Source organism: Cajanus cajan, chromosome 4 (genome assembly GCF_000230855.2).
Source record: "Cajanus cajan strain Asha chromosome 4, NIPB_CcT2T_4, whole genome shotgun sequence".
Taxonomy (NCBI): Eukaryota; Viridiplantae; Streptophyta; class Magnoliopsida; order Fabales; family Fabaceae; genus Cajanus; species Cajanus cajan.
This window is the reverse complement of record NC_138520.1, coordinates 76,985,480-77,057,200: the sequence shown is the minus strand read 5'-3', so window position 1 is coordinate 77,057,200 and position 71,721 is coordinate 76,985,480. Positions and strand designations below refer to the sequence as shown.

The 71,721-nt window shown below is 33.4% G+C and overlaps 8 protein-coding genes and 1 non-coding gene across 12 annotated transcripts in view; 3 read left to right on the top strand and 6 right to left on the bottom strand.

Moving 5' to 3' along the window:
• The window catches only part of LOC109801823 (protein MEI2-like 4), a 6,932-nt gene extending 4,348 nt beyond the window's left edge, over positions 1-2,584 (top strand). The window contains exons 9-13 of the mRNA XM_020362951.3: positions 1-172; positions 944-1,028; positions 1,322-1,390; positions 1,505-1,684; positions 1,851-2,584. The exon at positions 1-172 is cut by the window's left edge and continues 423 nt beyond it. Of these exons, the coding sequence (XP_020218540.2) occupies positions 1-172; positions 944-1,028; positions 1,322-1,390; positions 1,505-1,684; positions 1,851-2,000 (656 nt within the window). The 3' untranslated portion in view covers positions 2,001-2,584. The remainder of the gene's footprint in view (positions 173-943; positions 1,029-1,321; positions 1,391-1,504; positions 1,685-1,850) is intronic.
• A 15,363-nt stretch (positions 2,585-17,947) lies between these two features.
• LOC145957541 (uncharacterized) lies at positions 17,948-21,864 on the bottom strand. The gene is made up of 2 exons (XM_083073816.1): positions 20,519-21,864; positions 17,948-20,321 (listed from the first exon to the last, which is right to left on the bottom strand). The coding sequence occupies exons 1-2, from the start codon at positions 21,862-21,864 to the stop codon at positions 17,948-17,950; spliced, it is 3,720 nt and encodes a 1,239-aa protein (XP_082929942.1).
• A 10,859-nt stretch (positions 21,865-32,723) lies between these two features.
• Positions 32,724-36,500, top strand: LOC109802328 (ethylene-responsive transcription factor ERF113). 2 transcript variants are annotated; one of them, XM_020363648.3, is made up of 2 exons: positions 32,724-33,027; positions 35,649-36,500. In XM_020363648.3, the coding sequence occupies exons 1-2, from the start codon at positions 32,877-32,879 to the stop codon at positions 36,191-36,193; spliced, it is 696 nt and encodes a 231-aa protein (XP_020219237.1). In that variant the 5' UTR covers positions 32,724-32,876; the 3' UTR covers positions 36,194-36,500. The 2 variants fall into 2 exon arrangements, with proteins under 2 accessions (XP_020219237.1, XP_082929265.1); XM_083073139.1 differs by having other exon boundaries at positions 35,646-36,500.
• Positions 36,501-38,055: 1,555 nt separating this feature from the next.
• On the bottom strand, positions 38,056-39,541 carry LOC109802481 (uncharacterized). The gene has a single exon (XM_020363869.3). It carries the CDS (start codon positions 39,322-39,324, stop codon positions 38,224-38,226), a length of 1,101 nt encoding a protein of 366 aa, XP_020219458.1. The 5' UTR covers positions 39,325-39,541; the 3' UTR covers positions 38,056-38,223.
• Positions 39,542-40,136: 595 nt separating this feature from the next.
• Positions 40,137-42,870, bottom strand: RPC14 (RNApolymerase 14 kDa subunit). 2 transcript variants are annotated; one of them, XM_020363828.3, is made up of 4 exons: positions 42,719-42,870; positions 42,515-42,629; positions 41,470-41,591; positions 40,137-40,540 (listed from the first exon to the last, which is right to left on the bottom strand). In XM_020363828.3, the coding sequence occupies exons 2-4, from the start codon at positions 42,613-42,615 to the stop codon at positions 40,395-40,397; spliced, it is 369 nt and encodes a 122-aa protein (XP_020219417.1). In that variant the 5' UTR covers positions 42,616-42,629; positions 42,719-42,870; the 3' UTR covers positions 40,137-40,394. The 2 variants fall into 2 exon arrangements, with proteins under 2 accessions (XP_020219417.1, XP_020219418.1); XM_020363829.3 differs by having other exon boundaries at positions 41,470-41,546.
• Positions 42,871-45,294: 2,424 nt separating this feature from the next.
• LOC109801754 (uncharacterized) lies at positions 45,295-58,104 on the bottom strand. 2 transcript variants are annotated; one of them, XM_020362874.3, is made up of 6 exons: positions 57,816-58,104; positions 49,252-49,825; positions 49,118-49,162; positions 48,724-49,005; positions 48,459-48,625; positions 45,295-45,883 (listed from the first exon to the last, which is right to left on the bottom strand). In XM_020362874.3, exons 2-6 carry the CDS (start codon positions 49,472-49,474, stop codon positions 45,665-45,667), a joined length of 936 nt encoding a protein of 311 aa, XP_020218463.1. In that variant the 5' UTR covers positions 49,475-49,825; positions 57,816-58,104; the 3' UTR covers positions 45,295-45,664. The 2 variants fall into 2 exon arrangements, with proteins under 2 accessions (XP_020218463.1, XP_082929264.1); XM_083073138.1 differs by lacking the exon at positions 57,816-58,104 and having other exon boundaries at positions 49,252-49,864.
• Positions 50,800-50,871, bottom strand: TRNAE-UUC (transfer RNA glutamic acid (anticodon UUC)). Its single transcript has one exon. It is a non-coding gene; the product is annotated as a tRNA-Glu (tRNA).
• Positions 58,105-63,675: 5,571 nt separating the features above from the next.
• Positions 63,676-65,550, bottom strand: LOC109802291 (allene oxide cyclase, chloroplastic). The gene is made up of 3 exons (XM_020363598.3): positions 65,023-65,550; positions 64,786-64,907; positions 63,676-64,314 (listed from the first exon to the last, which is right to left on the bottom strand). The coding sequence occupies exons 1-3, from the start codon at positions 65,261-65,263 to the stop codon at positions 63,913-63,915; spliced, it is 765 nt and encodes a 254-aa protein (XP_020219187.2). The 5' UTR covers positions 65,264-65,550; the 3' UTR covers positions 63,676-63,912.
• A 5,099-nt stretch (positions 65,551-70,649) lies between these two features.
• Positions 70,650-71,229, top strand: RTFL21 (ROTUNDIFOLIA like 21). Its single transcript, XM_020364451.3, has one exon. The coding sequence runs from the start codon at positions 70,819-70,821 to the stop codon at positions 70,939-70,941; it is 123 nt and encodes a 40-aa protein (XP_020220040.1). The 5' UTR covers positions 70,650-70,818; the 3' UTR covers positions 70,942-71,229.
• Positions 71,230-71,721: the final 492 nt, after the last annotated feature.

Genomic DNA, 71,721 nt, shown 5'->3' with positions numbered 1-71,721 from the left:
GAAGAAACCATATGATTAATTCATTTGAGACTCACAAACAACGTGCTAGAAGCCGCAGAAATGAAGGCGTGACAAACTTGGCTGACAAGAAACAGTATGAACTTGATATTGACCGCATCAAGAATGGTGAAGATAACCGAACAACACTTATGCTTAAGAACATTCCTAACAAGTAAGTAGCATTGTATAGGTTACATTAAATAGCTTTAGGTTTGTGTATTTAATTTTTAACTGTCTGTGATGCAAACATTTGTATGTTCACTTGGTACATTTTGGGCTGTGCTTTCACTTTACAAGAAATTTTGGAGTTTCTGTGAAAATTTCTTTTGGAGGAATGATCACTTTGAGCAAAATTCAAGTTTGGTATGTCATCAAAGAAGTTCTCTAGGTTTTGCCTTGTATAATTTTGATTGAAGCTGTTTTAACAACTTTGTTGGTTTTTATATATTTTATTGTTAGACAAGATTCTATTTCCTGCCCTTTCTTGACATAGTAAAGTAGATTCTTATGCCTTATGGAATGACTTCGATTGTGGAAAAATTGTCTTAACTTGAAAGTGCTCTTATGTTATATTCACATCATAGCCAAACAAACTTTATTAGAGATCGAGATTTGAAAAATTGTTTCCTGATTATTTTTTCCCTTTCTGCTCATGGTTACTGATCAGTTTAGCAGACTGTGTATATTTAAATTGTAGATTGTTATCATTAACTTGCCTCTTATTTGCTAATGTCGGAATTAGGATGTGTGATTGTTGAAAATAAGCACAAAATTAAGCTTGTAATTCTTTTCATTGATTTTAAGCATATATGAAACCTTGTCATTTGTCTTAAATAGTTTTTGCTGGAAACGAAGAATTCTATTTCAGTTCTACTACACCTCATTAAGCATCGTTTTATTTTAAAATTACCATTTTCACGGACTATGATTTGTTCTTTTGCAGGTATACATCCAAGATGCTGTTGGCTGCAATTGATGAACGCCATAGAGGAACTTATGATTTTGTTTATCTACCAATTGATTTCAGAGCAAGTGCTTTTCTCTTTTTAAAATACTTGGAATTTATGGCCATTTGTCGTATAGAGAATGTCTTTCAAGAAAATACTTGTTGTTCTTTCTCTGTTTTGTGCTACAGTCGCAGGAAAATACTTTTTCGTTTTTTTGCATCTTAATAAAGAGGGGAAAACGTTCAAGGATGAGAAAGCCATTTTCCTGAACAAAACAATGAGAAAGTTTAAGAAAATGCATCAATGTGATTTACTTTACTATTCCTTTCTCCTTTTTTGCTTGATTGTTCACACAGAATCAACATTAATTGCAGAATAAATGCAATGTGGGATATGCATTCATCAACATGACTAGTCCTGGCTTGATTATACCATTCTATCAGGTAAGCTACCGAAAATAGTGATAATAATGAAAATGATTGCTCTAAAATTATAATAATCTTCACACATACCCTTTTTTACAAATAGACTTAGCTTATGATGCAATTTTTGGGCAGGTGTTCAATGGAAAGAAATGGGAGAAATTCAACAGTGAGAAAGTGGCATCACTAGCATATGCTCGCATACAAGGGAAAGCAGCTCTCATTGCTCACTTTCAAAATTCAAGCTTGATGAATGAGGATAAGCGCTGCAGGCCTATCCTCTTCAACACCGACGGCCCTAATGCCGGTGACCAGGTATAAATTTCCTGCAAGACTCATTTATCAGTTACATTGCATGCTTCAAGCATAATACAGAATCTTGGCAATCCATTTGAAATTTGCATATGTTACTCTCTTGGTAAATGTTTACCAAGAGAGGAAGCTGCACACAGAATGGCTACTAACTTTGCTGGAAACACAGGTTCCTTTTCCAGTAGGCATTAACATTCGCAACAAAGCTGGAAGAGTGAGAAACAACACTCATGAGAATAACATGCAAGGGAGTCCTCCTAATTTGGGAAACAATAAGCTCTCTTCTGATGGAGCCAGTCATTCATTGGAGTCAGACTAAGGGAGCCATATTTGTTCCTTCTGCCATGCCATTAATTTTAGTGGCACTGACCTTCGGAAACCAAATTATCCAAGTCACATTAATTAGGCTGCTCATGTTTGGAGTACGTAAGTATCAACACTAACCTTAAGCCATGAAGTTTTCCAATTCTTTTGGCTTTTATTACTAAATTCCAAACATGGTTGAAGTATGAACATCAAGAGAAGCTGTCACAACTTTTCATGTGCAAGAGTACCATATCAAGGTATTACATGTACTAGAGTTTCACACCGGAGAGTGGAGAGGCTTGTAATGTGGTTCGATGGGAACCTAGTCTGTATCAATTTTACCCTTGTTTCTCCTCTTCCTCTCCCTGTTCTCTTTTTTCTTCAGGCATGTTTTTTTCCTTCTGTAAATTGTAGATTTTGGAGTTCATCTCATCCCAAACTTGTGAAAATTTTGATGAACTATTTATGTACTGTGCCGAAGCCTTCTTTGGCTGTTCATCATTGTTATTGTTTGGTGTGCATGCACACTCATCTATTCACCTTTTCTTTGTAAATGTTACACTTTGAATAATATAATTGACGTGTCATTTGAGTGTCTCTATTGTCACTTTGTAAAGATATAAGTGGATTTCTAAACCAGTTTTAGGTTATTGTAAGAATTGGCATACATTCGAATCGGAAACTTCCAAATAAGATTACTTGCTATTCTTATACTCCTTCCGATCAATTGAAAGCTAACAACTCATTCGTTAGTTAGTTGGTAACTGAACCAGTTCTGTTTGTTGGTTTAGTTTGCTAGCTGTTATTCCATTGTGACTTAAGCATGTAGTTTGATGCATATATTAACATTAGGGAGTTGTTATGGTACATAACTACATATCCCAGTTTATTACTGTTTTGATTTATCTGATCGACTGTATGTCATTAGATGTCTAAGTGCATTTATTTTGAACATAATAATATAGAGTAAAAATTGTAGGACCACATAAAATCTATACTACCTACAAATAAATGCTCAATTTAAAGTATATATTAATTAATTGAGAGAAAAATCATTTTTATATAATTATAAGATCATTTAAGATTTGTAATAAAATTATAAAACTATATACCACCTATTAATCAATTACTCTAAAATTGAATCACGTTTATCTATTTCATAAAGATTTGACATAATCTACATCCAAAAAAGAAGACGATCTACCAAAAAGTCATCACATGAAAATTGACCGTTGATTTCATCTAAATTGAGATCGGTTAAGTAAAACCTTTGTATTATTGTAACAAAGTAAGCACAACCTAGACTGGTTTCTAAAATCAAATTCATGTTATGACCTATTAATAAAATTTAAAAAAAAAAATCAACTAAATAAACTAACCTGCCGTTAGTGGGTCGGGTTAAAAAAATAAGATTTATATTTTTATCAGAAAGATTACCACATCAAATTTAAGTCTTCATCTTTCTATTTACCAAAAAACTTATGTTTCTCTTTAAGTAATTAACGCTCGTATCACGAATCTTAAAGCAGTAGCAACATTAACTACAGAGAGCCTTAGAAAGACAGAATACTACAAAGAGCACTTGAGATTCGAGAATGCTTAAAATCTAAATCTGACAAGTTTTTCAAAATTAAAAAGAAAATGGCCAAAGTGTCCATTGCCCTCTTTGGCCCAAAGGTTCAAATGAATCTCTTCCCAGTTACCAACTAGACCCAATGTTACGATCGATCTAACATTAACCAATAAGAAATAAGAGATAAGAGAGATAAAGCATTAAATCAAGAAGAAATATTCATCATATTTATGTATCTCCAACGTCACAATTCAAACAACTAAAATAGCAAAAGAAACTAACGATCAACAACTTAGTCATTCAAAAAATAGATCTAGACTTTTTAGGGAAAACAAAAGATATTAACATCTAGACCCAATAGCTAATAATAATTAGATAATCATATAAGGACCTTCTAATCACGTTTGGGTCTATAGAGGAATGAGTCTTCTCGTGTGCTAACAATGCCTGTATCTACAAGTGGAGCTTTGTCCTCAAGGCTCAATGTATCATTGTGAGGCACATGGATTGTGCTTGTGTGCGGTTCATATGCAATTTGAGAATATTGATGTGGATCGAACGGTGCTTGGTGTGTCAAATAAAACGTTTTGCAGTATCTATTGAAAAAAAATTCCAAGTCTCACCTATCTTAAATCATTAAAAAAGGGTCACTCATCATTTATCCACGTACCAAGTCCAATAGTACTAGACATGAAAAAATGTATTGGAAAAAATTCAAGTTCCACAATAATTAAAGTTAAGACAATTAAAGAGTATACAAGTGAGGGGTAACCCTTAACTTACAAGTCCATTTTGTAGGGTTGAGTTAGACTTAAACTCACACTCTAAGATGGTATCAAAGTTATCTACATCTACTCTAAATGGGTCACCCACCATCGATACACACACCAAGTCTGATAATGTTGGATATGAGAGTGTATTAGAAAAAATTCAATTCACACCTATCTTAGATCATTAAAAAGGGGCTACTCACCATTTATCCACGTACCAAGCCGAATAGTACTAGACGTGAGGGGGCGTATTAGAAAAATCGAAGTCTCACATCAACTAAAGATAAGACAATTAAATAGTATATAAGTGGGGGAGAACAACTTTCACCTTATAAGTCAATTTTGTAAGGTTTAGTTAGGTCTAAAGTCACATTCTAAGAGTGTTTTTGTCATCATTAATGGAGTTAGGTGGTAGCATGTGGGTAGCAAGCATGTTCAAACTCATCGCTTTGATCTCCTCGAGATTCTACAAAGGAGCATGTAAGTTACATTCATGGTTTTAAATTGCGGTTGCGGTCGCGGTTGCAGTTACTGCGATTGTGGGTATTGCGGGTATTGCGATGCGGATTGCGGCTGTTGCGGTGTGAGATTATTAATTATTTTCACTAAATATAAAAAATTTATAATTATCAATATATATTTTATTTTTAAGGATTTATACATTTTAATTCCTTTTTTTATTATAAATATTCTATTATTTTAATGAATAATTTAATTTATTTTAAAATTATAGTATCAATTTATCGTATTGCGGATGTATTGCGGTACATTGCAGATGTGTTGCGGACGCAACACCGTTACGTTGCGGAAAAATGTGTGATTTCCAGTATCATTGCAATTGCGGTCCGATGCCGTTGCGGACAAGGCCGCAACAGCAATATTGCGGCCGCAACACGTGTTGCGGTCCGCAACACGTGTTGCGGTCCGCAACACGTGTTGCGGTCCGCAATTTAAAACCATGGTTACATTATTAAGTGGAAGGGTTTTTCATTTGTCTCCTTGAGAACATTTTCATGCATGAGAGATGAGTCATTTTCCTCTAGTGGGGATGGATTGTGAGAGTAAAGAGACAACAAAAGGTTGATATGGGAGCGACGAAGCATCAACACGAGAAAAATGAGGTGAATCTTCATGGTGGCTGGAAAAAGCAATTTATAAGCTACCTTACCTATGCATCTCATGATTGGAAAAAGGGCCATAAAATCATAGGAATAACTTGTTGGAATGCCTTCCCATAGAGTTTTGGCGATAAGGTTGAAGGTGAAGCATAACCAATTCGCTCTTTGTGATGGTAATATTTGCTTGTGATTTATTAGATTGGTTTACCATTTGAAGATGAGTTTGTCTTTATGTGTTCTTGATGGATTCTAACAATTGTTCCTTATTTTAAAGTGAAACCACCACCTCTAAATTAGGGAACAACCATTTTGGTAACCTACCAAGTTGGGGGGTATAAAGATTGGAATAGATAAGTGTCTATGGCTAAATGATGCATGGAGTTGTGCCAATATTTATTAAGGTGAAGGAATAAAAACCATTTCTTGGGATTATTGCTCGTGAAATAGTGGAGGTACTCCTCCAAGGATCGATTTAATACCTCCGCTTGGGCATTTGTATAAGGGTGGCAGGTTGAGTTGTACTTCAACATAGTGTCTTTGACCTTAAAAAATGGAATCCAAAAAGAGTTGAGAAAGATAGGATCACAGTAGAGAAGGATGGAACTCGAAGTACCGTGTAGGCAAATAATATCAGTAGAGAAACGTTGTACGAGTTGTTCAGCTAAGTAATGTGTAAGAAAGGCAATAAAATATGCAAAATAGGTAAATCGGATAAAAATCACCCATATTGTTGTATGGTCGTAAGAGCTAGGCAAATAGGTGATGAAATCCATTGATAACTCATCCATATTTTCTTAGGAACTTGTAAGGGTTTTAGTGGTCCTAATTTTTTTTGGATTTGTATTTGTTGTATTGACAAGTTGCATAACATCAAATGAATGTTTTCACATCGGAGTGCATGTCCAGCCATGCAAATGTTGTTGAAAGCCTTGCCATTGTAGGTCTTGTGACAAAGTGTCACGTGGACGATGAGAAGTGGTATTTGATAAGTAGTTTGGTGTGCAAATTCACAGCTTGAGGAATGAAGATTTGATCTCTGAAGTATAAAAGACCTTGTTGGAAGCAAAAATCAAATGACATGGTAGGATCAATTTGGATTTCGGTGATTAGTGCTTGTCCTTTTAGATCTAATTTGTAATTTTTTTGTAATTGTTGCAAGAGTAAAGGATATAGTGAGGAAATGAAAGTCAACACGGTGGTAGCTAATTCAAGCTGGGAAAAAGTATCTACCACAATGTCCTATTTTCTCAGATGGTAAAAAATCTCAAAACTATATATCATTAGCTTGGTAATGTATTTTTGTTGCTCTAGGGTGTGAATATTTTAGGACAAAAGGGTTTTAAGACGTTGTTATCCATATGGGGATTCAAAAATATGTTGGTAAGTAGTGACTATGATGTTTAGTTGTGGGTTAGGATGTGGATGATTGCAAATGGAATAAGAAGGTAAAGTTTCAGTTGGTTGGTAGGATAAAAGATGGTATGAAGCAACAAAAATAGTATGTGTGTATGTATTGACATAGTTGAGTGAAAGATGAGAAGTGTGGCTGGGCAGCGGGTTCCCCTGTGGTGGTGATAAAGGTGTTATTGTGGACAAAAGTGAGTTGGGGAATGGTGAAGTTTGCTTGTATGACGTCAGTAAAATGGAGCCACTTAATGCCTAATACAACTTCGCACCTTGAATTACTAGCAAGTAACAAGGGATGGTGAAAGTATGTTGTTGAAATGAGATAGAAACCTCAAGACATATTTTTGAACAAGTGATGTGCTTCTCATTACTTATCATCACAAAAAAAAAAGGATTAGTAGCATGAGAAATTAAGTTCAAATATTGAGCAATATAAGGTTGTAAAATATTATGAGAATTGTGGTGTCAACTAAAATAAAAAAGACCATTTATAAGCCTTTGAAATTTGAGGGTCTGTGGGGATGGAAACCTTGTAAGAGCCAAACTAGATAATTGAAGGTGTACAACATCCGAATTTGGAATTGAGTTGGGTGATGTCTCGAGTCAACTTGTGCTCCTTGAGGACATGATTAAAAAGCATGATGAAAAACTAAGGAAGAGAACATTGATGACCCTATAAATATTTTTCCTCACAATAATAGCATAGCTTATTGCATGACACTCTTAAAGCTGATTAGGAAATAAGTGCCTAAGAGGCAAAGGAGTTATAGTTGGTGATTTGAGATTGGAGAGATGATGATGAGGAGGAATATCAAATTTTGGTGCGATCCATTTGGTAGAAGACGAAGAGGGATATAAACGATTGTATTTAGGTTTGGAGTCACGAAGCTTATCTTCAATGAGCTTGGCAAGATTGATAGCTTGAGTGATCAAGATAGGACATAAAATGGCCATTTTTTGCTTAATCTTTGGATTTAAACCTAAAACAAAAAATATTTAAAATATTTTCAAGAGTGAGACCAATAGTGTGATTACAAAGTTTTTCAAAAATTGTCTGATATTCATAAATTGATCCAATCCAGTGTGTCTTGAATAGTTTGCCTTGGAGGTTCTCATATGATGATGTGCTAAAGTAGATTTCCAAAGCTCTAGTAAAACTATGCTAGTTAGTAACTTGGTGATTGTAGTGCATCCACTAAAACCAACTAAGAGCATCACATTACATATAGAAGGATGTGAGGGTTAGGCGATGTTCCCATGAAACTTGGTGAAATGCAAAAAAAAATTTAGCCTAGAAAAGCCAATCTAATGATTTCGAGTCGTTAAAGTGATTTAATTGAAGTTTTGGAAGCTTAAGGAATGTTGCAGGAAGAGTAAATGTTGAATGTAAGGTGGAATGAATATGATTAAGATGAGGAGGTGTATGTACTTTGGTCAAATATAAGTCTAGTTATGTATAAGTAAAAAGGGGAATGGACATTGTGCGACAGGTGGTGAAAGGAGTGGGGAGTGGGAGATGTATGATGGGTAAAAGAAATAGGTGAGAAAGTGGTAATGGAGGTGGGAAAAATCAAAGGGTTTAATAATAATGGTGAAGATGTGGGGGTTGTGGTCATCAAAGGCATACCCAATGGCATGACATAAGGGGAACTAGGAAAGGAAGGTAAAAGATTATGTGGTTTGGTAAGAGTTAGTTGTTTCAACACTTCAACCAATATTTTGGTGACATTTTCATGACTTAAATCTTGAAGGGACCTATCATTTTCAATTTGTGTAGTGAGTAAGTTGAATTTTTCAGTGAGAACAACTAAGGTGTCCTTTAAATTCTTGGAGGAAGTTGCTTTGGAACGAACATAGGAAAACAATGAAATCACCACAATGTTAAGATCTAACATTAATCAAGAAGTAATAAGAGAGACAAAACAATAAATCAAAAGATATTCACCATATTTCTATATCTTCAACATTACAATTCAAACAAATAAAATAACTAGCAAAAGAATCTAATGGTCCACAAATCTAAGTCATTCAAGGAACAAATCCAGACTTTTTAAGAAAAAAAAATTATTTTTTATTTCAACACAATAACTAATAATATTTAAATAACTATAGAGGGGTCTTCTTATCACATTTTGATTTATTGAGGAATGAACCTTCTGGTTTATTAATACTCAAAGTGTTTAAACAACTTTTTATTTTTCTTGACATGAAGAAAAAATATGTAAAAAAAAAGATAAATAAAGTAGAAATAGAAATCATGTTTTAAGAAAAAAAAACATAATAGAATTTAATTTTTAAGAATTTTTAATTTTTAAAAAAAATTAAAGATTATTATTATTTTAATTTTTATATTATTCTACTTTTTTATTTTATTTTTGATATCTTACAATCATTATTATAATAATATTTTGGGAGGGACTAGACTAGGGTGATTAAATATTAATTAATTAAGGAGGAGAGGTGGATATTGATTAATTACATTACAATAAATAATGTTACATATACAATTATTTGTACAAGTTTAATTTGTGTTTATCTTTCTTTATTGTTTTATTTATTATCGAGAGATATATTTATTAATAATGAAGAGAAATAAAAAAAATAATGTTGTATAATTTTTATTATTTATTATTAAATAACACAAGTTTCGTACCTCAATATATTTATTTTAATTAAAAAGGATAAGGAAAGTTATATGAGTAACATATATAAAATGATCACAAAAGGAAGTGTTATTATATTGGACTATATAAAATTTTTCACACTTTTTCTCTTCTTATTCCCTACTAAACAAGAATGAATCATAATTTTTAAAAAAAAATTTCTTATGTACTTTCCTTCTTTTTCACTTTCACCCAACATATCATAAATTAATTATTAGTTTATTATTCCAAGTCTCCCAAAATAAAACTATTATTGAAAATAGTTGAAAACAAGAATTAAATTTTGTGAAATTGAAATAGTTTAATTTATTAGTTTTAAATTTATGCATATCTAATTTTTATTTAGTTTAAAAACACTATTGATTTTCCTTACATTTTTCTTTTGTTCAATCTCTTAAGGAGACATTTAGTAGGAGACATTTATGCATATTACATTCTGACTTATTGGAGCTGATTCAAATTCGTTCTTGGGAGTGGCTTAAGGCTTAGGACCTTTCTTTCCAGTACCCCTATTCATCTTGGGTTGGGTCCCCGCTGTCTGTCTAAATTTTTTGGACATATACTCTGTTTCTGAGCATCTAAGTACGTAGGGTGAGATTTTTTAGCTGATTGTGCCTAAGCTACTAGCAATATTATACTTGTGGGAGATCACATATTGTCATCATCAAGGGTATTTCAAACATTGTCCTTGTGTGAAATCTATGAAAAATTACTTAGTAATTGCTTATTAGGTGTCGTATCTTCTATTACTGTGGTTGTAAAATAGGCACCGTATTTTTAGTTGCTACAAGTATTCTTTGGCCTATTGTATTTGTATACGAGTTAGAGCATCCCTTGTACTCCTTTTTAATAAATCTCTTTTTCTTAGAAAAAAAATTTAGTAGGAGAGAAACTTTTATTTTAAAAAAAAATCTCAGTTTCTCAAAAATCATTTTTATCTTATTTTTTCACGAGAACATTTTCATGAGAGAATTGGGAATATAATCTCCCCAACTTATAATCAAATAGATTTTAGATATTTTCAGGAATAATGATTCCTAGAATTTGTAATTTCTACAAATTATGATTTCCGGGTGTATGAAAAAAAAAATTTCCTACCAAATGTCTCTAAGTTTAAAAAATTTATTAGTCTAGTAAAATATTTTTTTATATTTTAATATAAATTTAAGAAGTCAAACTAAAAATAATAATAATAAGATGATACACTAAAATTATATTTTTCTTTTTTTGGTTGAGAAAGAATAAAGTAGGGAAACTCCATTTAAAGAATACACGGTGTTTAATTAAAAACAGTGATATAACTTCATATTACAAACATCTATATTTCTCTCTCTATATATATATAAATATAAAAGGTGATATTTTTTTCCTTCATTAATTTCTTAGTCACCACTAAAATTGGGTGTCAATCAATGTGTCCAGGAATTGTTTGACAATAGAATCTGATTTTTTTTAAAAAAAAAAGAAAGAATTAAATAAAGAAAGAAGCAGCTTCTTTTGACACTAGCATACATACACATCTAAAATGAGAATAAAGAGAGTATCAGTGGTCGAAATACATTTGTCGGAACTCATGGCCCAAACTAAGTTTGAACTGACAGGCATTGGGGCATCACTACAAACAAAATAGCTTCGAAATGATTAAGGAAAATAATGTTATTAACATATTTTTTAATGTTTAAACTTAATTAACTGTATTTGTCATCTTTGTAATTTAATTTACGTGAAATTTTGGTCATTCTATATTAATTGTTTGCAGTTGATCCTTATAAAGTTTTAATTATTATAATTAAGTCTTTTACCTAAATTATATTTTATATTTAACCAGATCACATTAAAGTATAATAAGATATTGGTTTTTATAAATTAATAAAGAAAAAACATAAATTTTAAATAAAAAGAAAAATAAAATTCGATGTTCAACAACAGTGTTGATAAAGTCAATTTTTCTGGTTTTTGGTTTTTGTTATATATTTTCTATTATCAACATGTATACATTAATGTCACAATATTTGTTATGCTTTTATTACTTATTAGACAAAATTTAAGATAAAAAGTTGATTTTAGTTATTAAAACACCAATAAAATAAATATAAATATTAAAATTGTGAAAAAGATGTTATGGTAATTCATTTTGCAAAATTACTTAAAATCTATTCCTTATCACTAAAACTGAAAAAGAAAAACGTTGAAATCTATTCCTTATCACTAAAACAGAAAAAGAAAAACTTCAACGTGTGAAGTCAAATTGAAAAGATTATTCGGTGATTGTCAAATTTTTTAAAAAATACTGTCATTGATATTCGACACGAAATACTTCTTAATAATAATAATAATAATAAATATTATTTTAATTTAATTAATTATTTTAAGTCTTAAATATGCAATTGTTAAATACTTAAAAGAAAAATGTTATTATTTATAATAATATTATTTAGCTCAAGTAAACCATTAATTTCATGTAAAAAAAATACATTAATGATCTATATAGAATTAAAAATGGGCACAAAACTTCATTCAATACTAAAATATTAAAATTTTGTGTAATTTACAGTTTTTTTAGTGCAAATAGAGTATCAAATTGAGTTAGGTCCAATAAATTAGTCTAATCAATATGTAAAGAAGGTCATACCAGGTCTTAAAAAAATGGTCTATGTACCTGTCTGAGGGGCACACTAGTAATCTTCTCGTATTTTGGTGGGCCGAACGAGAGTTCCGATCGAATATTCCGGTGAGGGGGGAGGTACCTGCAAAAGGCACTCCGACGCTCAAGTCAGGACAAAGCACAAATATCGATAGCAATTAATGAACAGTGACGTTACCTTGTGACATGAGCTATTTATGCTGACCCTTATGGGCCCGGATTCCCATGGGCCCTGCACAAGATTACCATATTAGGTAATACGCCTCTAATCGGCTTATTAGTGTGATTAACTCTTAACCCTTGATTAAGGATGACTCTTGTCCTTTGATTAATGATAATTCACATTCACTAGGTATCCAATGGCCGATCAGCCGTCGGCAACCTGGTTCGGCCCTTTGGGTGCCGGTTGGATGTCGGCACCCTGGTTCGGCCCTTTAGGTGCCGATCGGGTATCGGTCAACTGGTGGCCGAAAGGCCTTGCCAGTACACTTGCCCCCCAGCCTTGGGGAAGGTGTACCTTCTTCAAGGGTATAGCGGTTATGATGTAGGAGAAGTTGAAAGGTTAGGGTCATCTCTGCCGTTGGATCGTGTGGATTCATTGGTTTTAGGGTTTTAAAGATTTGAATTTTCCCGCCATTTTCCATGGCTATATATAGCCTTGTGTGGTAGGGCCTCTCACGCGTATCGCTTTCAGCCGAATAGCATCATTTGGGCAAATCCGATACAACAGCACACGCTGCGTGACCGTTTCAATCTCAACTGCCTGGTAAGTTTTATTGGATGGCTACTGCTTCTGAGAGCTCTTCGGCGAGTGGGGTTCGATCGTCATCGTCCGAGGGGTCGTTGTCTAGGGAGACGTCGTCGCCGAACGGGGACAGGTCTAGCGAGGATGTGAGTACTTCCGAAGAGGCCTCAACCAGCGGTAGTGAAGAGGTGCCGATCCGCGTGAAACGTGTTTCCAATCGGCAAAAGTATGGGCCTTCCGAGGTACCTGGGTACGAGTGGGTCAATGGAGAAGTTACTTCCTACTATTCTCGTTATCGAGATACCACGATGATAACCAATTTGTTGGGGTACACCAAGTGTTTGAATTTCGATGCTGGCGAGAGTCCGTATCCGATTGGCGTGCGTGCTTGCCAAAACAACGCATTTCCCGATCCAGATACGGTATGCTTGGACAGGCAAGCCGATAGGATGGCCTCGTTTTATATTTATGATTGCCTTCTGCGAGATCTCAAGGTAAAACTACCATTCGATGAGTTCACGATGGGAGTGCTCAAGGTTTTGAACGTTGCGCCGACACAACTGCATCCGAACAGCTGGGCCCAACTTCAAGGTTTCAAGCATCTGTGCCTATGTGTTAACATTAGGCCGTCACCCCTACTTTTTCTTTCTTTCTATTCCTCCCGCCCTTCGGATTTGGCCAAATGGGTGTCTCTTAGCCGAGTGGGCTCTCGGCAGCTATTAGATAGCTTTACGTCCTCGTATAAGAATTTTAAAGCGGGTTTTTTTCGAGTGACCATTCGTCTGAACGGGAGGCGTTTCTTCTTTGGAGCCGACGACAAGAATTTTTTTCCGCTGTTCTGGACCCGTGCCCCTCGGCCGTATGATGTAGTGCCGAATGAGATGCTCACAGCCGAAGAGCAAAGGGATTTGCAATTTTTACTTCAACTTCCTAGGCGCTTGCCGACTAAGTCTTTAATAAACGTAGTTGAATCTTCCCGATGGGATAACGATTTGATAGGTATGTAACATTCTTGTTTCGGCCTTTAAGTTAATTCCTATTGATGTTTACTTGGTTATTGATGCAGGAATCATGGTGACGAGTGGTGCCGATGAGTTCAACATCCGCAATCTTTTGGCTGGTCGAATTCAACAAGCTAAGGCCTCGGGGGTTGTGGGCAGTTCGGCGCCTGCGCAAACGCCTCGTCCAGTACAAGATGATCGAAGTCCGCCTACGCCGGAACGAAAGCGCCGAAAGGTGAAGAAGGGGAAAGAGGTTCTTCGGGAGGGGTCGAAACGAAAAAGTAATGAGGAGAGGCCGGAAAAAAAACAAGAGATCTAAGCACTCGGCATCCTCCCCAGGTGGGACAATTATTTGCGTGCCCCCCATGCTGATGTCGAGGGCCTTTCTGAGTGAAGACGTCACTGCCGAATCAGTGGTTCGGTCTAACTCAGTCTCGGATCATGGCCGTGAGTTCTTAGGCCAGTTGGATACCGTGGCGAAATGGAAATATTTCTGCGAGGTGCAGTCTCGGTCATTGGCACTCGCGCACCATCTTGCTATGGAGCCAATCGGCGAGTTGGTTCAACTGAGGCAAAGGGTTGAGGACGCCGATAAGGCCATAGCCGAGGCTCTGGCGGCATCTGAAGAAGCATCAGCAAAGAGTCGTCAACTTGCGGCCGAACTTGATGTACAGCGACGCAACAATGATACTCTTCGGCTGGACATGCAAAAAGCCGCGAACGATGAAAAGCGCCGACTAGAGGAAGCTAAGGCGGAACTGGAACGAGTAAAAGAGCAAGCCAAGGAGCGTATCGTTGCTCAGCATGAAGCTGGGTTTCGCCATGCCCTTCGGCAAGCACAACACTTCGGTCGGTTTAGGGAGGGATTTGAGTTTGACATGTCGAAAGATTTCTATCAAGGGTCTTTCATGTCTTTCCAAGATATGCCCGAGGGGGCCGTCCCTGACAATGACGCGCCGAATGAAGACCGCGAGGATGAAGAGACCCTTGATGCTTCGGATGATGAGGCTGAAACCCAACAGGAAGAGCCGAACCAAGATCAAGAGGGAGAGCCTGAGGTGCAAGATGACGCGGGCAACAACGCCGAAGAGTGATTATGTTGTATGGCAGGCCGATAGAGCCTTTTTAATTTGACTTTAGTGTAGGTTGATTGTAGTATTGGCCGATAGAGCCTTTTAACGTTTGTTAATGATAAGTACTCGTTTTTTGAAGAAACTCATCATTGGATTGTGTATCTTGCCCTTTTATTTTGATTGTTTGAGTCAAAACCGAATGGGGTCATTCGGACTTGACGCTTTTTAAGTCGAGACCGAATGGGGTCATTCGGACTTGATGCCTTTTGAGTCAAAACCGAATGAGGTTATTCAGACTTGATGTCTTTTGAAGTCAAGACCGAATGGGGTCATTCGGACTTGATGCCTTTTGAGTCAAAACCGAATGAGGTTATTCGGACTTGATGTCTTTTGAGTCAAAACCGAATGAGGTTATTCGGGCTTGATGCCTTTTGGAGTCAAGACCGAATGGGGTCATTCGGACTTGATGCCTTTTGGAGTCAAGACCGAATGAGGTTATTCGGACTTGATGTCTTTTGAGTCAACCGAATGAGGCTATTCGGACTTGATGCATTTTGAGTCAAAACCGAATGAGGTCATTCGGAATTGATGCCTTTTGGAGTCAAGACCGAATGGGGTCATTCGGACTTGATGCCTTTTGAGTCAAGACTGAATGGGGTCATTCGGACTTGATGCCTTTTGAGTCAAGACCAAATGGGGTCATTCAGACTTGATGCCTTTTGAGTCAAGACCGAATGGGGTCATTCAGACTTGATGCCTTTTGAGTCAAGACCGAATGACCCCATTCGGACTTGATGCCTTTTGAGTCAAAACCGAATGCGGTTATTCGGATTTGATGCCTTTTGAGTCAAGACCGAATGGGGTCATTCGGACTTGATGCCTTTTGAGTCAAGACCGAATGGGGTCATTCGGACTTGATGCCTTTTGAGTCAAGACCGAATGGGGTCATTCGGACTTGATGCCTTTTGATTCAAAACCGAATGCGGTTATTCGGATTTCATGCTTTGAGATTTTTGAAGGTACGTCCTTAGTCGAGTTGGTTACTCGGGAGGGAAACCTTTTTGAGATTTGAAGGTACATCCTTAGCCGAGTTGGTTACTCGGGAGGGAAACCTTTGTTGAGAAGGTACATCCTTAGCCGAGTTGGTTACTCGGGAGGGAAACCTTTGTTGGGAAGGTACATCCTTAGCCGAGTTGGTTACTCGGGAGGGAAACCTTTTTGAGATTTGAAGGTACATCCTTAGCCGAGTTGGTTACTCGGGAGGGAAACCTTTTTTGGGAAGGTACATCCTTAGCCGAGTTGGTTACTCGGGAGGGAAACCTTTGTTGGGAAGGTACATCCTTAGCCGAGTTGGTTACTCGGGAGGGAAACCTTTTTAAGTTCTTGAACAAGTAGAAGAGTAAGAATAACCAGGACATGAATTGCCTTTCATTGATATGTGCCTCATTAAAAACCTTGTCGGCCAAAACCTCTTTTCACTTTTTTATAAGAGGAGAAAAGACCGATCAAGGAAAAGAGTGCACTCTGTATGTATACAGCAGATACTAACTTTACACAAAACATTGCTAACTAAAATAAGCCTTCAAGTGAGTCGAGTTCCACGTTCTTGGAATGACCTTTCCCGAAAGCTCCTCAAGCTTGTAGGCACCATTTTCTAGAGAGTGACGGATTCTGAACGGGCCGTCCCAGTTGGCTGCCAACTTTCCTTCGCGGGGGTTACGCCGGGCCGATCCCTGAACGCGCCATACTAGGTCTCCTTCTTTGAAACATCGCTTTGCCAGGGTGGAATTGAATCGCCTAGTCATCCTTTGCTTGCATGCTTCGGCTATGATACGTGCCTTGTCACGGACCTCATCTATGACATCAATTTCTGCTCTAAGGGACGAGTTGTTGCTTTCTTCGTCGAAATGCAATCGACGGAAAGAAGGTTCACCTACTTCCACAGGTATCATGGCATCAGTGCCGTATGTTAATCGGAATGGGGTTTCCCTTGTTGTGGATTGAGGCGTGCATCTATAAGCCCACAAGACTTCTAACAGTTCTTCGGCCCATGCGCCCTTAGAATCTCCCAAGCGCTTTTTCAACTCTATTAAGATAACCTTATTCGCCGCCTCGGCCTGTCCGTTCGACTGAGGATGTTCAACCGATGTGAATCGGTGCCGAATGCCTAAGTCTTGGATGAACTTGTTCAACTTTTGATCTGTGAATTGAAGACCATTGTCCGTTACAATGGCGTACGGGATGCCGAAACGCGTGACAATATTCTTCCACAAAAACTTCTGCACCATACCAGCTGTGATTGTTGCTAACGGTTCGGCCTCAATCCACTTTGTGAAGTAATCGATTGCGACCAACAGAAATTTGCATTGGCCTTTGGCAAGGGGGAACGGACCGAGGATGTCCATTCCCCATAGTGCAAACGGCCAAGGGGCGCTAATGCTGTGTAACTCTTCAGCCGAGGCATGAATAATATTCCCGTGGCGTTGGCATTGTATGCATCGCTTCACAAATTCGGCACAATCGGTTTTAAGAGTTGGCCAATAGTACCCAGCTCTTAACACTTTGGCAGCTAGAGTTCTTCCACCCGAGTGAGAACCACAAATCCCTTCATGGATTTCTCTCAGCACGTAATTTGCTTGTGTTGAATCAATGCATTTTAATAATGGGGTGGAGAAGCCTCTGCGGTATAAGTCACCGTTTACGATTGAGTATCGGGCCGCCTGTGTGCGGAGCTTCTTGGCGACAGACTGTTCGGTTGGCTGTTTTCCCAACTCAATATAATCCATTATCTCGGTCATCCAGGTCTGTTGAGGTTCATTAACCGGCATACATTCAAGTGGTTTCACGCTAGGGGTTGCGAGGTCAAGATGCAGAGTAGTTCGGAGTTGCCCCGGTTTTCGGCTACTACTAGCTAGCCGAGCTAGCTGATCGGCGCGTTCATTGTGTTCTCTAGGGGTATGCTTGACCTAGACCTCATCGAAAGCGCTTTGTGCATTCCGAAACATATGGTAATATTTCAACAAGTTAGGGTCTTTCACCTGAAAGTGATCATTGACTTGCTCTGAGACGATTTTTGAATCTGTCCAACACACTACTCGCCGAGCACCAACTTCTTGGGCGAGTCTTAACCCTGCCAGTAATGCCTCGTATTCAGCCTGATTATTGGAGGCCTTGAATGCAAATCGCAGGGATTGTTCGAGTACCAATCCGGATGGTCCTTCGAGGATCACCCCTGCTCCACAACCTTGGTTATTTGAAGACCCATCTACATGCATTGTCCATAGGTCACTTACAAAATGGCCTTTCGGCTGCAACTCGTTCACGAAATCAGCCAAGCATTGAGATTTAATAGGGCCTCGCGCTTCGAAGGTGATGTCGAATTCCGAGAGTTCGATTGACCAAGCCATCATTCGGCCGGCCAACTCTGGCTTGCGCAGTACCTTGGCAATCGGGCAGTCAGTCCGAACCACCACATGATGAGACTGGAAATATTGGCGAAGGCATCGTGCCGCGTGCACCAACCCTAGCGCCACCTTCTCCAAGAGTTGGTATCTTGTTTCGGCTTCTTGTAGTAGCCGGCTGATAAAATACACAGGCCGTTGCTCGCCGTTTTCCTGCACAATAACGGCACTTATGGCTTCGTTTGACACACACAAGTACACCACCATATCCGCCTGCGGATCGGGTTTAGAGAGAACAGGAGGGGAGCCGAGACGTTGCTTCAACTCCTTGAAGGCCTCTTCACAACCGACGGACCAATCAAACTTCTTAGCCTTCTTTAACAAACCGATAATAGGCTTGGCAATCTCGGCGAGACATGGTAAAAATCTTGAAAGAGATGTGAGCCGTCCGGCCAATTTCTGAACCTCCTTGAGGTTTTGGGGACTTCTCATATCAATGACCGCTCGACATTTATCAGGGTTGGCTTCAATGCCCCTCACCGAGAGCATGAAGCCAAGAAATTTTCCACCTGATACGCCAAACACACACTTATCCGGATTGAGCCACATGTCGTATTTGCGGAGTTGTTGGAATACCTCGGAGAGGTCAGTTATGTGCTGTGTGATGCCTTCGGATTTGACAACCATGTCATCGACGTATACCTCCATATTCCTGCCGAGCTGGCGTCGAAAAATCTTGTTCATCAATCTCTGATAAGTTGCTCCTGCGTTCTTTAATCCGAAAGGCATTACTCTATAACAATAATTAGTTGTGTCAGTGATGAAAGCCGTCTTTTCTTCATCACCGGGATGCATTCGGATTTGGTTATATCCCGAATAGGCGTCAAGGAAAGAGAGGACCTTATGACCCGATGCACCATCAACCAACCGATCAATGTTCGGGAGTGGGTAAGCATCTTTTGGGCATGCCTTGTTGAGATTCGTATAGTCAGTGCATATTCTCCACTTGCCGTTTGGCTTTTTTACCATGACTACATTTGCCAACCACGTAGTGTACTGAACTTCCCGGATAAACCTGGCCTCAAGTAACTTTGTCACTTCAGTTTCAACTGCCACCTTTCGATCGGTTCCCATTTTTCTTTTGCGTTGAGCAACCGGTCGTGCTTCTGCACATATTGACAATTTGTGACACATAACACTCGGATCTATGCCAGGCATGTCGGATGGTGTCCATGCAAACAGGTCCTTGTTTCGATTGATCACAAGGCTCAAGGCTGAGTGATCTTCCTCGGTCATATCGGCGCCGATGTATGTGACTTGGGTTGGAAGTATGCCGAGTTGTAGCTGGATCTTCTCATCAATCGGTTCGAAGCGCTCTTCGTCATTCATTCTCGGATCGAGATCCCATGCTTCAGATTTGCTTGATGCCGAAGGGGTTACAGCATGAACTCTCTTGGATTTTTGTTGCCTTTCTTCTACGAGAGATACGCGTAGACTAGCAAAATAGCATTCTCGAGCCGCCTTCTGATCGGCATGGATTGTAAGGATCTGCCCCTTGTTGGATGGGAACTTCATTGCTAAGTGCGGTGTCGAGACAATTGCACCTAGCATGTTCAACGATGGTCGTCCGAGGAGGATGTTGTAGGAGGTGTTAGCATCAACCACGATATATTTTATCTGAATTTCCCTGCTTTCCTGTTCGTCAAAACAAAAGCGGGTGAGAAGTTTAATGTATCCTTTGGTGCTTACCCTTTCACCTGCAAAACCGACCAGTGGATCATCATAAGGGATTAACTCCTTTTCCGAAATACCCAACTGTTTGAAGGTATTCCAATATAGGATATCCGCCGAACTGCCCTGGTCAATCAGTGTTTTCTTGACGATGCAATTGTGAATTTCTACACTGATCACCATTGGATCATCCTGCACGGGTCGATGCCTTGAAAGTCGGCATCAGTGAAGGTTATGGTTGGTAATCTTCGTGAGTGCTGTCTCTCAACAGCGTGAACCGACCGAATAGCGCGCAAGTGTCTCTTTTGTGCTGAGGAGGTCGAACCACCCCCGGCAAATCCTCCTGCGATTGTATTAATCACCCTCCTTTGAACGGCCGAGGGATCGTCCTTCCTATCGCGAGACCTGCTTCGGCCTCGCCGTGTCCTTTCTGAGCTATCATGCCGATGCCGATCCTGGTGTCGCGGCTGATATGCTGAGCGAGGTCGAGATGAGCCTGACCGATCGACGAAGCTGTGAAGCTGTCCCTGCTTGATCAAATCTTCTATTTTATCTTTAAGGGCAGCACACTCTTCGGTAGAATGTCCACGGTTACGGTGGTATCTGCAAGACTTGCTGGTATCGGCTCGTGGTGGGGTAGAGGCCCTCTTCGGGATTGCTAGCACTTCAGATGTCAGGGCTTGCTCTAACACCGTTGCCCTGCTGGCGTTCAGGGGGGTGTAATGAGAGTATTTCAGACCTCGAGTGGGTCGGTCTCGCAGTGTTATGTCTTTGCCTTTCCCCCTGAATGGTGGTTCCGATTGCTTTTCGGCCTTGCCCCCTGATTCGGCACGGGCCTGACTGCGGTATTCGGCCAACTCTTCCATTTGCATATACTTGTCGGCTCTCCTTCGTAAGTCATTCATGTCCGAAGGAGGTTTTTTACAAATGCTATTAACGAACGGCCCTGGCTTCAGTGCTGTTGTGAGGTGATGGAGTGCTACGGCCGGGTTGAGGTCTCTGATTTCCAATGCTGTTTTGTTGAAACGATCCATGAAGGTCCGAAGGGATTCCTTCTTGTCCTGCCGAAGGCTCACCAATGAAAGAGAGGTCAAACTGTGGGGACGGCTCGTTGCGAACTGGATGGTAAACTGTGACGACAAGGTGTTGAATGAGTCGATTGAGTTAGGGGGTAGCCGAGTGAACCAACTCAAAGCCCTGCCTTTGAGAGACGTTGGAAAGATCCGACACAAAGCCGCATCATCCGTGGTGCTCAAGGTCACCTGCGTGAGAAAAACATCAAGATGTTCGTCAGGATCCGAAGTACCATCATATTTATCAATCGGCAGCGATTTCCAATTATCCATTAAAGGCAACTGCATGATAGAAGGTGTAAAAGGATGCCGGTGTGATCCCACTGTTGCTACATCGGTGGGACGTCCAACTGTAGGCAGGGCCGATTCAAATTTTTGTGGTGCCGCAGCCGAGGCATGGATAGCCGAGGTATGGATGTCATGGGATTGGTAAGATCCGTGTGTTTGAGTGTTAGTAGGCTGGGTAGGTTTCCATGAGGAGTCTTGACTCTTTAACGCCTCATTTTCGGCTCTCAAAGCCGAAAGTTCCTTTGCATCCTTCTCTCGCTGCTGTTTCATTGCAGCCATCTCCTGCTTGAGCAAGCGCACGGTCTCGGTGAGATCAGTTTCGTCCTCAACTTGAACGTGCTCTTCCTCGGTTTGGTGATTTTCTGTGTTCATTCTCCTTGTCTTCGTCATAGCCTTGTTAAGTCTTCAAGTCTTTCTCGGTTCGGCCCCACGGTGGGCGCCAAAATGTACCTGTCTGAGGGGCACACTAGTAATCTTCTCGTATTTTGGTGGGCCGAACGAGAGTTCCGATCGAATATTCCGGTGAGGGGGGAGGTACCTGCAAAAGGCACTCCGACGCTCAAGTCAGGACAAAGCACAAATATCGATAGCAATTAATGAACAGTGACGTTACCTTGTGACATGAGCTATTTATACTGACCCTTATGGGCCCGGATTCCCATGGGCCCTGCACAAGATTACCATATTAGGTAATACGCCTCTAATCGGCTTATTAGTGTGATTAACTCTTAACCCTTGATTAAGGATGACTCTTGTCCTTTGATTAATGATAATTCACATTCACTAGGTATCCAATGGCCGATCAGCCGTCGGCAACCTGGTTCGGCCCTTTGGGTGCCGGTTGGATGTCGGCACCCTGGTTCGGCCCTTTAGGTGTCGATCGGGTATCGGTCAACTGGTGGCCGAAAGGCCTTGCCAGTACAGTCTAGAAAGAAATAAACAATTTTAATGTAGTTCAATAAGTTAAATAAGCTCAAGTCAAGTTAGTTAACATATTTACTAACTAACCCATTAAACTAATAAGTAAACTAATTTGAATTGCGGTCAATTTGTAAATATATATAATATATTATAAATAATAGAATATAATGAAATATAATAATAGTTATAGTCTTTTGCTCTTTTGCACTTGCTTACAAAATTGTGATTACAAATTTAGAGTCAAGATTAACCATTAAGAGAGTTTCGTCGCTTTTATTGTACTCTTGATATATAATTTGGTCTCATGATCTATCATTTTTATTCCATTTGTCGAAGAAGATAAAAACACAGTCACACTTGTGTTGTAGTCATGGAATTATGATTTAAGTGTAATTTATGAAAAAATTATGGTGGGTCCATGTGGATTTAATTTCACTTTTTAAGAGTGAATTTGTGTGAAAATATCTACCAAAGAATATATGAATAAGACTACCCTTATACTAGTGTTTAAATAATTAGTTAAAAAATAGTACAAATATAATTATTTAAATAATATTTTTATATAAAAATCTAAATACATTTTAAAAATACTAATTTTTTCTTTTTTCACCAAATTTTATTCTGTCAAACAATTATAAATTTTACATTATTTTTTGCTTATTTATTTTCTATAAAATTAATTATCATCTATTTTATTTATTGTCCTTAATTCTTGTTTCTTTTTTGAAATAAAGCATAAGTGTGGCATATATTTATGAGAAATAATAGTAAAAATATAATGTGAGATGTTGGAAGCATGTGAGAATGACGTTGACATGAAGGCACATGAAAGGACGGTGATAGCATGCGAGCGAGGAAACTGGAGGGAAAAGGGGAGAACAGCCCTGTCGTCGTCACGCGCACATGCAATATGCAACATGCAACATGCAACATGCAACATGCACCACGCATGCGCATGCATACATGCATATCGATCCAAATCTCATGCCCTTTGCGGCTCGCATGTCAATGCTGTGCAATTTGGATCAATCAATCATCATCACTCACGCCGACAATCCACAAACTCTTTTTTTTTCAAATCTTTTCTTTTGTCCTCGAACTTGCTTCGCTTTATTCCTGGAAAATTTACCATCTCATTCATTGAACGTTGCTCCAAAATCATTAATCACCGTTTGCACAACCTCACATCTACTTGCATTACTCGGAAAGCATTATAGGGAGGTTGTGTTTCAGCTAAAGTGTTAAAGTAATCATTGCGTGGGATATGATTACGAGTGAAAACTTGGCGTACCACTCATGCGATGTGACCCGATACTTAGCTATGAGGATGTTGCTTCCATTTCGATCCATGCAATGTTAATGCAACTCTTTCAATCTAACTGCATCATCATGCTTGGATTTAGATTAGGGTGGGCTAAGATTTGGTTCCATCAATTTTCTACAAATGATATTTTACTAGATCCAAATTTATTATTCAAATCTCATCTATATCATTATAATACAATACTGAACAAGATTTTTGTGAATGTTACTGACACAGTTGACTCAGCTTACTTGAGCATGAGAGTTGAGAAATAAAGGGAAGTAGATAGGTATCAAAAGTAATAGCATAGCGGTATCTGTAGGTTGCAAAGCCTACTCCATAAAGCAACAAAGCTTCACATATATGGCAAGTCATAAGATTCAAACCAGATTTTATTCCATCAATAAAACCTCCTATACAAACATCACACTCTTTCAACACATTAATATTAGGTTATCTATGAATATAAATAATGCCTAATAGTTAATTTATAGTTAACGGTGCAAATTTGATTTACTGTTATATACTATTAACAATAATGTCTTTAATTTAATTTACTATTCTTTTATTCATTTAAATTATAATAATGGGATCAACATTCTAACCTAAGTCATACTATTCTAACTCTATCACTATGTAAACTTCGGTAAACCTAATAATCTTCTTATACATTATACGAAACAATATTTATATTTCTTCTTCTTCTTCTTTTTTTTTTATACAGAAAATAATTAATCCTTATATATTAAATATAAAGTTTTATATTACGACTTTAAGAGTTTTTTTTAATGAGAGAATTTTTAAATATTTTTTAACTTACCTAATTCAATTTTTATTTATTATAATTATTTATAAATTAAAATTTAATATTCTTAAAATAAATTATCAATAAATAAAAATAATATTATGTTAATTATTTATCATAAGTTTAAAATATAATTATATATTTAAAAATATTTATTTATATAAATTTTAATATTATTTATACAATTAAACATAATATTTATTTGTATATAATTTACTATAAATTTTAATTAAATATTTAACACATCTATTGCATATGCTAAAATACTAATTATCATATTAAATACCGTTTTACACATTAAAATAAGAAATAAAATGATTAACGTGCCTTTGTTTACTTAATAATTTAAGATTTCATGGTTATTGATAAAATATTTGTTGTTCCTTATCATTTTAATAAAAAAATATTTATTGTAAAATAAATAAATTATATGTCATTTTAAATTGATCAAATAATCTAAAATCTTATTCGAACTTGGAATCTTCATAAATTGAAATCTATAATTTTTATAATACTAAAATCTTACTTTTGACAAATATATCTATCCAATAAAATTCTTAGTACCAAAAGCAAAATCCTTCTAATAAATATTAATTAACCTTCGATCCAACAAATAAAATTTTATATCTAAATATGTCCAATATGAGGAAATTTAATATGTCATTTCTAGCATTTTAACAATGAAATTAGACTATTAATTTGATCCAGAATTTGTTGTACTTATCTCTCTTTTTGGTCGTACTATTTGAATGAAAGAAATTAACAGCTAGCTGTCACAAAACTTGGCTGAGATTGTCTTACCATTTAAGCGTAGGCCATATAGGTAGGTTAAGAGGGATGAGTATGACGATGGGAATTCAATCATAGAAAGAAGATTATATATATTGCATTTGCTTGTGATGGAATAACCAAAGATCATGCGTGGAGGTGGAATCAATCAGACATGAATAAAGACAATGAATACCTCATGCATGCGGCGTACAGATTATAACTTTGGGTGCTGCCTACCATTCATATCCATGTGGACTATTACAAAATTCAATAATATAATCAAAAACCTAATTCCAAATATATATGGGATATACACAACTTAAATCATCCTTATTGTAAACAATTAGTTCTTAAGTCACGCTACACTATTAGTTGGACTTGGAGACAAACAATTAGCACTCTTATTTGATCACCACATGCAATTTAGTTATATATTCTTTTTATTTATTAGAATTACAATATCACAGTACATATCACAATATACATATTATTCTAAATATATATTCACAAGAAAATCATAGGATTTCTTTCTTCATAAGTATATTTAGAAAAAATAAAAAGATGAAAATAAAATAAATATATAAATTAAAAATATATTTTAGAGAAGTTAATTAATTTCAGATTTTCTTTCTTATTTTTTAAAAATATTTATGAAAAAGATTATCAAAAACATACCCTTATCATCTATTAATGGTGACCGGTGTTATCAGCAAATTAACCTCATTCACTCATTGACAAACTTTTAATCAATTGTTTGAAATTTTATTAATATATTGATGGGTATGTGTGTCACGTCGATATCATGCCTATGATAATGGATACGTAAAGATCATAAATATCAGGTAGGTACATAGTCCAAAATATTTTTTATGATATTGGATAATCATATCCTTTCCAGAGCTAATTGCCTAACTTTCAAAATCTATTTATGTTCATTATGTAATTATATATATACTGTAATGATTTGTATTTTTTAACAGACTTTTAGGTGTATATGATATTAGAGCATAATTGTTATCTACTTGTAAATGTTTAATTTTATAAACTCTACAGTTTAAATATTTAGTTCTAAGCATGCATGAAGGGATATTTTATACGATGTAAAATGTAATATCATTTAGAAATATGACTAAAATGCTTTTAATGACTTTTCCCTCATAAACTAACTTTGGGTCTTTAAGTCTAGTTGATTCGCAGTTCTAATAGCATGATTTAAAAAAAAGAAAAAAGAAAAACCTTTGTCAATTTGAAAACTCCGGTGTCAACAATATGACTCATAAAATAATTATTATTAAAGTCAATAAATATATTATATATATATATATATATATATGAAGAGTTATAATTAGATGACAGTGTTGCGGAAAAGTCTAGCAAATTTTAAACCAAAAGCAAAACAAGAAAGAAAGAACACCAAGAATTTAACGAGGTTCAGCCAATTATGCCTACTTCCTCGGACATTACCAAATATATTTCACTAAGAAATATTACAATAGAGAGGGAAGAGAAAACTACAAGCCTTAGAAGTTACAAATGAACTTGTAGTTGGGATGATCTCAAAGTGAAGGGAAGGGTTTCTATATATAGAACCTAAGGCACTACACATTCCCAAACCTATCCAATGTGGGACTAATTTGGCCACATCAAAAAAAAACTTATTCGATGTGGGACTAAATTTGCCACACCATATTCAACAAATCTCCACCTTGGCAAATTTCATATTTTCAAATCTCTCATCTTTGATAGTGTCTACCAATGCAGTCTTCAAATTTTGATAATATTAATCAAGTCCAAACAGTGTTGGAACTTGATTGAATTTACTACCTTTGTCAACATATCAGCTGGATTCTCTGTGGTCCTTATCTTCTGGATAGCCACTCCACCTTCTTCGATAATCTCTCTTATGAAGTGGTAACGAACATCAATATGCTTCGTCCTTGCATGGTAAGTTTGATTCTTTGCCAACATGATTGCACTTTGACTATCACAATGCACCTTCACATGCTTTTGTAGAATTCCTAATTCACCAAGCAACCCTTGAAGCCAAATTGCTTCCTTCACAGCCTCTGTCAAAGCCATATACTCTGCCTCTGTTGTAGACAAAGCTACAGTTGACTGTAAAGTAGACCTCCAACATACCGGTGCTTTTGCCAAAGTAAAAACATAGCCAGTAGTTGATCGACGATTATCCAGATCTCCAGCATAGTTGGAATCACAATATCCAACCACATTTTGACCATCTTGTTCCTGCTGAAATACCAAACCAACATCTACAGTGTTCAGAATGTACCGTAGAATCCATTTCACAGCTTGTCAATGCTCTTTTCCTGGATTATGCATGTACCTGCTCACAACCCCTACTGCATATGAAATGTCAGGCCTTGTACACACCATAGCATACATTAAGCTTCCAACAGCGCTAGCATATGGAACTTTAGACATGTAGGCTTTCTCTGCTGCATCTCTTGGAGATAAATTTGCACTGAGTTTAAAATGAGAAGCAAGTGGTGTACTAACAGGTTTGGATTCATCAGATATGCCAAAACGTTTTAGTACCCTTTTCAAATACTCTTTCTGAGTTAAACAAAGTCTTCCCAATTTTCTGTCTCTACTTATCTCCATGCCAAGAATCTTCTTTGCTTCACCAAGATCCTTCATTTCAAATTCACCATTTAATTGAGTTTTTAACTTCTCAATTTCCTCTTTGTTCTTGGAAGCAATCAACATATCATCAACATAAAGAAGAAGATATATAAAAGATCCATCATGCAGCTTGCGCAAATACACACAGTGATCGTACTTGCTCCTTGTGTACTTTTGCCTCAACATAAACTTGTCAAATCGTTTGTACCATTGTCTTGGTGATTGCTTCAATCCGTACAACGATTTTTCAAGTTTACAAAACATATTTTCTTTTCCAGCAACCTTGAACCCTTCAGGCTGAGTCATATAGATTTCCTCCTCCAAGTCTCCATGTAAAAATGCTGTCTTTACATCCATTTGAACCAGTTCCATATCCAATTGTGCCACCAAAGCCAACAGAACACGGATGGAAGAGTGTTTTACAACTGGAGAAAACACCTCATTGTAGTCAATTCCTTCCTTCTGAGCATAACCTTTGGCTACTAACCTTGCTTTGTAGCGCACTTTTGACTTGTCAGGAAATCCATCTTTCTTTGCATATACCCATTTGCACCCAATTGCTTTCTTTCCCTTTGGAAGATTTGCTAACTTCCAAGTCTGGTTCCTTCTAAGGGACTCCATTTCTTCGGACATGGCACTTCTCCACTTATCTTCTTCTGAACCTTTGACTGCTTCAATATAAGTGGTAGGAATGTCATCACTTGCAACTGGAGATGCATAGGACACCATATCAACATAACGAGCAGGCATTATGGTTGTCCTCTTTGGCTTTCTTAATGCAATTGATTCAAGTTGCTGTGGAGGTTCTTGGATATGAACCTCTTCTTCATCTGACTCCTCATCTACCATAGGAGTTTTTTCTTCATCATTTGCTGGAAAAACAATCTTCCTTTCAAACTCCACCTGTTTTGGAGTACCATCCTTCTTTTGTTCTGTTGTCACCTTTCCCAACATGGTAGATTCATCAAAGGTGACATCCCTGCTAATGATTGTCTTCTTGGTCTCTAGGCACCAAAGACGATATCCTTTTACACCAGATGCAATCCCCATGAAAATTGCTTTCTTTGCACGAGGATCCAATTTTGACTCCTTAACATGATAATAAGCAGTGCAGCCAAATACATGTAAGGAATCATAATCTGTAGCAGGTTTTCCGAACCATTTCTCTAGTGGTGTTTTGCCACCAATTGCACTTGATGGTAGGCGATTGATAAGATGACTCGCATATACAACAGCTTCAGCCCAAAACTGTTTGCCCAATCCAGCATTGGACAACATACACCGAACTTTCTCCAGTAATGTTCGATTCATGCGTTCTGCCACTCCATTTTGTTGTGGTGTGTGCTTGACTGTGAAGTGTCTGACAATGCCGCTTTCTTCGCAAGCCTTCTTAAATGGATCACTCGTGTACTCCCCACCATTGTCTGTTCGAAAATGCTTGATCTTTCGCCCAGTTTGGGTTTCCATCCTCTTTTTCCATTTAAGGAAAATTCCAAGCACCTCATCCTTAGTCTTCATTGCATACACCCAAATTCTCCGGGAAAAATCATCAACAAATGTGACATAGTAGTGGTTTCCTGCCAATGATGCTGTTTTTGAAGGTCCCCACACATCAGAATGAACATAATCCAAAATACCTTTAGTATCATGGATAGCTGTTCCAAATTTCACCCTTGTCTTCTTCCCTTTGACACAATGCTCACAAAAGTCCAATTTGCAAGCCTGAATATTTTTCAACAATCCTTGTTTCATGAGTAAATTCAAGGATCTTTCACCAGCGTGTCCCAGCCGCATATGCCATAACTTGGCCGACTCCAACTCCTTCTCGTCACTGGATGCCACTGCTGCAGTTCCAATAATAGTAGTACCTTGGTAATAGTAGAACCTATTATTTTTCTGAACTCCTTTCATTACCACCAGAGCTCCAGAGATTATCTTCATTACTCCACCTTCTGCGTGCACCGTGAAACCCTTCTCTTCTAAGGCTCCCACAGAAATGAGATTTCTTGATAAACTCGGGACAAAACGAACATCCTTCAAAGTTCTGATTGCTCCATCACGATTCTTCAATCGAATAGAACCAATCCCATGTGTGGTAAGAGGAACATCATTTGCTGTATAAACAACTCCTTCTTCTAGTTCTCTGAAATCATAGAACCATTCTCGATTAGGACACATATGATTGCTGCATCCCGAATCAAGAAGCCAAGCACTAGAAGAGCTGGTTGAACCAGAAACAGCAAGTGAACAATCTGAGTCATCAACATACTCAGCTACATTTGAATCTGCAACAGTCTTAGATTGACCTTTGTTTTTTAGTTTAGGACAATCTTTCTTCCAATGCCCTTTTTCTCGACAAAAGGCACACTCATCTTTCCCAACTTTAGCCTTCGACTTCGATCGCTTCTTCTTTCCTTTCGCCTGGATCACCGGACGTCCTCTTGCAACCAAAGCTTCATTAGCCTTCTCTGAGCTATCTTTTTTGTCTTTTCTCCTCAGTTCATAGCTGTATAGGGCTCCACAAACTTCATTTAGAGACACAGCAACCTTCCCATGGAGTAGAGTTGTTTCCAGAAACTCAAACTCTTCAGGAAGTGATCCCAACAACATTAGGGCAAGATCCTCATCTTCAAAAGTCACGTCCAGGTTTAACAAATCAGCAACAAGCTGATTAAAACTAGTGATGTGATCATTCATTGTGGCACCAGGAATGTAAGTGAACCGAAACAGCCTTTTCTTCATGTGAAGTTTATTCTGACTGCTTTTCTTCAAGAACTTTTCCTCCAACTCCGTCATCAACTTACTAGCAGAGGTCTCTTTGCAGAATGCATACTTCTGCTCTCTTGATAAGCATGACCTTATTGTACCACATGCCAATCGATTGAGGGTCTTCCAATCTTCCTCTCCCATACTTTCTGGTTTCTTTCCTTCAATTGTAATGTCTAGACCTTGCTGAAAAAGAGCATCTAGAACCTCACTTTGCCACATGCCGAAATGACCGCTGCCATCGAAAATCTCTACCATCAACCTTGGATTCCCACCAACAGCTCTTTGCAAAATGCTTGAAGAAGCATTCAAAGTTGATGATGTAATTCTAAGTGGATTTTCTTCGTTTGCCATCTCAGCTCAATTCGAAAAGAGTGTTTAAAATTTGCTAAATGTCAAATAATAAAAATAGGTCCAGGATTAAGGAAAAATTTTCTGATGTGCCGACTATAGAATACCTACAACGCACAGAGCATAGTGTTTTTTCCTTAAAATAACCTGGCTCTTGATACCAATTGTTGCGGAAACGTCTAGCAAATTTTAAACCAAAAGCAAAACAAGAAAGAAAGAACACCAAGAATTTAACGAGGTTCAGCCAATTATGCCTACTTCCTCGGACACTACCAAATATATTTCACTAAGAAATATTACAATAGAGAGAGAAGAGAAAACTACAAGCCTTAGAAGTTACAAATGAACTTGTAGTTGGGATGATCTCAAAGTGAAGGGAAGGGTTTCTATATATAGAACCTAAGGCACTACACATTCCCAAACCTATCCAATGTGGGACTAATTTGGTCACATAAAAAAAAAACTTATTCGATGTGGGACTAAATTTGCCACACCATATTCAACAGACAGAATTAAAAATATTCTACATTTTGGTGCATATTTTATTTTCTCATTAAAAATTACTAATTTTATAATAATTATTCTAAAAAATTATATTTAAGGTGGTGTTTAATTAGTTGACATTCTAAAAGTATTTATACTAATACTATATTAAAATTAAACTCTAACATATTAACAAGTGAATTTATATTAAAAAAATAGTGATAATTAGTTTGGTCTCAAACTAGTAAATCAAAATGCCTATTCTATAGCTAGGATTTATTTAGTGGAGAAACAAAACCTCATCAAAGATTAATCCACGCAAAAATAAAGGTATTGAAAAATGTTATAATTTATTAAAAAGAAAAAGAAAAACCTAAAAATAATTAAAGAGATGTGTCTTTCTTTTAGCCGCTTATAATGGTGTGACTTTTAAAGGTTATGAAGCCACTTGTTCCAAAGACAATTGGTGTATAAGAATATGGTAAGAGATATGGATTTCGTCTTTGCAATAGATATCGATGTGAGAGCTGTAAAGGAATGTGAATCATACATACTACCCCATAAAGTGAACATCCCAATTGTAGTTTTCCCCCTCTTTTTTACTTAAAAAATATCAAAAAATCACATCTAGGGTAAACTTGTACTCATTTCTTCTTTCATGTTAACATTTTTCTTAATTTTTTTACGTAATGATACTAAAATAATCTTACAGATTCACGCATTTCATAATAATGAGACATTATGTATGGAATTACTTTAAAATAAATTCAAATGAGAGTCAATCATGTTAATTACAAGAAAAAAAAAGTCATCATGATTTGACATAAATAATTTAAAATATAATCTAAATTTGTATTTTTTATAAAAATTCTACAATTATTAAAATCTTATTTTGATAAACATATTTATTCAAGAAAATTTATTGACAAATATAATATTTCTCTAATAGTTTTTATTAACTAATTATCATTTTATAGATAAAATTATGAATCAAATTAAAACTATCGATCTCAATATATCATTAATTTTTTTCGATAACCTTAAAAATATCATTTTTTATCTACCATTATATAAATAAAAAAATTATAAAAAAGGACAAAAGTTGAATTTAAGAAAAACAACTCAACATATATTTATGTTTTCTTTGGTTCTCAACCCTTAAATTTGCCTGTTATATATATAGCAGCACTGACATGACCACAAGATTATATTTCATAACATAAAGAGTATAGAGAATCACACACACTAAAAGTGGATCCAAGAAGGCATGGCAAGCTTCCACTATCTTCAGAAGCATCAGAGGAGAAAGAGAAAGAGGATGAGTTTGATGCTTATGCATCTTGGTCTTCAGAAACTGACATGTCTGAAATGGTTTCTGCTCTTGCTCAAGTTATGGGAACCACCAATCGGAACCCACACATGCCACAATCAACTTATTTTCCTCTCTCAACTTCAGTGGTCAATGATCAGCCTCAACCTTACCCATCTCATCCTCCTCTAGATCAAAAAGGTTTGATTATCTTAAATCATTTTAATTTGACTAGCATGTTTAATTTCCTTAAAACAACAATTTATATATGTTATAGCGACTCTCCTTTTTTGTTTTGTTTTCTAAAAAAAGAAACACTTTCTGTAACATTAAATTCCAATTAATGGAAATGGTGGAGATGTGGATGTCAAAGAACCAATTTGTGTTGTATCAAAATAATAATTATAATAGAATAAATTGATTTTGGAATTTGTGATACCTTCTGATCTATCCTTGTTAAAATCAAACAAGTATATACTTACCTTCTCATAAACTTATGAAAATGTTCTAGACTCCAGCAACGAACAATGATCTATGATCTTTGATATTAATATATATATATATATATATATATATATATATATATATATATATATATAAGGTAACATTTTTTTTTTCAAAGATAATCAAATTACACTGTTTTTCTGTCATGTATTTTGAAAAATTACATTACTTTTTTTTTAGAAATGTTACAGTAATTTATTTTAATGTGAATAACTTTTTATGGTATTGAATAATTAGGAAGGAATCTTCATATATGACATTTAGTATTATCAGAAGCTAGTTGTAAATATACTCTATTAGTTTTAAAACTTAAAAATAAAATATAATTTTAAATAACCACAACCTATAAATTTTAAGATTTTATTCTAACATTTCAAAATTAATAACTGATTCAAAATTATCTATAAATAACATTGAGATTCATATAGCAAAAGAAAACCCTTAAAAAAATTCAAAAGTAAAATCTAGTGTATATCATCTCAAGTTCACTGCTACTTCAAACTAGTTTTTTTTCATTGAAATAACTGATAAAAATCGACACTGACAATGACATCTTGGTTAGAATAAATAGATATTCAATATTAAGAATGCTAGTTAATTAGTATGAGTCACATGTGGACAACTTAGGACATAAAGAAATTCAATGCATGCGCTTGTCTTATATTCAAGTTGTCGTGCCATTTTTTTTTTCTTGTCTACGCATATCCCATCTTTGACGAATACCCAAAGGTAACATCAAGGCGAGCTAAAGCATGAGAGTTTCTTCACATAACAAAATAAAATATAATTGTTCTTCTTATATTCCAAAGAGGCATATGTCACATATTTTTCTACATTTTACGTACACCACATTTTTTTTATAAAGATTTGTATCATATTTCTAATTTATTTATCTGTTTCTCATTCTCACATCGTATTAATTATGTATGGTATTCATTTATCATTTTTACCCCTCTCATTCTCAGGTGATAGCATTATTTGTCTTTACACATAATATGCATGGGTGTGAATTAATTTTAGAAATATTATTTATGATATTTTAGTCTAGAGTCCATTTTCACATGTGGTAACCATGTGTAAGCATATAATTTCCTCTTGATAATCATGTAGTCGTAGAAGAGGGGTGAGGATAAGTAGTTTTATGCACTAGGAAGCATAAAATCTGCACCTACCTTAACTTTGTTAAATCAGTACTTGCATTTCACATTCCACTTGATCTCTTTTTTCAAGTTTAGACAGTAGCACTTTCATTTTGTTATGAACTTATTATCAACTACATTATTATTACCACGGAGTGTTTTCAAATGGGTCCATTATTTTCCGGATTGCGTACCCCACATTTATAATTGCATATGTTCTGTTTCCAGATTCAATCTTGTGCATTTAAATAATAACGTAATATACCCGACCCTATACAATGAATGAAAGCAATAAGATTTCAACTTAAATGTTTGTTTGGTTTTTAACTTTTTTTTATAAGAACATATAACTCTTTTTTACCGAGTAGGTTCTTATAAGAATTATAAAAATAAATTGTTATTTTCAATAGTGATTTTATACATAAGACAGAGATTGTATCCTAGTCTTGATTAAGGCTGTATCGAATTACTTTGCTTAATGACTTTTAGTATTTGATTTCTTATTCGAGAACATAAAACTCGTGTTAAATTTGAAGGAGATAGTATTAATCTTTGTGCATTTTATAATATGACCCGAGATTTAAATTAAATGACTTATGTCCAAACACAATATAAATCAACTTGATATCAATGTTTGTTTTTTCGTATAACATGAGTTAACACGTTTTATACACTAATATCTCTATAATATATTTCATTACTGTAATTTTTAGATGTCATACCATAAAAATGTTTTGGTCTCCCAGGTTTTAATGGCACGAAGTATGATTTTTCAGAAATTGCAATTATATGATTTTGATTCTTCCATCAGTTTTTATTTAAATATTTAATAATTTTATTGACATGAAATTGGATGATAACTTGACAGCTGATTTGTTTCTTGACATATTAATTTACGTGACTTAATATCACTTTTACTCTCCCTGGTATTATAATTGTGAGACAACAAAGTGTAAGCAAAATATTAATTATCATGTTATAAGCGTTATGTATCACATCAAAATTTATTAAATATGTGATGAAGGAGTGACTTACAAAAGAAATTTAAATTGCATAATTGTAATACTTAAAAAAAATCCGTTTAAGCAATTGAAAATTGGAAGATTAAAATGTCTAAATTAAAAGAAGTAGAATTAAGTAAAATCTGTTATTGATTTGCATGTGTTGGTGATGAAGAAGTGACAAAGAAACCACACTACAGAGGAGTGAGGCAGAGACCATGGGGCAAATGGGCAGCAGAAATACGTGATCCCAAAAAAGCAGCCAGAGTGTGGCTGGGAACCTTTGAAACAGCTGAGGATGCAGCCCTTGCATATGACAAAGCAGCACTCAAGTTCAAAGGCACAAAAGCCAAACTTAATTTCCCTGAAAGGGTTCATCAAGATGCAACTTTTCTTCAACAAGCTCCATCAAACAAAAACATCATTCCCTTCCAAGCAACTGGCTCTGTTTCTTCTCTTGATGCTGTAACCCCTCACCCATTGTCCACACAACATGACCACCAAGTTTTCCCTAATCTCTTCCAATATGCACGGATTCTTTCAAGTGATGATTCACAGTTCCCTTATTACACATCACATCTTTTCAATCACCAACAACAAGAACAACCACCTTTGAGTTCTCAATTCTCTACCACTTTATCATCCTCCTCATCTCCCTCATCCTACTTCTACAACCAGCAACAACAATATGATGAACAAGGACATGATCACTCAGGCCAGTAGCATGCATGGTTTTAATCTCTGTGATTTTTGCAACTATAACTTGCAACACATTTTCAGCATATCTATTTTTGAGGTATATAACCCTGGCGGCACTTTAAAACCTTAGGGGCAAAATAAATTTCAACCTTGACTAGTAGTATATGTATCGGTCAATTTTGATGTAGAACGAACCGGGATTATTGTACCTTTCTTTAAGCGTGCACACAAGGCATGCACAATTAATTTCAACTTTCATTATGAGTAATGTTACATATATTCTGTACGGATAACTTATGTTCAAAATTATTTCTTGTCAGTTTTTAATCAATCACGAGGGTGAAGCGAGAAAAATGTAATTATTTAATAATTGTAACACAATTGAGTGTTTTTTATAACAAATATTTTGTATTTTTTCTCTAATTAGTAATTAACCAGGAAGATTTTTGATCTATTTATAGATGAAAATAGAACATAAAATTATAAATAAAAAAGATAGAGTAGTTTTTATTAATATGGTTGTTCCTCTAAAGGTCAAGTGCCTCCTCTTAAAACGAGAAAAGTTGCATGTCATCTAATTGGACGAGGGAAAGCCAAGTTCATACCTTCATGGCAAAGGTATGCATAAGTATTGAAATGAAGAAATATAACCATAAATAAAGCTTAAGATTTCTGTTGCAACAGACAATAATTCTAGTTCTATTTTATATATTGTCTCACTCATGTTGGGTGCAAGACTGGTAGTGTCAGATGTAAGGGAAGAGATCTATTTCAGGTTAGAATCATGCCAAACACAGGTTGAATGGCGTCAAACATGAAGAGAGAGACTCATCTTTGCCTAGATTCACACCAGGCGTTGATGAGTGTGGTGTTGAGCATTAGTTAAGCAAAGGCCTTCTACTTGATTAGGGTTGGCAATAGGTTGTACCATGTAAGGTGCAAGAGGGTGGAGTAATCTCTACCTCAACCATGTTAGGTGTAGGTGGTGTGACACTAGACATGGACAAGAAAAGGAAATTTCTGTCTCAATGGCATCGGGCACCATTTGAGTAGCATCAGGCATTAATTGCTTGTTGTTGATTTGTTGTTCTATGATGAATTATAATTGAATATTGATGATCAAGATTGTATGTATGTTGATATGTGATGATAAATACCTATGTTGTAAGTTGATAGATGAATTGATGATGTTAAGATGTAAATTATATGTTGTATAATTGTTAAGTTGTGAAGCTGTAGAATGTGGTTGAGATGCATGTCTTAAATGAGATACTTAAATGCTAGAGTTGAATTATGATGTTTTAAAGTTAGTTTCCTTCTAAAGTCTATTTGAATTGATATGAAGATAATCGAACTATAACCTAATTGAATGACTAGTTAAGTAAAATATGAAGTTGAGAGTTTGGTCTCTAACTAATCCTAGAGGGTTGTAGTTAATGAACATCTCTTATGATTTTATAATTTTTATTAATTTTAATTAGATATAGAGTGTATGTTGAAAAAAACTGTTATTAGCAATCCTTACATCATTAGTGCATACACTATTTAATCTATATTTTTAGTTAAAATTTATTTAAAATTATAAGATTTTAAGAAAATAATGAGAGATACATAATACTATAATTTTTAATAAACTTTATCCTACAATCAAAAATGAGTTGAAAAGATGTTGAAGAGTTACTGATATTTTTCAAATAGACAAATACAGAAAATGAAGAATTTATCGAAATCCCTTTATAAACTATAACATCTTGATATTTCATTATTCATAGATTCATATAAATACATTTAATTTTTATTTCATGCGCATTCTAGATTTAAATTATGAAAAATAATCTCGAAATTATTGAAAATCCAAAATCAGCAGATTTTAAATACACAAACAATAATGTTGGAATTAATTTTGATTTGAAATAGTAGTGGATAGTTTTGATTGAAGGTTTTTTGGGAGATGAGTAATAGTGAAGAAAAAGTGATGAAGAGGCATGAATTGAAGCAACTAGTGTTGGGAAAGCAAAGTAAGTACCTAACAGCAAGAATGAATTGAAGAAAAGTCAATGAAGCTTGTCCATTCTCTTCACAAGCTCACCCATCTGAAACCTCCAAAAGCAAAAATAAGCAAAGCCAAGACCAATCAACACAAAGATCCAAACCCTCTCGTCACCTTCTTTCTTCGATCTCAACTCAGCAATCCCGAAATTCTCTCTCCCAGAATCCCCCATTCTCCCCTCATCCAAATGCCCATACAACACATAAACCCTATCCTTATCTCCGACCACCACCGACGTCGGAAACCGCCGCACGTTCACCTCCACCTTGTCGTACACCGCTCCCTCCGCCCAGTTATCATCGCTCTTCATCAACCACAGCACCTTCATCGGTGAAACCGCCGCCGCCACGCCGTCCTTCCTCACCGCGATGTCGTCCGCGCCCACTAGATCCTCGTTCAGCAACACCTTCCTCGCCGTGCCGTCCACCGCGTCCACCTTGAAAACCTTTCCGCTGCTCGACTGCACCACCAGGAGGTATCCCTTGCTCACGTAAGTGATTCCGTTCAGTCCTACGGAACCGTAAGGTGCGTCGCCGTTGGAAGGACTCTTCGTCGCCTCCCTGTACATCGGAGATCGGGAGAAGATCGACGCGGATCCGTCTGCGGATACTTTCCAGATGAAGTTTCCGCCGGAGTTCGTCACGAAGGCGTTGCCGCGGTGGTCCACGGCGACGTCGTTCGCCGCGTCGACGTCTTCGGAGGGGAGCGGGGAGAGGAAGAGGCGGCGGCGGGAGCGGAGGTCGTAGGCGGCAAGGGCGTTCAGCGGAGGGAGGTGGTGACTGGAGTGGACGACGGCGAGGAGGCGGTTGCGCCGCGGGTCGACGGCGAGGCCGAGGAATGCGGCGCCGTCGGGGAGGTCGGTGTCGGAGATGAAGGTTTCAACGATGCCGGCGTCAGAGACGGCGGCGATGATGCGCTGGCGGAGGGAGCCGAGGAGGAAGTGCTGTGCGAGTGGGTCCCACGCGAGGGATTCCGGGTACAGATTGGGACAGTGGAAATTGATGACGTGGGCGTCGCGAGCAAGGACTGGGCCTGGGCCCAATAAGACGAAGAAGGTGATTGTGATGATTACGAGAGAGGGTTGTTTGGGTGAAGCGATTGGCATTGTGCTTAGTGAGTGTGAGATGAATATGATGGTTAAAATTTGAGTTAGCTTGTGATGGAGGGGAAATCGGAAGCATGAATACCAAATCAAACAAATATAGCAGTTGATGACAAAACACTAAAGTTTCTAACTAAATTTAGCAATTTAGGGGTTTGACTAAAGATTTATGATTGCATCATCTATAAGAATACATAAATGACATGATAGTACTTAATAACTGGAAAATGTTCACCAAAACAAAACATGATAATTTTAAAGTAGTTACCGCTTATAACTTATGGGTGTATTTTAGAAAGTTGTAAATTAAATCATTTCAACAATCAATTATAGTCATAATATATTTTTGTTTGAGTAATTGGATAAAAATAATAATTCTAAAACATTTAACTTTATTTGAATAAGAAATAATTACTTTGTTGGGTAAGAAATAATTACTTTTTATATAGTAAAATAAACTTAAAAAAGATTAATAAAAAATAATTAAAATTTTCAAATTTATAATTTAATAGAAAGTTTTTTATTTAAAAAAAAAAAAGTTGATTGTAAACCTAAGCTAGTATTTGGAACACATAACTTATTTACAAACAACTTATTTGTTTTTTTTTATAAAGAAAACAGATGAAATTCAGATTTTCAGCTCTCCCAAACATGCTATAATTCTATTAGTAAGTTGTTGGTTACATCTTACATCTCATCTATAGGTTATTTTTCTACAATTTTAAATATTTAAAAATAAAATTTACCCAGAATACAAAGAAATTATCGTAAAATTCAAACCAGGGCTGACGGTTTTTGAATTTTCAGGAATAAAGTTTGCTTTCTGAAAGAAAGTTCAAAAACTGATAGTAAATATTAGTTTTGTGTAGCTGCTACATACGCAAAATACAAAAATGGAAGATGAGTTCTAAGGATATTTTTATACCCACCTATAAGACCAACGATGCACACAAACATCAACTTCAATACATAATGAAATTGCCAATTCTTCTTAGTTTTGCAGTTGGCTGATATTTTTCTAAATTCACCGTGATGCGGATCAAAAAGATACAAAGTGAAATATAACTAGTACACTAATCAACATTCATATCCTTGTTGCCCTTCCTAGTCTTGCCTTTTTTAAAATCACTGACTGCCTTATCAAAAGTGCTCCTAACATGCTGGCACATTAGCATGAGATCTTGACATGCATCATTTAACACCTCGCGTGCTGGATCCCCTACACAAAGAGATGACACATTCAACAATAATTTTACTGATGCAATGACGTTGAATGGGATGAAAACCATAAGAAACAAGTTTTAGAACATAAAAAATACAATAAATGATATCCAAAATCATCTATAAGCATTAAAAGTCATGTTATTCATGGTGTAAAATGTATTACATTTAGACAAATAGCAGATCATCCATAAACACGTTTTACACCATGAATAATGTGTTTGATTTTTTAATTACTTATAGATGCACGGCCTAATGTTAGAACTTGGAAAACACTCAGAAAAGCAGAGAAGAGGGGGAGAATGAGAGACAGAGAGAGAGATGATGCTGAATCTGAACACTTTATTTCTCACTACATGTTTGTCACATATACAACAATTGTATTTGTAGTACACTCAGTTATAGGTAATTTAGCTAACAACCTAACATAAAAGCACTAATTGAATTATCTACGACACCTAAACCATATAATATGTTTTTATCTGAACTCTCATAACAAAACTTTAGTTCAACAGAGAATGTCATTCAATGAGAAAATTTTTAGTATCACAATGTGCGTGTTTGGTTTCCCGTTAAAAACTCACAAAATCACATTCAATGGAAAAGATAAAAATGTTACTTTTTGATTTGATGCTTTGGAATGTGTGTTGTTTTTTTTTTGTTCAACAAAGTCCATGATAAAACAAACATGCCCATAATAGTTGGCTTAAAAAAATTCCGCTCCTATTCACACCTTTATATATCTATCAAAAGTAACAAAAGGCAAGTCAACATAATATACAAGATTGTCACAACAAATGTGAAATTGGTATCTAAGCACAAGTTCTCTTGTGATTTTAATAGAAAAATATATTTATAGCAGTAGATTTTGGAACAAATTTGCAAATCAGAGTCGCATTATATTCTATCCACCACTATGCTGCATACCTGTTGTCTGTACTCTGATGTTAACACGATTATCTGAAGGATGGGGAATGCTGTACCCACAAAATGACACTCTTGGGCTGTAAGACAACAGTAATGACAATGCCTCATCAGCATATATTGCACTGACGATGAAGAGGAATAAAGGGAAAAGGTAGTTCTTAGAAAGAGAGCTACGGAAAAGCCAGAAAAAACATACATTCATATTTTATAATGCAAGGTGCAAAACAAAAAATCCTTCAAACTCCATTTAACAAAAATGCAAATGGATTAATTAATCGTGCACCACAGAAAGAAATGAAATCAGTATCAATAGGAACTTCTTGTCTAAAACCCTATTTGAACAAACTTCTCAATTAACATTTATAAAACAAATAAAGAGTAACTTCAATTAAACTTATTTCTCAAGTGAAAATCAGCTTAGAACCTCAGTTTTTGGAAAATTTAAATGCGAATTTTTATAAAAGTTAAGTGCATAAGTTAATTTTAATTTATTGAAAAATTTATCCAAACAGAACCTAATGTTTCAGGTCTTCTTCTCTCCCTCGTTGAAAAACAGGAGGGTGGGAGAAATCCATCAATCAATTTGTTATCCACAAAAAGGATCAGGTTGAACTCAATTATGTTTTGGTGAGTGCTGCTTCCTCCTAAGGAGCAGTTTTAAGGAAAACAATAGGTAAACTGAAATTCATTGTGGGAGGTGCATGGTTACTTTTCAGGCCCGAAGTTTGTTATGGAATAAGCCAACATTTATGGCTTCTGTCTGGTGTTCTCCTCTAGTGTTTCAAGGAAGTTCATCATGCATAGAGACTGCAATATTCAGTTTCTCAAGTTCCTTGGATATCTTATCCCCCTCTAGTTGTAATTTCTCACTTTTCTCACTAATAAAATTCATTTACTATCATACATGTATATAGAAGAACCCTAATTCTAGAAACTGAAAACAGCATAAAACTTTGGATAAACAACAAAGAAAGTTAATCGAAGCTTTAAAAAAAAAAATGTGTTACTTAGGAACTCAAGAAGAGAGTAAGCGCAAGTGACTTACTCTTGATTTAAACTGAATCTGACGGAATTTGCAAAAGTATGATCCTCATCCCCGAAAGAAAATGTGGATTTACTCGGATCAGAGTATGAGCCGTGTTCCATAGCTCACAATAAATCTGAAACCAAATACAATTTGCTCTAAGAAAAACTGAACTTATTAAAAAATCATCAGAAACAAAAACTGAATATTAGAAAAAGTTCTTACCTCTTTCACGCTGTTGAGACGAAAACTCAAAAGAATTCGGATTCGCAGCAACACTGCGGCGAAGAAAGAGGGGTTGGGAAGAACAAGAGCCAGCAAATGTTTGGATTTGGCACATAGACCAGCAAAACGCAGCGTTTTATACAGAACTATATTTTTTTATTTAAATTTAAGCTCGCATTTTAATATATCAAACATGTATTTTTAATTGGAGTGTTTTTAGGGATTTTATTTTTTTAATGAGCGAGTATTTAAAAGTTATTTTAATTTTTATATATTTTAAAATTTATTTATTATATTTATATAATGTATCAAATCATCAAATACATCTTAAAGTTTAATTATATCATAACAATCTCATTTTATTTTTATATTTTCATATAAAAATTTAAGTTCAATAATTATAGATTAATAAAGTATAAAATAGTTCTAAATTATTAATTAATTAAATATTATAATTAATATATGACTTATTATTTATTATTTTATTACAAAAAAATTATTTATTATTTAATTATCAATTATTAGAAATGAGAATAAATCAAATTTTAAATAAAAATTTATCATACGATTTCTTTAAAATTTAATAAAAAGTTTAGATTTTTAAAAAAAATTATTTATTTAAAAAGATTGAATCTAAACTTATAAAAAAATTATTAAACTTAATAGGCTAGTCTATTAATCTATGTAATATAATAAAAAAAATTAATATATATATGAAGAGGGTTCAAACGATATTGGTGCAACTTTTATTAAGTGTTACACTGCTCAATAACTTTATATTAAGTGTAAATTTTGTAAATTCAACTATTAGATTGAAAGTTCTTTACTCATAGATCATATATACAAAATTTTATTATAATTCAAAATGATTTAATACTTCATTCTTATAAAATAAAATTGACGTAATATATTTATTTCAAAATATACTAAAATATGAACACTTTGATTACGTTCAAATTATTGTTCAATTTTAACAAAATTTGATATACACATATAAAGTGATATGAATTTTCAATCTGATTAGAATTACAAAATTTACATTTAATATAATGTTATTAGACGCACTTAGTAAAAGTTATATTGGTACCGTTTGAACCCTTCTCTACATATATTATTTGAATAAATTTAACATCTTTATAGTAGTCTGTACCTAAGTTTACATCAATGTACATTGATGTACATCAGTCTCTTTAACATAAAATAATTTTATTTATTCCCTCATTGTGTCATTGTATATATACCCATACTCCTAAGATCAATTCATGTATGATGAATATATTTTTAGTTTGTAAATCATTGTTATAATTATTTTAGTTTGTTAAAATATGATTCATTTATTTAAAATAAACCGAATTAGATATAAAAAATATTTAAAATATTTGTTTGTATGATTATTTTTTTCATTATAAATTTATAGACTTATAATCTGCGCATGAGTATAGACTAACATATATGACTATGCATGAATTATCTTTATAATATAAAATAATTCACTTTTATTCTTGTGATATGTATATATTTTAAATTTTAAATTTTAATAATATTAAGTAAATTATATTTTATCGCACAAATTAGAAAATAATGATATATTTAAAAATAAATTTATTAATTTATAAAAATTAAGTTTATTAACCTAATTAAAATTATTAATATAAATAAACTTTTAAATAAATTAATAAATTAAACCAGATTTTAGAAAGATTAAATCAAATTTTTAAAAAGTTAAATCAGATTTATAAAAAAATTATAATAAATATTAAACTTTAATTTTATAAAATAGATCTATAATATATATATATATATATATATATATATATATATATTAAAGTATGATATAATGTAACTTATTCTCATCCTACCAATTATATGGAAGGATGCATTACTTATTTTCGTTCTTCCATTTGCATCCTGCCCACATGCTAGTGTATGTAAAGTCTCTTCCATTTTTATCCAAAAAAAATTCATTGTCTTAACATAATATGTTTTCGCTTATTTTTATAATTTTTTTCTTGTCTCTTCCTTATACCTTGTATTTTTGTACACATGAATATGAACAGCTCCAAGTAACATGGCTTTAATTACATATATACTGTTCAAAAACGTGTTAATAAATGGGGGAGAAAGGACAACAATTTAAAATTTGAAATGAATAGAAAAAGTTAAGAAGAAAATTTTGAATTTTTTAATGTTTAAAGTTTCCTTTCTTCATTACTTTTGTCTTTATTATTATCATTTTTTGGGCAGAGCTTTATTATTTTTTCAACTCCATAATATTTTGGATTTTAAAAATTCCCATTCCTCTATACGGGTAAATGGGTGGACGACCACAAAAATAATTTTTTTGGTACAGATAAAATTTATTTCTTCAAGAACTATCTATACTGTATCAATAATTATATTATTCGTTCATATTATTATCGATAAACCAATAAATTTTTCATTAATCATGATGTAAATAAACTTATTCTTTTAATTAAATTTTTAGATTCAAATTTTATAAATAAAAAAATATAATAAATAAAATTTATTAAAAGTAATTAATCAAATTTCATGATAAAAATTAATTATCAAGAAAATTATGGTAAATGAAATTTGCATCAATAAACTTGTAAATATATATATTTTGACAAGTTGTTTAACAATTTGACTTGTAAGACCAAATTAGGGATAAGAATCTACGGATTCAAAGTGCAGAAAGAAAGCATGCACGTGAAGCCCAAGCTGTCGGCCAAATGTAACCACAAGAACACAACATGGCATATATCACTTACCATTTAACAAAGAACACAAAAAAATGGACCATGAGAGAGAGAAAGAGAGCGACACACACATCCCTTCATAATTGTAATTTGCAATTGCTCTTAACTTTTCTATTTCCTTTAAAACACGGCAAAATAAAATTGCTGCTGTAGTAAGAGAGAGAGAAAGAGAATCTGAAATGAAGCATCATGCACTCACAGCACGTACACCCTTTATCATATTTTCAGGCTCTTTATCTTTTGAAGAGAGTGAGAAAGATGTTATTCCTTCTTTGTCTTTCTTTCTCTCTCTCTGCCTTTTCTTTCTCATCCACCAAAAGCAACCACCACCACCTTGTTTGCAAAGTTCCTTCTTTTCTCTTTCTGTTTCTTTTGTCTCCCATGTTTCTTTTTCCTTCACTTCCACCTGCACATGCATTTCCACTCTCACATCAATGTCATGTGCTTCTCAACCCCATTAATCACTTTAGAATGTTGCTAATTTAGGAAACACTAATCAACATCAGTTCAATCATGCGTTAAGTTTTTCTGGCAAAATATTCGTTATGCATGAATTTTTGTCATCAAAGTTTTCATTCAACTTTCTTACATTTGATAATATCTTGCTCTGTAAAATTGGTCTAATCTATATCTAAGCCAATATTAGGTACTGGCTATGAGTGTTGTAGTACAATAAACATTCTTCCATTTTCTGAGCATTTGGCTAAGATCAAGGAAATATCATTTAAGCACACATAATCAAGTGAATAATTTTAATTTTATGACATGTTTTATAGTTATAATTATGGTTATAGTTTTTTTTTATTGAATGGATTTGTATTGAATTATTGAACCATCAAAGGAATTTATTTATTTCAATATGGAACAAGTTTTTCTGATCATGTAGCTATTATCAAAATCATATTACTTGAATATAACACAAAAATGGACGATAATGTTACACTGTCATTTTTAATTAAAGCCAAACAAATTAGTAAAATTGATTTATAATAAAACCAAGTTTGGATTCTTAATATAATAAAGAAAATAAATTTGAAGGAAATAAATAGTTTGGATGTGGGTCATTTGAGTACGAGTTCTTAGAATTCATTTATTCCCTGACCCCTTTTTGAATTTTGTCTTTATTATAAAATTAAAAAACATCTATTTTGAAAACTCACTCAAGTCTCTCTATTTTGAAATCTTGAGAAACATCCATGTTTAGGAAAAAAAAGTTTATTAATCTTATCAGATTTCCCTACACCCTAATATATATAATTATAGTCCCCGTAAGCAGCGCTATGTTTATTAGTTTTATATGTTGATATTTGCATACGATGTAGGAACGGAATTGAATTGGTGCAACCAAATACTATATAATAAACCAATTAGCCAAGCCAGATGCATAACATTACTAAATCAAACAAAATCAACCGTCGGCAAGAACTCAACAATTTGATTTATCTATACCGAACAATTATTCTTAGATATAAATTAATCCTATCTTAATATCATTTTTTCCAGGGTTAAATTGAAGTGTTGTAAAATGAAAATATTTTTTATTTAATGCACCTGCTAAATGTTTCTACCTAATATGCCAATTTTGTTTGGATGTTGAGAACCTACATTTTCTTCTGACAAAGAAAGAGGTAGGCCAACTTATGGATTACAAATTTCATATAAATTTAAACTGAAGCAAAGATGTTCCATTTGAATAAGACAGAAGTTTATTTATGATTACTTGATAAACAATAAGCCTTTATTCCCTAATTCCTACTCCTTTTGTATTCCAAATCACCATACGTATGAAATAATTCAATCTCTAACAACTTTGTTGACCATGTAACGTGACACTTGGAGAACTACTGAAATGTAGCACACTTGGCAGTTAGTACAAACTGTTCAATGAACCTTCATTATCCTTAATTGAAATATATACCGGTTAGTGTTTTCTGTGCCATATTTCCTTAATGTGACTATTCTATGATGTTAATATTGCTATGTATATAATTTAGCCTACTCTATTCCTTTGTATGTAATCTTAATGAAGGAATAGTACGTAGCATGACAGTGAGTCTAGACATTTTGTTGAAGTACCCATGATGATAAACTAATGTACTTGGATTACAGAATCTTCAGTGGCTTCACATGAGACAAAGGGAAGAGCTATATAGGTTCAAAAAGAACCACACTGCCATGTTTGAATAATCATTCAAGAAGGAGAACTACGTTGGATTGAAGAATTATGCAAAATTTGGCACTTGCATCTCATGATCGGAAAAATGATTTCCAAAAATCACAGACAAGTGCAACTGTATGTGTAGTAGAAAGCAGCCAACTAGAGGGAAAGTATGTAGGGGCCAAAAATGAGAGACACAAATACATGAAATACAGAGGGACGATATATCTCTCACTGCCCCACATTAGAAGGTTATAATCTAGACAACAGATTTGATTCTTTAATCTTGGAAACCGCACTATATTGTTCTCTTTCTTTTCTTTTGTTTGTTTTGAATAATTTTGAAAATTGAAATCAACCTGACTTTTGTATCTGATTTTTGGAAATACTTCCTTAGATAGTCAATTTATATGTATTATCGGTGTAAATCTTTTTACTATCAACTAATCAGAAATTTTATTAGTACGACTTTTAAAAGTCAACATAATTACTGGTTACTACGTATAAGGTTTGTGATTGGATGATATTATAAGAACTCTTTATACTATTAATATTATAATATAATTTTAATATTTATATTTTGTCAAACAAGGGAAATAACAAATTAAGAACAATAAAAGGCATTTTAAAACACTGGCAATTTCTGTGTCCTAATGTTTTTCTCTTCAGTTAATGGCATTCACAACTGACTCTGAGGACCAAAAAAAAGGGAAATATGAATTGAATCTAAAGTGTTTGAGGTCTTAATTAGAATGTGTATAATATTCTGAAATTGTGATAAACTCATTAAAGTAATATACATGAAAAATGTAGCAGCACATACCTCTTCCTCAGATTTGGTTTTTGCATATGAATTAGGTGAGTCAGAAGGTCTAGTTTTCGATCTCTCTATGATGGATGGAGTAGAAGCAGGGCTTGGACTGCTTGAGCTAAGATAAGGAGGTGTGCTTTGAACACCCACATCTCTTGTCATACCCTCTTTCTTCTTTTCTGCACAGTGAGGCAAAGTTGAATTGGGAAGTAACTTGAACTGTCCTTGCAAGTAAAAAGGAAACAAAGAAGAAACATGGCTAATTAAGTGTGTGAACCTTGACTGGGAAATTGAAGAGCCACATCTTCTTGTGAGCAAGTTGCTAGCTTTGTTGGAATGTGTTTTGAGGAATAAACTAAAGGAGCAGACATGGCAATTCTGTTTATAGAGTTTCTAAATGATCTTCCACTAAGAGTTTTTGCTGATAAACACTCCAATGGTACCTCCCCCGAGAGAGGGTTGCATATATACCTTTCTGCTTCATTCCACTTGGAATTTAGAGCAAAACCATCTGGAGATAAGCATTCCCAACTGTTATAACCTGCCCTTGCTTGCAATGCTGCAATTCACCACCACCACTCAATTGATTCAAAAAACATGAGCTAGAACGAACAAAAAATAGAAAATCATAAACCTTATCATTGTACTTCATTATTCACTTGTAGTTGTACCTTTAAGAGCAGTAGTAAAAGAATATGTTGAAGGGTCTATTTCATCTGCAACAAATGAGAGAATTTGAGGTGAAAATGAGGCTAAGACTTAAAAAACCATGAACTCTTTGAATTGGAGTGAAAAAGAGAAGTGCCTTTTAAGGGGTATCCAGGTGAAGAAGCCGTGCTGGAAATGGCTATGTTTGATCTGAATGACCTTGTGTCTTCTCTGAAGCTTCTCATATAAGATCCTGAGTACCTTCTTGAGTTGGTGTTCTCACGGCTGATTCCAGCTTTCACTGCCCATTCTCTCAAATTGAACTCTGACTCATCTCTTGTTCTTGAGGTATAAGGAAGTGGTTCAGCTGTTGAGGCCATGAATGAGTTGGGAAACAACTTCAGCAGAAGTGGAATGTTGCTGTAAATGTTCAAGTCACTCTCACTCCAACTCAAACTTGCACAGGTTTGAAAGTGGGTGCTGCAGGTGCAGACATGACAAAAAAGGAGTGTTCTGAAGTAGAAGCTTTTTGTCTAGGTAAGGTATAGGTAGGTGGAATGTGCTGCCTTTGGTATCAGTTCAAAGACTAGGCATAAGGCATGCCTATGTAGTTCTGCGAGGAGTGTTGTCTCTACTAAATTTTGCTCTTTTGCCTTTTGAATCTCCCTGGTGCAACCATATGTCTCAAATATCATTCTATATTACATGTATCTTGTTTCTTTTTTTGGCCCCTGCATTAAATTCATTGGACTGCTTCAGTAACTTTTCTTTTTCTTTGACCCCTAATGTCCTAGACCAGTAGGTGAGTTTTAATCTTCAAGTGAATCATGGGACACTAACTATTAGTCCCTATTTTATTTTTGTGGTTATTTGCTGAAGAAAGACAAAATGGAAATTTTGTGAATTTTTTCTTTTCTAGTTCCATAAAATTAGGATGCTGTAATTCAGGCCAAATTGTCGTTGGTATCACAATCCATCCAGCACACAATGTCACATAGAGACAAATTTTTAGCCTTATAATAAAAAGGAATGAATTTCTCATTTGTTAGCCATTTCAAGGTGAATTTTCATTTTATTCACATTGCGGAAAACAAAACGAAATAATGGATTTGTTCCATGTCCTTGCATCATAATATTTTCTAAGGAGATTCTCTCAATAGCTACTTGAAATATCAAAATCTGAACTCATGAAGGAAGGAATTATTTGGACCAAAGAAAGAAAAAGAACAAAAAAGATGTAACAATGATGAGGATATTCATAACAAGTTAACAACTAATCCATCCTTTTAAATATGCCACAACAAGTGCTAGATCTGAAGACTAAATAAGCAAAATCACCATACATGTACCATTTAGATTTACTAAGAAAGGGTAAAACGGAGGAAGTGAAAGGGATTCACGTCATCGAAGAGGGAAGCATTTTCAAGAGATTGAGAAACCAGATTAAAAGAGTAATTTGAACTAAAATAGACTAAAACCAGACAAGTTATCCTTAAATTTAATTCCCCCATATCAAATGGATATAGACGTGGCCTTCATTACGTTGATGTGGATTGTGCATATCATTTTCGTATCAGTAATTAAGTGTTGCATCACCAAATTATATGTCATATTCACAAATATGCAAAGTTACTAAATTAAGACAATACCGAATGGATGTGTAAACGCTAATTGCAAAATGAATAAATATTTATCAAAAGGTATATTCCGTTGCCGGGAATCGAACCCGGGTCTCCTGGGTGAAAGCCAGATATCCTAACCGCTGGACGACAACGGATTTGTTGCAACTCATAACTCAAATATATTAATTGTAATATAATTCAAGGAATAAAGGTACATCATACATGAAACCTTCTTCTATTTATGCGAGCCAAATGTGATTTAGATTAAAGTTTTCATATACCAGTATGTTGACACGAGGGAGTGGTCAGAGCAGAGCTTCCTTTAGTCTACATCGAATCCACCTTTAATGATAATCACATTATATTTAATTTAAGTAGTCAAAGTAGGTATAATATAGAAGGAATTTTCAATTCATTATAATAATTTCCACTCTTAATAGGGTTGGATGCTTGAAATTGATTATTTGCTCATAGTCAACATATTTGGTTACAATCACACGAGGATGAGGTTGATAACATGAATTATTAGGGTAGGTGAGGATTTACACACAACATTTTTTTTTTCTTTTGGCGAGGATTTAAATAAGACATGTTAAACTCGTTACGACAACTCCTTGGTTACAATTGGTCGGGTACATGAATAAAAAATGACAATACATTGTTCCCAAGAAAAAAAGAATGACCATAAAATTAGTAGGCCAACATCGATTGTAATTATGGAAATTCGATTGGGAGAGACTGACACTGATGAGTGATGAAGGCTTGTAGTTTTTCACAAATTAAAAAAATCAGCACTATCATGCATTCAGACTGATACTGATGTACACCAGGCTCAGCAAATCATGATTTCTGTTTGATAAAACATCAAATTTTTATCCTGATACCCAACCCAATTCAGGAAACTCCATTGAGCTGCAATCAGTTAAATTACATGCTTTTTCAATAAAAGAAAACACAAGAAAAAAAAGAAAAAAAAAAAAAAAGAGGGAAAGCATTATGTAAGTTTACCAGAAACTAATCCTGCTCACAGTAATGTAACAGTCACTAGTTTAAAACGTTTTTACACACGACGATAATCAATCACAAGATTCTCCGTTATATAATAGATTATCTCCATAATTTATGAGTATAGTGTCTAATCATTACACTAACTAAATTATTTTTTTATAGAGAAGCTTCTAAATCAAAGAGAGAGAATGCATAATTGAAGAGATAAATTTGGGGCACAGGTTTTGAATTTTAATAAAAACTAGGAAATGTAAAGCTATAGGTTTTTTAAATTTTGCATCTGTGAGCACTGGATGAGTAGCATATATATGTTGTATTTAAAATTTGAAAGAGTAGTAGTACTAGAATGGAGTGAATGAAGTTTCCCTCCTCCTATGACATCTCCAAATTTGAGCTAGTTTTAAACCTAGTGAGAGGCGAATAGGGGGGATTATGAGTGGGGGATATGGTTTTCCAAGTTGAGAATGAGATCATGAGTTTGCACTGTTGGGTTGTTTTCAATGTAGGCTGGATGTGGAGATCAAAAGAGTGGGTGTCAGGGTATGCAGATTGCAGTGTGGTGTGAGTGAGAATGTCTTTGTGGTTCAGCATGTGCATGTCTTCATCCTGTGACAATGAGTGAGGTTGGGACCCTCACAGGACTAGGGTCCCACACCGCACCTCATCATAGCCCTCAATTTTGTCTCATGTGTATGCAAGGTTGGTATCAAGAAAGAGAGAGGTTCTGTTACCCCCCCCACCTCTGGGGTCCATTTTTTTTTTCTAAACCTTTTCTACCAGATAAATAAATATTTTGTCCCCACAGAAACTACTACCCACATCTTAATGCCCAAACAATGTAACAACATTTTTATACCCAATCCTAATTCATAATGACCAAGGATTGCTTTGCGAAATTAAACAACTAGCTAGGCCATTCAAGATCACTGACTATAGTATATGTTTTGCACTTCAGATAATGTCCACAAATATATAGGGGAATCAAACTAGTTAACGAGAAGCAACATACTCATAGTCTTGAAGGTTACTTTGATAGACCTTATGTTGTCTTCATCTGTTGTAACTAGTCCCATGATCGTGGCAGTCTCACACATAATCACAACAGCATTAGTAGAATTAGCTATATATTGAGCACTGAAGCTTTCCATGAAACTATTGAGTTATTGTGTCTTCAAATTAAAGAACCATATATGAAACCTCAATTCAATGTTTCAACATGAAGGGCGTGGCACAGTGGACAAGGCCACTCAGAGATTCAGCAATGAATAAATGAATAAATAAACAAATAAATCAACTTAACAAATCAAATTGAAGCAGAACTTTGAATGTTTGAAACATTACAATGAATGAAAGACAACATAATCGTCTGGTTGTGTTTTTTCTTTGTCGTGATATATTTGTTGAATGACGTCAAATTATATCATTGATAACTTGATGAACACGTCCAAGAAGAGCCCGTTAGTTGTACTTGTACATATCCCTAATAGCCATGTACATATTTCCAAAATAACTCAAACAAGTGGTCAGGGCTACGAAGGTTAGATGACTTAGATCAGAGATGGTTAATCATTTGCATATGTTCCTAGAGAATTGCATGTGATTAGAAGGAATTTTTTTTATCCTGATTAAAGAAAATAGATAATACATATATTGTTAGTACATAAACATTAAATTCTATTAAAAAAAGTGTAACTTATTCTTTCTTTTATTGTGAATTTTTATACTTTTTATTAATGTTAAAACTTGTAAATCCCACTGTAAGGTGAATATCAAATATTAATGCACATACATAGAACATCATTCTAACAAATTATCTAGGTTTATCGTAACTAGGTTTCTATGTTGGAAATCAAAAATACCTTTAGTGCAAAGCAATACTACTTGGAGTGAAGCAAATTCATTACAGTCAGCAAAATTTTAAATATTTAACAGGATTATATATTTAAAACTTGGACAACATTATTGATTTAGTTAAAAAAAAAGTTCATATAAGTTGATTCACGTTTTTTTTTCAATAATATCATAATTAGTTATAGATAATATTTAAATATTTATCTGCTCATAAATGGAATAATATGAAGTTTAATTTCAGTATTTTAAATAATTTCAGAGTCTTTTAAAAGAACTAAATTAATGAAAATATTTATATATTTTATAAAATTATGAAACATGGTCATATAAATTCCAAAAATCAAGAAGTAAATTAATGAAAATATTTATATATTTCCTTAAGGTATTCCATGCAGAGAAAAGTGATTGATATTATTACTTACAATGTAAACTTGGTAAGCTTTCTCTATGTCTGAATTGTTTTTTTCTTATTGCATTCATGGAATTTTGCTAATGAAATACCTATATCCACCCATAGCCGTGTGAATCAACTATAGTACATCATTACTCTTGTTCACTCCTTAATTATTGGTTTTGGCGATGATTTTACCTTTGATACAACCCACACAAGTATCAAAGTCAAAGAAGTCAAGCTCATGAAGGATTCCTTCCTTGATAAATCTATCAATTTGAGATCTAGAGATGTGCCCTAAATGTCTATGTCATAACATAGAATAAGTCTCATCAATTGGGTTGTGCTTACTTCCGACAACAGAGTTAACAATCGTATTACTCAAGAGGAGGAATCAATGAAGAAGACTAAGTCCCACAATATTAGTTTGTAGCTTCTACTTCAAGCTCCAAGAATGTCAAAGAATACAATCACGAATAGAAGTCTCATTATGACAAAAATAAAGCATGAAAGGGAGAATAACATTTGGAGCCTAAAAAGAAATTCTTTAAGGGTAACTGAAGTATTGCAACAAATATGGCCGTAAGATGAATGAATGCTATATTTTGAAAAAGAAAAATGAAAGGCAAGGGGTTCACAAGTCTAAGGAAACCAAGTGATATTGAGTCCAAGATCATTATGAGAGATGGAGCTAGAGTAATTGTTGCGGACATAGGAGTTGTTGCATTATGTTTGCCTTTTGGACACACTTTATTATTAAGGGATGTTGTTTATATGCCTTCCATAAGAAGGAATTTGATTTTTGTTTCGACTTTAGACAAATGTGGTTACATTTTTGTGTTCAGTGTTGGTAACTAGTGATTACTTTTAATTCAATTGTTGTTGGTTTAGGAGTTTTGTGTGATAGACTTTATATGTTAAATATGAATTAAATATTGTTAACTTTATTGTTGGAAGTAAGCGCAACTAAATTGATAAGACTTCTTCTATGTTATGGCATAAACATTTAGGGCACATCTTTAAGCTTAGAATTGAGAGACTTATTAAGGAAGGAATTTTTAATGATTTTGACTTCTCTGAATTTGATACCTATATATGTTGATTGTATCAAAGGTAAATTCATTGTCAAAATTAGGCTCTGAAATTGATAGAAAATAATACAACAAATCATTTATAATAGTTATAGATACAAATTATAACATGCTTATATATGACAAAACATAATTGGAAATATTATATTACTGACATGAATCTATTAGAATCACCTTTAAGAAAAAAGGAGTTATGTGTCAATGTGCATATATTAGCTTAATGAGATGGCCAAAATATAATTCCTTAGTAATAAGTAAGGACATCTCAAGAGGCTAATAAATAAATGACACAACCCATTATAGGGGCATTTTTATCATAAAACTTGTCTACTAAAATTCTACAACAATTATGATTAATATATAATTGTCAATTAATTATAAATAAATAATATTTTAATTATTATTTAATATCAATTCAACTATAATAAAATAATTTAATATGAGAATCAACAAATAACATGGAATACGTATATTCATAGAAAAAAAATGGAACAGAAATTTTAAAGTAAAGCAAAACACCTTGGTGTTTTTATAAGCAGTGAGTTACCATTTTAAAGGATTTAAGATGACACCATTTTAGAATGTAAATTCAGATGTTCAACTCTATAAAACCAATTTTTAAAGTATGTTATATCTTACTTATATATATTTTTTAATTTCTAATTGATGTAAAAACTTAAATTTTTTACAATATGGCAAGAAGTCTCTATATAGTAAGAAAAAATATGACAAAAACCCTCCATATATTGAGAAAAATTCAAATCTCATGCATGAGACGAAAAAAATTGAAAGATCTATATACCTTATTCAATCGAAAAAAAAAAAATAGTTATGATGAGTATTATGAGAGCTCTAATACTATATTGAAAATATGACAAGAACTCTTGTATCATGTCAGAGTTGAATTTTTCTGAACATCTTTATATTTTTGCCATTTTCATTTCTCCCAATTTCCTTCTTTTTCTCCTCTTAAAACCTTAAAAAAAATTCAATTTGTATTTTTTTTTCTCTTTTTATTGAATTTCCTTCAAAATCTTCGTAGTTCTCACCCATGCCAATCACAAATTCAACAAAAATAATTTAATATTTAAAGAAAGAAAGATGTTTTTCTTGTCTTGACGCGATGATGTTTTGCTTTCATCAACAAATCCAATATCGACTAAGAAGCCCAACTATTCTTTCGGTGGGTCTCAAATTTTAATCTTCCCTGCAACCTTTCTATTTTTGCCTCAATCGGTATTATTGGTTACTTTGTATAGTTATGATGTGATTTTGACGTGATTACAACTTATTCAATGTTTTTTTCCTCTTGTAATTTATCTCTAGATATACAAGTTGCTTATAATGCACAACCTTTAGCTTGCAAGGGGTTATGCAAATATCATGATTATTGAACAACTAATTGGTCGTACTTAATTAAGATTAGTTAAATCAATTGATTAATTATTGGTTGATTCACCTCTTGTATCTATGCTTGCATATATTTATATCCATTTCTTTATTTCATGAATAATAAATAATTCGATTCTCTCATTTGAAAATTTCTTACTTTTTTTATTCACTTTAAATAAGTCAAATTTATCCTTTCCATCAATTCCTTTGCATAGTGGTTGATTTTAGAATAAAAATTAAATGAAAAAAGGTAAAAGTGGAATAAATTTTTTAAGTATTAGATGATAAAGAAAATAAAAGAAAAAAGTTTTGGATGAATAGAACAAAAAATTATAATTACAATTTAAAAAGAGCATCATGATAACAAGACCATGTGACATGTCAAGTATGTCATTTTATAACGAACAGTATCTTTCCGCTAATTTTTCTTTGATTTTGGTGGAATAAAATATAGTGAGTCTCATATAAAACATTCCTCGCATATTTATTTCTTTTCAATTTTTGCTCAAACAAATAAAGTGTTAGCTGCCATTTACATCATTTTTTACTTTCATAGCAGACAACCATGGAATGGTATATAATGAGATAGTTCGATGGTTAATAAGATTATAAATTAAATTTTAATTGTAGTATTAGCAATTTATTTTGTAGGTAAAGAAACACAAATTAATTTATTCGATGAGCTCATTACACCCATCATTTTTAACATATTACATTACTCACGAGTGTTGAGATTAAAATTAATTTTAAATTTTATTTGTATATGAATTTAACTTTATCAAAATTCTTAATCATTAATTTTTTTAAAATTAACAATAGTAAGTTTCATCTTCTAAGGTTCACTCTTCATATTAGAAGAGTCAAATTTCATAACAAATGTTAAAATAATTTGAATAATTTGTGAGGATTATAATAACCAGAAATAAATTCATAGATTTTAAATTTGAAGTGGCCCATGATTTTGCTTAAGAAGCAAACCGGTTCATCGCAGATGAAAACAGGGGAACAGCAGAAAAATAAAACATTTTCTATAACAAATCTATGCTTTTCTAACTAGTAAGTAAAACAAAAACTCTTACATGGCTTTTATATCAGAGGACATCACCCACAAATTACATAAGTAAACAGTGACACATTTGTGATTATCTGGTTCTGTCAATAACTCCTACAAGCTCTCTCTGGCCTTCCAAACACAACAGAAAAGTGGCAGTAAAAATTTCTTACTCAACCAAATGAAATTTTTTTTGCAAAACTTACTCTTTGGCGCTGAATTTGCACTTTTTTGTTTGTTTGTTCAATTCATTGCTGGGTTGGGAACCAAGTCAGGCAAAAACTTTTAATATAGAAAGGAGAGTGAAAGTAGTACCTGTTATCAGCTGTATCCTTAACTTCAACGTATCTAATGTATTGTCTGATTTAACGTTTATATGTCCATCTTCTTAGGTTAGACCATGCTGTGATGTTTATATGTCCATCTTCGTAGGTTAGAACATGTTGTGATGAGAATCAATGACAGTAATAGATTTATTAGAAGAAGATTATAATGGGATTCTTCTATTGATGTCACCACTCTCATTGATTCCCATCACAACTTGCTCCAGCCAAGTAGAAGATTCTCAATGGTTACTGATCTTGCAACCCTTATGTTAGTTGAGATTAGTGTATGATTTATTAATTGATGAAAAATGCTATGAATGCAGTACACCAAGCTTCATTGATTGGTACTACTACTACTATTTTAATTAGCATTGTACTGGCTTCTTGTACTAGAACCTTGTACTACGATGTCGCCTTAATAAATCAATTTGTTCTACTGATCAAATCATTTTACTTGATAATATCAGCATACACATTCACACAATTATTCCTAGTCAGTAAATAATGCAAAATATAGAAGAAGAAAAAAATACATGTTAGATGTTTCAAAATAGCAAGGAACAAATTATTGTTATACTTTTGATAAAATAAATTATTGTTAACAATCAATGGGAAGTCTGTAAGTGTTACCGAAAAAAAAAATTAAAACTAATTATCAGCTCTCAACTACCAAAAAGAAAACTAATTACTTACCAATGCTGATGACGAACTTTCTATGTTGATTTTCTCAACCAATTAACAAAATGTACGAAAGGAGAAATGGCTAAAAGCACTTGACTCCCCCAAATTTATTTCTTTTGCAAATAGAATTTTTAAACTTTAGTTTCATCCGAATTAATCTATAAACTTTACTCATTCTATAAAAAAAATATTTTGCTTTAATTTAGAAGCAATTAATCCTTAAAACATAGTTCTTTCTAAAATAGTTTCTTATATTGAATTGGATTTAAATCATTAACAAAATTAAATAAATCTCAATCATTGATATGTTTTAAGTATCAATTATTTATTAATTTTGTTTTTATAAATCACTTTTTTGGCTACAAAACTTGTAGATCAACTATTGTGGAGTTGTTTTAATTTAACTAGTGTTTCAAATTTCAGTTTTAAGTATGAAATTATATTAAATACTCATAAGAAGGATCTTTTTTACTTATAAAAATCTTATCCAATTCAAATAGAACTACCTCAGAAGACGATGAAGTAGTGTAAAATTATTTCATGTATATTATTGTATTAAAAATTTTGTATGAGAATTTTATCAATTATAATAATTTTCTTTTACTCGAACAAGATTGTGTCAAACTTATTAATAATTTCAAGTTTGATTTTTAATATATAATTATATTAAATACTCAAAATAGAAATTTTGTTATCTATAATAATTTTATTGACTTGAAAACTATATTTTTTTTTGTAAGATTTTGTAATCTATATAAAGAAGGGTAAAAAATCTCCTTTGTATACATCATACTAGATTAACCACTTGTTCATATAAAGATCTATTTTGAAGGAACGTACAAAACCTATCATCAAGCCACATGAATGAAACAAAGAGATTCATTCTCTACCTTCATCATTGGGTTATGAAGTTCTGGGCTTTTATACCACCCGTTTAGTATCTTAAAAATCATAGCCCAGGCCCAGGCCCAGTCCCAAAACAACATATTTATAATTCGAGCTTCACACGCTAAGCAACATACGAGTCAACTTTATATTTCATTATTACAATTCTTCACATGGTTGAACATGACTCTTATACAATGCTATAAAGACATTTAAAAATATATATATGTTTGCTTTTAAAAGAACGGTTCAGATTTTTTACACTATTACCCAATTATAAAATATCATAAATAATGGATTTATTAAAATTTATAATTTTCATCTTAAAAACATAAAACGATGATTTTAGAATAATTGCCGGTGTAATTTTTTTATATTAATAATATATAAAAGTTTAATTTCTATATATTATTAATATAAAATATGAAGAAAAAAAACTTACTTAAATAAGAAACTTATTGTTCATAATGATTTTAGTCAACTTAAATAAAATTGCCTCATAAAAATAATTGTATAAAAAAACTTACTACTACCATAATATACACGGTACATTTTAAAATTATAAAAGACAAATGTACGATAACAAAATGCGTATTAAAGCCACCTGAAATGCAGCTTGAATCATATAAGTAGACAAAATCAATGGCTAAAGTCCACAATGATCACAACAATCCCAATTGTTTAACAGGACAATTTAGAAAAACAATTCCCACACCAAAATATTTGTTCTTTTTCTTCAAAATCAAGCTCACAAAGTAGCTTACTTGTAATAATAAAAATAGGCTAAAAACCTATTTTGGTCTCTTATAATAATTGTTTGTTTCAATTTAGTCCCACTTTTATTTTCAGTTTCAATTTGGTCCTAAACTAATTAATTGGTTTCAATTAGATCCCTAATAAATTAATTGGTTTCAATGTAGGACTTCCGTCCAAATTTCTTTAACGGTGTTAATTGTTGGCCACGTGGATGCCACATAGATGCATAGGTGGATGCCACGTGGATGACACGTGGATGCCAATTTTTTTAAAAATACCTGGAACCAGAACGGTCCGTTCTGAAACCAGAACAGGCCGTTCTGGATGCACTCTTGGTGTGTTAATTTTGCATCTGAAACGGGCCGTTCCAGATGCAAAATTAACACACCAAGAGTATAGCAGAACTAGTCATTCTGAAACCAGAACGGGCCGTTCTGGACTCAGAACGGCCCGTTCCAAAACTGAGAATAGAATATTATTTATTAATTTTATTAAAAAATATAATAATTTTGAAAAATATTTTTTATGGTAAAAATTTTAAAATTACTTATTTTTATAAAATACAATTATGTTATAAATAGAGTAATAACTTTTTCTTTTTCTCTTTCTATCTAAATAAATATTTAAATGTCACTTTATAATTTTTTGTAACTTATTTAAAATTAGAGGAATAAAATGATAAAAATTAATAAGATAAACATAATAAAATTATTAATTTATTTTCTTTTAGTGTCCTCTAAATTTTTACATTCATTTAAAACAAAAATATTTTGTATGTTAATTTAAATTAATTTAACGAAGTATCATATGATTTTTAATTTTTTAAAATTTTTTATAAATTTGATCTATACATGAAAAACTTTTTAATTTAACAATTAAATTCTTAAAAATTTGATATAGAACATTAATTATTAAATAGAATAAATCTATCAAGATTTATTCTTAAAGTAAGTAAATTTTTTCTTCACTAAAAATGAAGATAATTTTATCACAAAATAAAAAACAATTAAACAATAAAATAAAATATAAAAAAATATTAATATATTTATTATATTAGATATAATAACATAATTAAAATATAATTAATAATATATATTTTATAAAATTATTAATATTTTATACATATAAAAAAAAAGAATTAAAAAAATTTTAGTGGGGGCAAGTGCCCTTATTATGATTAACTTAGATCTGTCCCCGCATATGGTTTTGTGGTGAAATGTTGGTCCTGTGTATCCTCTTCATTTACTTCAGGTTCTACCTCTTCAAGAACAGGTTGTTGTTGGGGCACATCGTTAATGACTTCAAGGAAAAATACCATGTCATTTCATCCTTTACTGGTTTCAATTAGGTTCCTAATAAATTAATTGGTTTCAATGTGGGACTTTCGTCCAAATTTCTTTAACGGTGTTAACTGTTAGCCACGTGGATGCCACGTAGATGACACGTGGATGCCAATTTTTTTGAAAATACCTGGAACCAGAACGGGCCGTTCTGGTTGCACTTTTAGTGTGTTAATTTTGCAACTGGAACGGGCCGTTCTGGATGCAAAATTAACACATCAAAAGTTCAATCAGAACGGTCCGTTCTAGTTTCAGAACGGGCTGTTCTGGTTCTAATTATTTTCAAAAAAATTTGTCATCCATGTGACATCCACCTATGCATCTACGTGGCATCCACGTGGCGAACAGTTAACTCCATTTAAATAATTTGGACGGAAACCAATTAATTTATTAGGGACCAAATTGAAACCAATTAATTAGTTTGGGACTAAATTGAAACCAAAAATAAAAATGGGACTAAATTAAACCAAACAATTATTATAAGGGACCAAATAGATTTTTAGCCATAAAAATAATTGGACAACATGGTTTGGGCTTGGGCTTGATGATACACGTAAAAGAATCCAACCATATCGGCACGTGTTTATAAAATGTACAAAAAATATTATACAGACGTGATCATAATCTGAACATGGCACTAGCATAAAGTTTTGAAAGCATTTTCCAGACTATGTATTTTAGATTAAAAAATTAAAATAAAAAGTTCATGAAATCATGGTTAGTATAAAACTTAAAAACCAACTACTGAATCCCAAGCATGTAGTTCAGCGGTAGGAGTTGATCCACACTTAAAGAAGATCAGGGGTTCTAATCCTATCTTATGTATGCAGTCGTGTTAAATCTTATGGTTCGAATCCTGCCTTGTGTATGCAGTCGCGTTAAATCTTGGGACCAGCTATCACACTCTTACTACTACCATAATATACACATGGTACATTATAAAATTATATAATACAAGAATCAAATTCGTAGTAATGGAGCCTGAACCGACAAAAAAAAATTAGGAGTCAACTATTAATTTAGTTTTTATTATATATATATAAGGAAGGATCTACTTATTTCAAGCAAGTTTACTTGAATTTTTTCACTCAATAATTCATGTTTTACATCAAATTTTAACGATCTAATTATTTAATTAAAAAAAATTAATATTTAAATCAAATTTGTAAAATTTTTAAAAAAATTTAAAAACTATTTAATACTATATTTCATTAATTCAAATCAATGTATAAATTACTTATATGATTATCCATCAATTTGAAATAATGAAACTAAGAATTAAATAATTTTAAAATTTTTTAAAAATTTACGACTTGATCTATGTATTAAGAATTTTTAATTAAACAGTTAGATCATTAAAATTTGATATACAATATAAATTATTAAATAAGGTAAAAAATCAAATTCTTTATTCTTTATCTTCAAGATGCTACATAATAACTAAAATTTTTAATATTTAAAAGTTACATGACAACAAGTAATCAAACTTAAAAAATTAAAAAGTTCAATACCATAAAGAGCCAAGCCAACCATATGCTTCAAAGAAAAAAGCCACATGTTTAAAAAATATATACAAAAATAATACTATACAAATAACCGTAATTAGAAAAGATAAAAAAAAAAAAAGCAATAATTTTTTTTGGATAAAGCTTTTAAAAGGTATAACCAGTAATAATTTAACAATTCAATCATTTAATTAAAAATTCTTAATACATAAATCAAATCTGCAAATTTTTAAAAATTTTAAAATTATTTGATACTCAATTTTATTAATTCAAATCAATATATAAATTATTTATATGATTATTCGTCAATTTAAAATAATAAAATGGAGAATCAAAAAATTTTAAAATTTTCTAAAAATTTACAACTTAATTTATATATTTAAAATTTTTAATAAAACAATTAAATTAATATATAATATAAATTATTAAATGGAGTAAGAGACCAAATTCTTCGTCTTTTATCTTTGAATGATGCTCACATAATAACTAAAATTTTTAATATTTATAAAGTATATGACAACAACTAATCAAACTTTAAAAATTAAAAAGTTAATAATGATGATAACATAAAGAGCCAACCATATGCTTCAAAGAAAAAAGCTACATGTTTAAAAATATATTATACAAACAATCATAGTTAGAAAAGATTAAAAAAAATGGAATAATTTTTTGTACATAAAGCTTTCAAAGGGAATAACCAGTAATAATTTATTCCAAGCCAAAAGGTGGCAAACATACCTCCTTTCATTATACATTACACTTTTTTTTTAACACCACTAACCGAATAATGTCAAACTTTACATCAAATAGAAACTCCACCACTACAAAACCCATCATACCCCCCCCACTTATTATTCAGCACCTTAAATCAAACTACAAAAACAAAATAAAAAAATTAAATAAAAAAAAAGTTCATCCCTTAGTCAGTGAAACCAGCAATGGTAGCATTAGGCTCAAGGGCCTTAGCAGCAGGTGAAGGTTCAACCGATGGAATAGGCTCAACTGTCTTGACAATAAGCTCCTGAGGCAAATCCTTGATACCCTTTAGATAAAATGTGTACAAAATCTTGAACGGATACACAATCTGATGCAGCTTCACTTGGCCTTTAACACCCTCAAAAATGCCAGAACCACCAGTTACAGCCAAATAAGTGTCCTCATATGTCAGGTAAGGTCCCTGAACAGCTATGTGACCATAGTCTCCAAAGTAGAAGCTGAAGATGGCTTCATATCTGTCACCTTTCTTTTCAGCTTTGTTTTGGATCAAAATGCATATACCAGATGTTATGCCAACGCGCTTTTGCAAATCTCCTGTGTACAACTGCATAGTCCAAAAACAAATCAATAAACACAAGTCACTTAGTTACATAACAACAATTAGATGAAAAACTCAACATTTGCTTCTGCATCATTTGAATCATAACAACAAAGAATATATATAGCTTCGGGCAGCTAATAAAGTTAAGATTTGATCATGATGCCAAACAATAAGTAATTCAATTTAAGGTAACAATTTCAGATGATAATAATGTTGAATAAAATTACCATGACAAAAGTAAATGCATTCAAAACAAAAGACTACTAATTAACAACTTTGATTTTTAAAAAATTCATAGGACAAAAAAATGCAACATGGTGAAGAATAAAATTTAGAGACATTTCCTTATCTGCACAATAAATAACATAAGTAATCGAGGTAGAAATTTAGTTTTAATAAGAGAATGACACTAACAATACTTATGAAATAAATTAATCGTAATCTGAATTTTGTTGAAAATTATAAGAAACTCACCTTGTTGCTAAAGGGGACTAAATCACCAAGGGAATTGACACTTTTATAGCTCAATCGAAGATAAACAGGGCTTCCACGGTCACGTTCGTTGATCTCATAAACACTAAGTTCTTGGACTTTATCTACAAATTAATCAAGCAAAGAAACCAAAGGGTCAACGCGTGATCAAGCCAAACCCACTTTCATTCAGCCAAACCAAAAAAGTATAAAAAAAAAATTGAAAATTGGGTCTGTTACCAGAGTCAACAGGCTCAGCCTGGCTTCTACAAGTAAACGATTTCTTGGGAACCGAAGACAAGCAAAAGTGTGGCAAAGAATTGTTCAGTTTAAGATTTTTGGTGAGAGAGTGGTTTGACGAGGTGAAGGGTGAGAAAGATATAGTAGGTGAAGGTGTGAGGAATGATGTTGGTTTAGTGGTGACAGGTTTCACGAAGGAAGAAGGGGTGGTTTTCAAAGCACAGCTTGAGTAGGTTGCCATTGTTGCTGATCAGTGAGTACTTACTATATTTGATGCAATCACCAAGTTTAGATGACAAAATAGAAGAGAATATTATGTGTGATGTAATGAAGGCAAAGGTGATTTATATATATAGGAAAGAAAGTGGTAGTAAAAGGGGTGGACGGTGTAACAAAGGTGTGAATCATATGTTGATTTTGAGGATCAAACGTTCAATAATGGGATGGTGGACGGTATGAAGAATAGTGGCTCCTCATTTTCTTTTGTTGGGAATCAGAGTGGCACTTTGTTTTGGAGGGGGAATAGTAAATTATGGCACTAAACTAATGTGCTCGCCAAAGCTCGTCTTCTCTATTTTATTCATCTTTCTTTCTTTGAATCATGTGTTTGCGAATTGCGATTGGCCAATGGCAATGCATGCGTCAGCTTTGCTTCTAATGTATATGCTATTGTATTCCATTCAGAGTCTAAAAACAAGGTATGATATTGCGTTCTGCACGGAATAATCCCACTTAGATGTGTCTTTCTGCACGTATATAGCAACCTTAAAGACTATTAAAAATGAACGAATATAGTATAAAATTTTAATTGGAAAAATTTTCACCGAAATAAAACTCCACCTGAGAAGATGCATTTCTGTGAAATTATACACCATTAACGTTGAGCGTGTCCATCCCTAACATATATAGGATTTACTTGTTACGTTACGTCACTAAAATTGGATCCACTAATTTGCCAAGATACAGAAGAATGAACAAATGGGTATCTCGTGCTGGGCCCAATAAGGAAGTTCAGATAGCCCAATTAGTGAAGAAAAGTATTGATCCAGTATGTACTTAAGGAGCTTGGGTTAACAGCATCTCTCTTCTTCCACCTTGGGTTCTCTCTTGTCACTTTGTCATTATGGACACATTCCTTATTTTTATTTACAGATTATGCACACAATCATATCCTTGAAAGTTAAAATACTAAACTAAGTAAGGAAATTATAATTTTCTAATCGAGAATCTTATAATTGTAACTCATATATTAATTTCAAAATATAACATGTAATTATCCCATTTTTATAAGAATACCTATAATAGATGGTAGAAAAAATGGAAAATATAATCCACGATCGTTATTCATGCGTGGATAATTAACTTAATTTGTTACTTAGTTAATAAAATCTTATTAAATAATAGATTATTCATATATCTACCAAAAGAAAGAGTTTATTTATATGCTTAATTGTGAAATTTACTAAAATAAGATAAATAAAACTTATTTTGATGAGACTTTCCATTAAATTTACGAAATTAACAAACAAAAATATACACAAGTTATCAATGGATTTTCGTAAATTCAAATATATTCTTTTGACTCACGCAACCTCATTATCTTCTGTAATAAAAGAGTAATGTTATATTTTCCTATAATTTTTTTTATAAATATTTTTAATCATTTACATAAAAGCATTAAATAAAAAATATTTAATATATTTAAAAATTATAAAATATTCAACACTTTGTTTATCTAATAAATACTAGGAAAAAAATTATAACTATTTCTAAATTAAAAAAAAATGTGAGACAGTAACCTGCTCCGTCGACGACGAATGTGAATGGGCTTTTTATACCATTTTTTTTTGGAGGTGAATCGTTGTTCACATATTTTTTTTTTTTGTTTTTCATGTCATTAAAGAATTGGCAGCGCAAAGGCCCAAAGAAAACAAATGGCTCCCAAGAGATGTGCACACTGAAGAGCTTTTTTTTTTTTTTTTTTTTTCCTTCAATCATCAGAACAATTTATATGGCCCGTGTGGATAAATATAAGAGAACTAAATTCCTTTTTATATAATTGTCCACGTTCCAATTTCTACATCAATTATATAGAAGTGCTGGCATGTTCTACTTTCAAATCCCATGTTTAATTTTGTGCTTTTTATTTATTAGAAACTTCAATTCCATATGTTTAGTACTTTAGCACACTTATCCTTTTTAGAAAAGAAAATGATTGTAGAATTATCACAATTAATTTCAATGGCTTCATAATATTGTTGACTATTCCAAGTCTTCCACTTAATCTTGAATCACATTCTTAAAACATGTCATGCTAGATCTACAAATGATTGACCTATTTGTACTCTTTCATCATGCTACTTCTACATAGCCTTAAAGATGTTTGGAGGATAGCTATTAAACAACTTATATTGAACCTTACCATACCTTATCCTATACTATAATATTCATTTCTATTTTTATTGATATTCATTTCGCCCCTCAAAGAAAAAAAATCTCATAGCTAGCTCTAAAGAAGTAAATAATTAAAGGAATCTTTCTTGCGCAACTAATAATAAAATTACTAGAGATTTTCATTTCTTACATGTCACTATGTCAGAACTTTCTCTCCAAATTTTCAGTAATTTAAATTAGAGTTTCTAAAATCTCCCAAAAATTACAAATACATGGCTACTAAATTCAATTTCTCTCATAATTCAAATTGAAAAGCGTAGTCATAAATATAAATTAGAAAAATGGATATAATATAGTATAATAAGATTCTTAAAGTCATCCAAAGGTTTGATATATACTCAGCATAATGACAGATAATTGAGTATATAAGCTCTCGAAATTCATATTTAAATTAATAAAGTTACCAGCTAGCATTCTTCTTGTACATTGTCTTGTATGCAATCAAAGCAACTAAGTACAGTGAACCGTACTAATGAGATATGTGGTTATACGTGCATAATCTTTGATCAAACCAAGAAATCCACAAAATCAGCTATTGTTTTGTTTTCAGTATTATATTCGGAAAAGAATTTGGGAATGTTAATGGAGAATTGAGATTTTATTGGAACATGAAGTGGACAAGAGGCTCACAAATTGTGAACGGCAAGCAAAAAATCTAGGTTTTGTCTACAGTATCAAAGGCAGTAACCATACCACTCACGAGCATTTCACGTGCTGGCGTGTCTTCTTAGTGCGTTACAGCTTTGCGTTTTGGTCCATTAAGATATTCTTAGACGAAAGCCAGAAAGGAACATGGTTCAGACAAAATTGATAGTGAAGGCCTTCTAGACATATTTAAAGTTCCCATGTCCCTTATGGTTACACCCTTCTCCCCACACCTTGGGGTTGAGCTAACACGATATTGGATCCATTCCTTGGATCCCATTCAACATGCATGAAATCCACATTTTTAAATCAAGCCCATGCTCATGAACACACACCGACCGAGCAATCTCTTCTTCTTTTTTCCTTTTCTTTGTTTCTTTCATTTTTCAATTATTTTATATCTTTAACTATCTTTTGATTGAGTAATCATGTTATTGTCAATAATAAACCTTCATCATGTGTCAAATTACATTTTAGTAAAATCTTCTATTATATTACATTTTTTTTTATACTAACGACTTTGAATTCAAGATTTTGTTCAGGAAACTGTCGATTGGGACTGACTCATTGGTATATCCTTAACTTTTTTAATTTAGCACATATAGTTTTTCTTTTGAACTCTCATTGTCTTATTAAAAAAATTTAGGATTTTTTTTAACCATGACATTGCCACATTGGTATAAACTATCCACATCATCAAAAGAAAAGCAATAAATAGAAGCGTGACAATTGGGTGACTTAAGTGATTGTGCTAACATGAGGATAAATAAATATAATAAATCCAACAGTTTCCATAAGGATAATATATCTTATTATGCCTTTATGTATCCAAAAACAAATCCTATCACGCCTTTAATATACGAACTTAATTTATTGTATACAAAGAGGGAAAAAAATCATTAATTTGACATTTTGCACATTGTCATCATGCAAGAGAGAAGTTCAGCTTAAGGAATATATAGTGTTTCGATGATGCCATTATACTTAATGATCTAAGACAAAATTTTGATTTATGCTTCCAAAGAGAAAAGAAATAAAATAGATAAACGGAAGCTGCTATTAATTAAAGTGATATGGGTGGAGCACTAGACACAACATGTGGGATTATGCTTCATGTTAAATTAAGATGAAGCCCTAATACTGTAACATGTGGTCGGGTTTGAAGAAGTCTCTCAGAATAATTTTCACACTCACAAGTATTTTCTAACTTTTACATAAATTTTTGGGCTTCCAGCTTATAGGCTTAGACACGGAAACGAAAAAGTAGAAAGAAATATAAAGAAAAATAAAAGAGTCATTAAATATCTTTGATGTTTACTATATTTGTGGACTTTTACTTAGAGACAGTGAGAGAATCTTGCTCATTGCCACACGATTAAGCACATTAGGCCATAACTCGTGGAGCCACAGGCATTTTACATTTATGCTCAAATGTCCTTTAAGATAACCTTCTCTGACACACCGTTGTCTTTTTATCCCATATTTGAAATCACATGCCTAACTTTGACTATTAGCCTGCCATTACAGTTTTCGGACGATCTAGTGTAAGATAGAAGGTGGGCATGTGGTAGTTTTGCACGAATAAGAACATGGCTAACACCAAATCAAATTAACTCTACACAATTGTGCTTTTTACCTAACTAGTGTACAACATATTTACCCATGTTAAAAACAACTCAGCTTAATTATATTTGAGTACTAACAAGGTGTGTTATGATCGGTACATGTTCTGAATTCCTTTTGGATCTACTATCGCATGTGGTCCATGTCTAAATCCTGTGTGATACTCGATAAATGTTTAATTTTTGTTATATAAAGCATTTGATGTCTATGTTATACTTAATTGACAAATCTCATTTAATTAATTATTAGAACGTTTGAGTGTTTATAAGTGGTCACTATAGTGTCTTATTCTCTATTGTTTGTCACGCTAAAATTGGTTTTCATGAAACTCCACCAATCAATAGATAACTTTATTTTTTAAATATGAGATTAAAAATTTGATTCCTAATTTATTTGTGTGAAAAAATATTTGTTGAAATTTCTAAATAGATCCGTATATATTGAGATTCATAGTTCACCAAATGAAAAACATATTTGAGTAATAATTATGTGCTTATTATATATGTTTGTTTTGACAAGTTTTGTCATGTATTTATTAAAATAAGTTTAACTGAATTTTTATAAACTTAATTATACGATAAAATGCATGTATTCAAATAAGTTATAAGTTCTTTCAAATGTGTCCTTGGTTAAACTTTGAAGAGGAAATTTCACACGGACATGGGTGTCACAAATAATTGGAGAATATAGTCAAACGCATGACAAGGAAGCTTCATTGTTTCTTGGCCTAATTATGAGGTTCTTATCACGAAACCATGGAAAGCTCAAAAATCTAAGATAACAACATTGGCTTTTTATTTACCTAAACATTATTATTTGCTTTGCTTAATTCAATGGCCGACCACTTATCTTGGTGGTTGATGCCACATAAATGTTGGTGCAGAGAGAGAGAGAATGGGAGCATGGAATCTGAATTGGGGGGCCTATACACATTTTCTTTATAAACCATGGACCACACATTTGGCTCTATAAGAACCCCTTTGGAGCCTCATTTGTGACATTGCTTCAAGGGCTTTCAACTTTCAACACACAAAGTGTAAGCAGAAGAAAGAAAGGAGCATAGAAGATACAAAGATGAGCAAAGATTCAAAGAAGAAGGTTTCATGCAGAAGGCTTGGAGGGTATCTCAAAGAGCAAAAAGGAAGACTATACATAATCAGAAGATGTGTGGTCATGCTTCTCTGCTGGCATGACTAGAATCATCATTCCCATGAAACATTCTTCAACGTTTTTCTTGGTTCATATCGTGGATCAGCACACTCTAGAATCCTCCAAGCCGTGGCCAAGGATATACAAGTTTAGTCATGCATGCAGAAAAAGGATGAACGTTTTGCTATAGCTCTTTATTATTTCCTATGTAAATAGCAGAGAATTTCATTAAAGTAACGTTAGAGACAATTTTCCTTCACATCATGCCTCAAAAATGTATGTTCTCTACGTGCAAAAGCTAAATGAAAGTGAATTGAATCAAAAATTTCAGTTTTCTATTCTGCATTTGGAATAGTTTGATTTTGTTTCTTTTGATTCTGATTATGTATGATTTGGTACGCTCTAGAGTGTACAAGAGCAGTTGAAAAACCAGTGAGAATAATGTAATGATTAATAAGGTGTTTCTACAGTTTTTAGTAAGTTTCAAGGTTTCATGTTGTTGTGATTAGAAAAAGAGCACTAAATAATTGAAGGTTTCTGGATTAGATGAAGGGAGAATGTTGCCTTTAATGGTCAAAGTAAAAGTTAAAAACGAAAGGCGAAGATGTACTAGACCTATATTTATATACCTACAAAAGAAGGACACAAATGGGTGCTTATGAGCTCATGAGTGTGTTGTGTCTTTTACGTAGGCTCTATTTTGTTGAGGTCTTGTCAACTCAAAGTTACATTATATTGCATTTTGAAAAAGAGTTTGTGCATCACATGTGTATGCGCCCGATGATATGACCTTTATTTCCATTTTTCCCCATTGTTTCTTGGGCATGA

Coding starts and splice junctions, on each gene's coding strand:
- LOC145957541 (XM_083073816.1), bottom strand. CDS start 21,864: ATGACGAAGACAAGGAGAATGAACACAGAAAATCACCAAACCGAGGAA. Junction 20,322..20,518: donor ACACGGCGAGGCCGAAGCAG/GTCTCGCGATAG, acceptor CCGACTTTCAAG/GCATCGACCCGTGCAGGATG.
- LOC109801754 (XM_020362874.3), bottom strand. CDS start 49,474: ATGGCCTCAACAGCTGAACCACTTCCTTATACCTCAAGAACAAGAGAT. Junction 48,626..48,723: donor TCTTCAATTTCCCAGTCAAG/GTTCACACACTT, acceptor CTCACTGTGCAG/AAAAGAAGAAAGAGGGTATG. Junction 45,884..48,458: donor AAACCAAATCTGAGGAAGAG/GTATGTGCTGCT, acceptor ATGCATGTGCAG/GTGGAAGTGAAGGAAAAAGA.
- RTFL21 (XM_020364451.3), top strand. CDS start 70,819: ATGAGCAAAGATTCAAAGAAGAAGGTTTCATGCAGAAGGCTTGGAGGG.
- LOC109802291 (XM_020363598.3), bottom strand. CDS start 65,263: ATGGCAACCTACTCAAGCTGTGCTTTGAAAACCACCCCTTCTTCCTTC. Junction 64,908..65,022: donor GGCTGAGCCTGTTGACTCTG/GTAACAGACCCA, acceptor ATTAATTTGTAG/ATAAAGTCCAAGAACTTAGT. Junction 64,315..64,785: donor TAGTCCCCTTTAGCAACAAG/GTGAGTTTCTTA, acceptor TGGACTATGCAG/TTGTACACAGGAGATTTGCA.
- LOC109802328 (XM_083073139.1), top strand. CDS start 32,877: ATGTCTGAAATGGTTTCTGCTCTTGCTCAAGTTATGGGAACCACCAAT. Junction 33,028..35,645: donor TCCTCCTCTAGATCAAAAAG/GTTTGATTATCT, acceptor TTGGTGATGAAG/AAGTGACAAAGAAACCACAC.
- RPC14 (XM_020363828.3), bottom strand. CDS start 42,615: ATGGAACACGGCTCATACTCTGATCCGAGTAAATCCACATTTTCTTTC. Junction 41,592..42,514: donor AGATTCAGTTTAAATCAAGA/GTAAGTCACTTG, acceptor CTTCATCGTCAG/TGCAATATATGCTGATGAGG. Junction 40,541..41,469: donor CATCAGAGTACAGACAACAG/GTATGCAGCATA, acceptor CTCTTTGTGTAG/GGGATCCAGCACGCGAGGTG.
- LOC109802481 (XM_020363869.3), bottom strand. CDS start 39,324: ATGCCAATCGCTTCACCCAAACAACCCTCTCTCGTAATCATCACAATC.